The sequence below is a fragment of the Rutidosis leptorrhynchoides genome, chromosome 5 (genome assembly GCF_046630445.1).
Source record: "Rutidosis leptorrhynchoides isolate AG116_Rl617_1_P2 chromosome 5, CSIRO_AGI_Rlap_v1, whole genome shotgun sequence".
NCBI lineage: Eukaryota > Viridiplantae > Streptophyta > Magnoliopsida > Asterales > Asteraceae > Rutidosis > Rutidosis leptorrhynchoides.
In genome coordinates this window covers 58813268-58885356 of record NC_092337.1, presented here as the reverse complement: position 1 = coordinate 58885356, position 72089 = coordinate 58813268, and the positions used below count along the sequence as shown (strand labels likewise).

At 35.1% G+C, this 72089-nt stretch overlaps 2 protein-coding genes and 2 pseudogenes across 5 annotated transcripts; 3 read left to right on the top strand and 1 right to left on the bottom strand.

The window, feature by feature from the left end:
- The first annotated feature begins 30968 nt into the window (after window positions 1–30968).
- LOC139846950 (uncharacterized) lies at window positions 30969–32390 on the top strand. Its single transcript, XM_071836533.1, has 2 exons — window positions 30969–31252; window positions 31603–32390. Exons 1-2 carry the CDS (start codon window positions 31076–31078, stop codon window positions 32224–32226), a joined length of 801 nt encoding a protein of 266 aa, XP_071692634.1. The 5' UTR covers window positions 30969–31075; the 3' UTR covers window positions 32227–32390.
- A 1211-nt stretch (window positions 32391–33601) lies between these two features.
- LOC139848654 (uncharacterized) lies at window positions 33602–35969 on the top strand (annotated as a pseudogene).
- Window positions 35970–36270: 301 nt separating this feature from the next.
- On the top strand, window positions 36271–37537 carry LOC139848653 (uncharacterized; annotated as a pseudogene).
- A 961-nt stretch (window positions 37538–38498) lies between these two features.
- LOC139847160 (coronatine-insensitive protein 1-like) lies at window positions 38499–44458 on the bottom strand. 4 transcript variants are annotated; one of them, XM_071836778.1, is made up of 3 exons: window positions 44222–44252; window positions 43052–43163; window positions 38499–39915 (listed from the first exon to the last, which is right to left on the bottom strand). In XM_071836778.1, the coding sequence occupies exons 2-3, from the start codon at window positions 43061–43063 to the stop codon at window positions 38725–38727; spliced, it is 1203 nt and encodes a 400-aa protein (XP_071692879.1). In that variant the 5' UTR covers window positions 43064–43163; window positions 44222–44252; the 3' UTR covers window positions 38499–38724. The 4 variants fall into 4 exon arrangements, 1 of the variants encoding a protein (XP_071692879.1); XR_011759347.1 differs by lacking the exons at window positions 38499–39915; window positions 44222–44252 and adding exons at window positions 39950–40353; window positions 44306–44458; XR_011759346.1 differs by lacking the exon at window positions 38499–39915 and adding an exon at window positions 39950–40353.
- Window positions 44459–72089: the final 27631 nt, after the last annotated feature.

Sequence of the window (72089 nt, the reverse complement as noted above, 5' to 3'; positions counted from 1 at the left end):
TATATTACCTGAGGTTTGCCCCGCATCCCTCTTTTCCTTCAATTCCTTAAGGTAGACCGGGCAGTTGCGTTTCCAGTGACCCATTTCACCGCAACCGAAGCATGGGTCTTCCTTGGGGTTTGCTTGTCCGGCAACCTTTTGCTTCTTGTTCTTGTTTTTGGTTGGGGTAACCATCCTCCTCTTTCCCTTGCCTTGATGGGTGGGTCCTTTCCTCTTAGCCGCCTTTGCCTTAGAGGTGTTATTACCTTTGGACCCACCATCATTGATCATTAGCACGGGTGAAGCCCTCTTACCCATGCTAGTTTCTGCCGTCCTAAGCATGCCATGAAGTTCGCCAATGGTCTTATCCATCCCATTCATATTGTAATTAATTACAAATTGGTCAAACCTCTTTGACAAGGAGTTTAGGATAAGATCCGTGGCTAGCTCATTAGATATGTTGAGATTAAGACGGTTTGCACGATCAATGAGGCTTTTCATCTTAAGGACATAAGATGAAACGGATTGGGAGTTGTCCATACGACATGCATGAAGCGCTCGAACGGTCTCGAAGCGCTCGACACGTGCTTGTTGAAGGAACATCTCCTTCAATTGCGTGATCATGTTGTATGCAGTATGATGCTCGAAATCCTTTTGGAGTTCGGGTATCATAGTCCCAAGCATTAGGCAAGCGACTTGCACCGAATCGGCGCAATACTTATCCCAATAAGCCATGCCTTCCGTATCATCCTCGTCGGGTTGATCGGGAATAGGGTCTTCCAACACATACGCCTTATCCTCAAGTTTGAGGACAATCCTAAGATTGCGGAACCAATCCATAAAGTTCGTATGGTTGAGTTTGTCTTTCTAGAGGAGAGACCTTAACGATAGGTTGTTCAAGTTAACAGGTGCGTTTTGCATGTTGTTGTTATTGGCGGCCATCTACAAAATTTAACAAAGTTCATTTAAGTATCGATTTTAAATTTAATAAACAATACCCTTTTAAATTTTAATTGACTTATTAAATATTAGAATCCAACGGTAAATCAAATTTCGGTTAGGTGACCTTTATCCCGTTATTTGATTTAGCTAGGTAGTCATTTATATGACAATTGCAATCCTTTTGCAACTTCTAAATTATGGGATCATGCAATCCTTTTGCATGGCATATTTATCCCATCAACGCCTATTTGTTCCTTATGCTTCGGTGACCCTAAGTTCATGATTCCCAAATCAAGTCATCCTACTTGTGTAAACATGTAAAATTAACATACAAGTGGTTAGGTGACCTTTATCCCACAAACATGCGAATTTTACCTTAACCATATTAGTTAGCTCATAACGGTTAGGTGACCTTTATCCCATTATGAGTTCCCTACTATGTTTAAGTGTCCTACAAAAGGATGGCGTTAAACTTGTTTACCTTGTTTTAGTTTTAAAGGGATTTTCGGCTTTCTTTTATTCTAGTTTAAGAAAACATATATGCCATACACCAACATGCATTTAGTGTATGGTTTATTTGAAATCCATTTTCAAGTCTAGTAATTTTAGCCAATTACTTGATATAAACCATTTTATATATATGATCCTTATCATGTTCTTAATAACCGTTTATTAATGTCCTTTTAGCCATTTTTAATTTAACCATTTAAATTGACGTTTTGCATGTCGTTAATAATTTAACCAATTAAATTGTAGTTATGCTTGTTGTTAACTTGAGTGATAACTTGTTGTAGTAACATACACAATCCACAATCATACAAGAAATATAACAACCACGCATGCAAACAAATGTGTTCACAATCAAGCCAATTTGGTAGACATTTGTTTAGCCGAAAACAAATGTCACCGGTTAAGGGTTATAACACTAAGTAGGAGATTTCAAAATCTCCCACTTAATCTTGCATCCAAATGCATCTTCCAAGTCTTCATCTTGTATCTTCATTTTTACAAAAAACATATCCTAATACATTTTTCTAGAAAATGAAAATACAACCGAATCTATTTTACATACCAAATATAAAATAAATTACATAACCAAAATAACAATATTACAAACCAACTTGAATGAATATTACAACCACATGAATGAATTAATATTACATACCAAATGAATTATTAATAATCATCCAAACATGCAACCATTCAAACAAAAGGTCAAGGCTTGATTGTGAACTTCAACATACAACAAATTTGACCAATTTGCAAGTTCCAAACCCATTTGGAACTCTTCCTAAAATCGGCCAACTATACCAACCCTCCCAAACCCGAAAGTTTTTGCATTCCATATTCATGCATGTACTTAGAATGCAAATATAACGGGTTTAAAGGCCATATAAGAAGCATAATCCATAGACTTCGGCTCTAGATACCATTGATGGAATTTAACAACTTTAATAAACAACATGTTCTTAAAATATACATATTCATAAAACCATTTTTATGATTTAAAGAAAGCGGAAGCATGAATATAAGTTCATGTTAATTCGTTTAATCATTAAGTTAAACTCCATATTAATATCAAGTCATGAATCATGCTTACATATAAAACAAGTACAAGAAGAAGATTATTACCTCCTCAAGTTAATTGAGGGTGATATTGAAGAACAAGAAGGTGATAGAACCTCAAGCTATTGTGTACCAACACCACCCTTAAACTTGTTAGGAATTAAGACCCTTAATCACCTATGAACAAGCTCAAAACCCTTTGCTTCTATACCCAATTTTCTGGACAGCAGTAGGTTGAAGAGATGAAGAGAATGCAAGCCTCAAAAGCATGAAACCTCAAGAGATTATACCCCAAACTTGATACCAACACCTAGTACTTATGTTAGGATTAATTGACACTTGAAAAAACTAGCTTGCAAAGAACAAAATGAGCTTCCTTTTGACCCTCAAAGGCCACGGCTCCCATCAGCTGCAGAAGCAGTTTTTTTTGCACTAATACTTGATATCTTTGCATGTGTGTTGTGGTATTTGGTCAAGGAGCATGCTTATAGAGACTTGGAAAAGTATTGCACATTCAATGAAGAATCTTGTGCATGCTCTTAAACTCCCCATGCCACTACCATTTAAACACATATAATATACTTGTGGAATATAAAAACTGAATTTATAAAATCAGTTTTTTTTTTAACATGATTTTATAAAACACATTTTATAAACTTGTATATTATTTGTTATGTATATTTTGTAAAACCAATTTTATAAAATGTAACATAACTTTAATAAATTATTTAACCTATAAATAATTAAATCCTTGTTACATAAGTTATTCCATAACTTATATAAACATATCAAGTATTATTATTTAAGAAACCTTTTCCTTAAAATTCAGGTGTCGCGTATTTAATCAATGATCCAATCGTTAAGATTAAATACCTATAAGGTGTCGGTAAGTTTGTTATTGGGTATGACCCGACTTGGATCATAACACATTAGCCACATTAATTTAATATGTCTCTCGGGCATACGAAATACCTTCATTTAGAGATTACATAATCACCGCAGAATTTTTCTTTAATGAAGTTATAAATCAATACTTCATCGTTTATTTTTATTAGTACTGCTTGGTATCTATGGTGCATATGACGTTGATGCTCGAGGTACAGATTGTAACATTGAGGTGTGGGATGCGGACGTTGTTGTTGATGGTGGTAATGGTACTGTTGATGTTGCTGATGGTGGTGCTGTTGATGCTGGTGATGCTGCTGGTGCTTGTAACCTTTGCACCATATTCTCCAAAGCCACTACCCGAGTGCGAAGTTCGTTGACTTCTTCCATTACACCGGGATGATTGTCGGTTCGAACGAGCGGATGAATAAGATCTAGAATGTGAGATAGTATATAATCGTGACGAGATACTCTGGAAATGAGAGAGAAAATGGTATTTCGGACAGGTTCACCGGTAAGTGCTTCAGGTTCTTCGCCAAGAGGGAAATGTGGTGGATGGAAGGGATCACCTTCTTCTTATCTCCAATGATTAAGTAGACTGCGAACCCATCCCCAATTCATCCAGAATAGATGATGGCTAATTGGTTGATCCATTCCAGTCACACTGGTTTCGTAGCTCGAGTGAAACTCCATATCGGAATCCGAGGGACTTGAACTAGTGGCGAGTTCCATTTAGTACGATTGAATAAAGGATTTTTCGATATGAAATGATTTTCGGCTATCGGATGGTATTCAATTACATAGAATATCTATTTATATAGAACAAAAGATTTCGTAGATTACGGAGGAATTTACGGAATATGTCAGGCAAAGTTTACAGTAACATATACGCTAAGATATGATTTAGCAGATATACTAAGATATGAATTTTGTCTATACACTATATATGCAATAATTGCAGTAAGACACGTCAAGACTTAAGATGATAAACAAGTAATTTCCGACAAGAAATGATAAGCAAAACTTTTCACATGTAGACATGGCCGAAGTCCAGACTCACTAATGTATCCTAACAACTATCAGTTAGACACACCAATGCAAGACCTGGTTCGCTGCGACCACCGCTCTGATACCAACTGAAACGACCCGTCCATATTACTATAAACGCAGTACGTTATTCATTGGTCCCATAGCGAGGTATTTGACCTCTATATGATACGTTTTAGAAAAATATTGCATTCGTTTCATAAAAAAACACACCATTATTATACATAATGCAAGTTTTAAACAAGTGGGCGATTATTTAAGAAATAATCCCCATGATACATCGGTTACCAAATACTACACACATGACATAACAGTCGAATATAATACATGACAAATGTTTTATTGATTGCAACATTTCATTTAAACAAAAGCATGAGACTCCATGCACAGCTTGCTCAGATAATGCAACAGCGGAAGACTTTCTTAAGGACCTGAGAATAAACATGCTTAAACAGTCAACACAAAGGTTGGTGAGATATATATGTTTAGCATCGATATAAATATAGACCACAATATTTTATAGTTATAAATATATGTACACTCGCAAGTGTATAAAAGTATTCTATAAGTTGTTGAGCGCTTCGGTAACCATACTTAACCACAAATGTAGCATATTCCTTTTATTATTAAATTTCCCTACACTGTACCAAGTGTAGTAAAAACGAAGTACTATGCAACCGTTTATGATAGTAGAGCGACTAGCCCGGTTGGGGTTGTCAAACCCGATAGATCTATCAATAGGATTCGCGCTTACATGTTCTTACAACATGTAAATATTAGTTACCAAGCTATTAGGGAAGATATGCAAGGTGGTACAACTCAACGTAGAATATATTTTAAGTACTTGTGTCCATGGCGTAAAACATAAAATTCATGTATTCTCATCCCAAAATATTTTTAGAGTTTAAAAATGGGACTATATACTCACGGTAGTAAAAGTATATTAATAATAAGTTTTCAGCTTATTAAAAATATGGTCGTCGTCCTTGGATTCACGAACATATAACAATAATAATGATTCAGATAATAATACGACATGTGAATAAAATAAAACAAGTTCATAGAATACTTATATATTAATTTTTAACATTTTTATGTTAGTAGTCCTTTGTTAGTAGTCCAAAATAGTCCGAAATGTCCAACAGTCCAATAATCGGTATATATATAATCTTAGAATTACCCCCACGACGTATTGTATACATATTGTCTTTGCATCAACCCAGAGACGTATTGTATATGTATTGTCTTAGAATTTATCAAAACGTATTGTATACTTATTGTCTTAGGATTTATCTAAATGTATTGTATACTTATTGTCATGGAATGTACCAAGATTATTATTATATATATACAATCTCGGAATTAACTAAGATTATAATATTTTGTTATACTAATGATAACATGTCCAAATATATATAGGATATAAGAAAAGTTAGCAAGGATATGGTTAATATAGTTTTTACAATATAAATTTCGTCCATACAACGTTAATTTTAGCAGATTTTATTTTGCTCGCCAAATATTATTACAACTCCATTTAAAGTGAATCAAATTGCTATGGATTCCTTAAGAACTTAATTTTTCAAAAAAAATTCGAAAAGTTCAGCCCATGTATTAATATTCAGATTTTTACCCTCTTTTTGTGCCGGTGGACAGATTTGGAAGAATCCCGGCACCTACCCAATATGCGATTTTTGATAAAATACTTTCACTTTGTCTAAAATCATGAAAAAAATACTAGAAGTCTTATTTACATATATTAACATATTTCCAAAGTCTTAGCCTCGAACTCAAAGTCTAAGATAGGTTTTTAATTCCCAACCCAAAACAGCCCTCTTTTTACCGAATGGAGATTAAACGATATATGTTAAGTTTCAAGGTGTTCTTCATATGTACAAGTTATAAGTTCTTATATTAACTTAATATAACATCATAATACATATAAATAAGTGTTATTAGAGTTAAGTTATAAATATTAGATTAGTTCTTCAAACAAGTTTAGAATCAACTAAATTATGTTCTAGTTTATAAACTCTTATATAGATAGCTATAAACATATGAATTGAACAACAGTTGAAGTAGAGTTTTTACCTCAAGTTTAGAATGTAAAGTTGCTGGAAAGAAGTAGTAGAACAAAACTTGAGAGAGTTCTTGCAAGTGTGTGTGAAAATTGGAAGTAAAATTTAGAAAATGAATGTGTAAAAATGAGTTAGAAATGGTGCTTATTTATAAGCTTGAAAATTTGGTTTTTAGTGAAAATATCTAAGATAAGTTAAAATGTATTAAGTCATGGATGACATATTAAATTGATTAGGTCATGGATGACATATTACACAAATAATTGCTGATTTCTATTGGTATATACCAATAGTAAATAGTTCTAGAAGCTGTGTATAATACGGGTAAAAATACCGTATGAATGCGAGTAGAATTCTTGAGGAAATTGAACAAAAATACGAGTATAGCTATCCTTTATATGTATTGGTATATTATAAAGTATATTTAATACTTGTAAGGATGTATTTACACTCGTAATACTTTATATGTAAATACATTTTAACATAAGTTAATTACGTCATTTAAATAGTAACATATATATTGTTCAAAAACTCTTTAAATTAGTAGTATGAAAATATATATATATAATACTTTGTTAATATACCTAATGAGATATTTAATTATCATATTTTCAAGTTAAATCTATATATATATATATATATATATATATATATATATATATATATATATATACACACACACACACATATATATATAATTAATACAAGTTATGACGTTCGTGAATCGTAAGAATAAAAGGGTGGTCAAACGTTTACATAAATTCTGTTTCAATTAATTAAGTCTTAAGAAGTTTGATTGCTTAACATGTTGGAAACATTTAATTGTGTAAATATTAATCTCATATATATTAACGAAAAAATCCGGGTCGTTTTACACATAATTGTTCGTGAATCGTCAAGAGCAGTCGATGGGTAAATGAATACATGAACACAGTTCAAAGTTTTTGAGATTTCAACATTACAGACTTTGCTTATCGTGTCAGAAACATATAAAGATCAAGTTTAAATTTGGTCAAAAATTTACGGGTTGTCACAGTCATCAACACCAAATTAACTAGATTTGACTTAAATTCCATTTTAGCAAAACCTAACATAAAAACCACCACCAACTAGAATATGAAAATCATAGATTGTTACCTTGAAATATTCACGAAATCAGTAGCAACAAGCTTTACAACACAATTTCAAATTGATATCGGCCAAAAAATCACGTTTTTACTCCCGATATTAAGCACTAAATCAATAAAGTTTTAAGCTTTATCGGAAAAATTATCGCTTTGTCGATTGATTTTGTAGATTAAGTAATTACAAGGGCAATGCGAAAAGAATCAAGTAAAACGGAGCTAAAACGAAGATTCTAGAGCGAAAACGGTGAAAGACAAGAAATCAAGTTATAATCCAGTGAAATCAGCAGACCTGGCAAGCCAAACGGCCTGCCAAATGGCTTGCCTCTATGCCAAATGGCTTGCCACACAGGTCAAGCAAACGGGCTCAACAAACGGTTGATCTGACCAAACGGGCACAGTAAACGGCTTGCCAAACGGTCTGCCAACAGTTTGTTGGCAAAATTTAAGTCTATTTAAAAGGCTCTTTCCATCAATTTCAACACACTCAATTTTTATTTCACTTTATATTTTCAAGCTTTTTTGTTAGTTTTTAGTAGTAGCTATCTTAGCTTTTATTTTCTGGAGGATATCTCGGTGAGTCCCTGCGTTCTCGGGCAGATTTCTTCAGCCTTTTCTGGTTTTTATCCGAAACGTTTGTCTTTTGTATTAAACATGTATTCTTACCTTTTATATTTAATAATGCATTTCGATATTACCATGATAGCTTAATTAATCTGTATGTTGCCATGATAGAAGTCTGGGTTAGCGTAATTATGTTAATTTAGTACGGTTACTGTCGTAATACTGAACTTGTGAGTCTGATAGATTTGTATGCTAGCATCTTAAGGATTGACCAACCTAGGTTGTGATCAGGACTTGTCCACCTATATGAACTTAGCTAATTCATAGGATTAAGACCCATGGTTATACTGTACCTGAAGATTCTATGAACTCGGTATGGCCGGAGTTCCCGAGAGGCATCTAATGCGCTTTTAGGACACAGAACTTAGGAATTGAGACATGAATGACCTAATATGCCTGTTGACTCTTCCAAAGAGACCTATTAGGAGCTGTTAAGATCTAGTTAGTGCTTTTACTATATGACCTGGACCTATTGCATGTTCTTGTTTGATTGTTGCCTTAGGACTAAGTCATATCCACTGTCTAGGTATCTGTTAGGTTTCTATCTGTTTTACTTTCAGTATATCAACTGTAATGTTGTATAATTTTTGGATTGATATGATCTCATTAGTATGATAAAATGGTTGTTAGTTTTCATTTAAGGTTTTGCCAACTTAAACCGACGGACTCCTTCCGTTTGTGATCAGTGTTCAATCAACACGGCAAGTTGTTATTCAGTTAACTAAATTGATAATGAGGGCTAGGATTAGAGCTTAACTCACTAATAAACCTAGTACTTTACTGAGTATAACCTCCAAGGTATAGCTACCTTTCAATTATACAACCAAGTGATATGCTTTTCACTACTCAACGAGAACTCCGAGAGTATAGAGATAAGTAGGTCTGTGTAATTGGCTCATCCAACCAGATCTAGACCATTCCAAACATAGCCTTAATATAAACATAATTACCTTTCCCTAACCCAAAACTAATATCTTGGTCAACATTTCCCTGATGTGCATACTCCGGATATCCTTCAACTTTATTTACTTTTCCGCAATTAGGGCCATTAGTTTAAACCAATTACTATAATTATCCAGGTAATTTAAATAAAAGACAATTATCCACTTGATCTTCAATTCATTAATCCATTCAAAAACACGACCCTAGGTTAACTTACACCTTCTACACCTTAGAAAGTTAAAAGTAAATTTAGGCCCCGCACAATATAAATAAACAAACCACTGTTTGCTACCTTAATCAACTGAATTTGACGTCTTGCGGCCTAACGACATAGCATAAATAACTGACCGTTTTAGCCATATCACAAATCCAAAAACGAGATTGAGACTATTAGGGTTTTCAAGTGTAAGATAGTTAGGTGAGTGTGAGATGAAGAATCTGGAAAAAAAAACATAAAAATGAGCTGGTCCAAGGCTTATATTTGTGTTAAAACACAATACCCCATCACACACGGGTATTTACCACTGATAACTTTTGTACTTTACTTGACAACCCTAACGGAGTCCAAATTAAATAAACGAACATGTTCTGTGATCCTTGTCACAAAATGGTCTTAACCAAATAACAAAATAACATAAAATATTCAAATAAAATAAAGGCATAAGTAATCACACAATTATGCCTAAGGACAAAACGATTATCTTACATCTAAGCCCTGACTGAGGATGTTACAAATCCACCCCCCTTAAGAAGATTTCTTCCTCGAAATCTGGTCATGGTCAAACAGACGCGGATAACAAGTCTTCATCAGCTCTTCGGTCTCCCACGTAAGGTTCGATCCTAAACTATGCTTCTGTAGTGACCCGAACTTTTCCATGTTTATATATATTAATTGAGATTGATATTTACATGATTAAATGTTTCCAACATGTTAAGCAATCAAACTTGTTAAGACTTGATTAATTGAAATATGTTTCACATAGACAATTGACCACCCAAGTTGACCGGCGATTCACGAACGTTAAAACTTGTAAAAACGACATGACGATATATATATATGGATATACATATGGTTAACATGAGATTATGATAAGTAAGTATCTCCATAAGTATATTAACAATGAGTTATATACATATAAACAAGACTACTAACTTAAGGATTTCGAAACGAGACATATATGTAACGATTATCGTTGTAACGACATTTAAATGTATATATATCATATTAAGATATATTAATATATCATAATATCATGATAATATAATAATTTAACATCTCATTAGATATAATAAACAATGGGTTAACAACATTAATTGAGATCGTTAACTTAAAGGTTTCAAAACAACACTTACATGTAACGACTAACGATGACTTAACGACTCAGTTAAAATGTATATACATGTAGTGTATTTAGATGTATTAAAATACTTTTGGAAGACTTCAAGACATATATCAAAACACTCATACGTAACGAAAATGGTTACAGTTACTTTTCCATTCTTTTCTTTCATCAAGAATTCTAGTCGTATTCTTACCCGTATTATACACAGCTTCAAAACGTACTTACTATGAGTATATACCAATAGGAACTAGCATGGGATTCTACTCTTGATTATGTCATGTATGACTAATCAATTTTAACTTCTACCATGAGCTAGTCAACTAACTAGAACTCCTTTTAACCCCACTCACCACTCACCAATTACCACTCATCATTCACTCCATTTCACTTCCAATTCTATTTCTAATTCTCTCTCAACACACACACACTATTATGAACGTATTTTTCCAAGAGTTAATCATCATCTTCATCAATAATCACTTCAAGAATCAAGCTATAATCATCATAGGAAGAACACTTCAAGAACACTTCAAAAATCCCTTCAAGTTTACTAATTTACTTCCAAGCTTTCTAATCCATTCCAAGTAATCATCTAAGATCAAGAAACCTTTGCTATATACAGTAGGTTATCTTTCTTATTCAAGGTAATATTCATATTCAAACTTTGATTCAATTTCTATAACTATAAACTATCTTAATTCGAGTAAAAATCTTACTTGAACTTGTTTTTGTGTCATGATCCTACTTCAAGAACTTTCAAGCCATCCAAGATCCTTTGAAGCTAGATCATTTCTTGTCACTTCCAGTAGGTTTACCTACTAAACTTGAGGTAGTAATGATGTTCATAACATCATTCGATTCATATATATAAAACTATCTTATTCGAAGGTTTAAACTCGTAATCATTAGAACATAGTTTAGTTAATTCTAAACTTGTTCACAAACAAAAGTTAATCCTTCTAACTTGACTTTTAAAATTAACTACACAAATGTTCTATATCTATATGATATGCTAACTTAATGATTTAAAACCTGGAAACACGAAAAACACCGTAAAACCGGATTTACGCCGTCGTAGTAACACCGCGGGCTGTTTTGGGTTAGTTAATTAAAAACTATGATAAACTTTGATTTAAAAGTTGTTATTCTGAGAAAATGATTTTTATTATGAACATGAAACTATATCCAAAAATTATGGTTAAACTCAAAGTGGAAGTATGTTTTCTAAAATGGTCATCTAGACGTCGTTCTTTCGATTGAAATGACTACCTTTACAAAAACGACTTGTAACTTATTTTTCTGACTATAAACCTATACTTTTTCTATTTAGATTCATAAAATAGAGTTCAATATGAAACCATAGCAATTTGATTCACTCAAAATGGATTTAAAATGAAGAAGTTATGGGTAAAACAAGATTGGATAATTTTTCTCATTTTAGATACGTGAAAATTGGTAACAAATCTATTCCAACCATAACTTAATCAACTTGTATTGTATATTATGTAATCTTGAGATACCATAGACACGTATACAATGTTTCGACCTATCATGTCGACACATCTATATATATTTCGGAACAACCATAGACACTCTATTTGTGAATGTTGGAGTTAGCTATACAGGGTTGAGGTTGATTTCAAAATATATATAGTTTGAGTTGTGATCAATACTGAGATACGTATACACTGGGTCGTGGATTGATTCAAGATAATATTTATCGATTTATTTCTGTACATCTAACTGTGGACAACTAGTTGTAGGTTACTAACGAGGACAGCTGACTTAATAAACTTAAAACATCAAAATATATTAAAAGTGTTGTAAATATATTTTAAACATACTTTGATATATATGTATATATTGTTATAGGTTCGTGAATCAACCAGTGGCCAAGTCTTACTTCCCGACGAAGTAAAAATCTGTGAAAGTGAGTTATAGTCCCACTTTTAAAATCTAATATTTTTGGGATGAGAATACATGCAGGTTTTATAAATGATTTACAAAATAGACACAAGTACGTGAAACTACATTCTATGGTTGAATTATCGAAATCGAATATGCCCCTTTTTATTAAGTCTGGTAATCTAAGAATTAGGGAACAGACACCCTAATTGACGCGAATCCTAAAGATAGATCTATTGGGCCTAACAAACCCCATCCAAAGTACCGGATGCTTTAGTACTTCGAAATTTATATCATATCCGAAGGGTGTCCCGGAATGATGGGGATATTCTTATACATATGCATCTTGTTAATGTCGGTTACCAGGTGTTCACCATATGAATGATTTTTATCTTTATGTATGGGATGTGTATTGAAATATGAAATCTTGTGGTCTATTGTTACGATTTGATACATATAGGTTAAACCTATAACTCACCAACATTTTTGTTGACGTTTAAAGCATGTTTATTCTCAGGTGAATACTAAGAGCTTCCGCTGTTGCATACTAAAATAAGGACAAGATTTGGAGTCCATGTTTGTATGATATTGTGTAAAAACTGCATTCAAGAAACTGATTTCGATGTAACATATTTGTATTGTAAACCATTATGTAATGGTCGTGTGTAAACAGGATATTTTAGAATTTAGATTATCATTATTTGATAATCTACGTAAAGCTTTTAAACCTTTATTTATGAAATAAAGGTTATGATTCGTTTTAAAAATGAATGCAGTCTTTGAAAAACGTCTCATATAGAGGTCAAAACCTCGCAACGAAATCAATTAATATGGAACGTTTTTAATCAATAAGAACGGGACATTTCAGTTGGTATCCGAGCGTTGGTCTTAGAGAACCAGAAAATTTGCATTAGTGTGTCTTATCGAGTTTGTTAGGATGCATTAGTGAGTCTGGACTTCGACCGTGTTTTCTTTAAAAATGATTGCTTAACATTTTTGTTGGAAACTATATATTATTAACATGTTTGAATATTATGTGATATATTAATCTCTTAACGTGTTTGATATTATGTGATAGATGTCTACCTCTAGAACAAGTCCCATTGACTCACCTAATAATAATGAAGAGTCAAATGTAAATTGGAATGATTCGTGGACTGATTCACAAGTTCCCGAAGAGGAACCGGAAGAAGAGTCGGAACCGGAAGAAGAATCGGAACCGGAAGAAGAATCGGAACCGGAAGAAGAAATAGAACCGGTGGGGGAAATAATAAAACAGTTAAGTAAAAGAGAATCCTCAACCAACCGACCAAGGTTAATTATGGTCAATGGTGTTTCCGCCAAGGAAGCAAAATATTGGGAGGATTACCAATTCTCCGATGAATCGGATTCCGACGAGAATTCCGATGATGTTATAGAAATTACCCCAACTGAATTTAAAAAGCCAAAAGAAAATAATAAGGGAAAGGGCATAAAAATAGAGAAATCTAATTCCAACCCCGATGAACTTTATATGTATCGTCAACCCCCGAAGTCCTTAAGTTGTAACAATGACCCGGGAACCTCTAAACCACCAGGTTTTTCTAAACCAATGTGGACAACGACGGCTCGTATTAGGGGAACATCATATATCCCTAGAAACTTGGCAAAACGAACCAAAACCGAACAAGAAGAAACGAGCGAGTCGGAATAAGATAGTTGTATTCGTGTGGTGTAATATATGTAATATAGTGTGCTTATGCTTTATGATATATGTAAAAATTGCTTGTATTAATAAGTATTTTTTTATGAATCTAACTCTTGTCTATTTTACAGTATAAAAATACAAAATGGATAGACAACCCAATATTTTAAGAGACCTACCCGGAGACATGATTGATGAAATCTTGTCTAGAGTCGGTCAGAATTCCTCGGCACAACTATTTAAGGCGAGATCAGTTTGTAAGACATTCGAAGAACGTTCCAAGAATGCCTTGGTTTATAAAAGGCTTTCGTTCGAAAGATGGGGGATATCACATTGGGAAATCCATAAGTTACGATGTGTTTACTTTGACGCATATATTGCGGGGAACCCAAATACTATTTTACGCAACGGGTTAAGAAATTATTTTGACTCAGTATATCCGAATATAGGACTTCGTGATTTAGAAAAAGCGGCTAACATGCAACATAAAGAAGCATGTTATACTTACGGGTTAGTAATGTTCGCTTCTCACCAAAGTGAGAACAAGAACATCGGGCTACAACTATTAAACAAAACGTTCCCACAAGTGACGGAGTCGGTAATTGGGGTAAGAAATGAGGTTTTTAGGTTATTACGAGACTGTTGGTCATTACGTAACCCTCGTCCCTTTGACGACGTTACAACACGCTGTCTTATCAACGGCCATAACAGTTATGTTCCACAAGACCAAGGATGGGAAGTAGTCCTAGTAAAACCAGAATGCATGACTTGTTTCTGGACGTATGAATTACGTGTCTTTATTGCCTTTGCTGAACGACTTGTGTACTAGCTAGAATTATCTTCACAACTATCTTGTATCAAAGTTATTGTGTGCTATATTTCATGCTTTATGTAAAATAAGCGGTATTGTAAGTTTGTAAAATATTGTATAAAAGTTTGAACGCGAAATATTATTACAATCAGTTTTTCATATAGAATTGTAGTAGTTGAATTGTATATTAGCTACTAAGTATGAACTTAACGGGTAGGTACTACCCGAATTTAAACTTATAAAACGCTAATATGAAGAAAAAGCTTTTATAAATGAGTTCATATTATGCTACGAAATACTATTAACTACTCTTAATATTCTGTATGATTAACTTGTTCCATTTGACTATTTTGAAGGAAATGGCACCGACTACTCGACACACCGTGAATATGAATGAAGAGGAATTCCGTACTTTTCTAGCTTCAAACATAGCCGCAGTACAGGCTGCGCTACATACCAACAATAACCTTAGATCTGGCAGTACAGGGAATCGTGTAGGATGCACCTACAAAGAATTCACTGCCTGCAAACCTTTGGAATTTGATGGAACTGAAGGGCCGATCGGATTGAAACGGTGGACCGAGAAGGTCGAATCGGTGTTTGCCAAAAGAGAGTGTACTGAAGAGGACAAAGTGAAGTACGCTACGCATACCTTCACAGGTTCTGCGTTAACATGGTGGAATACCTATCTAGAGCAAGTGGGACAAGATGATGCGTACGCACTACCGTGGTCAGCATTCAAGCACTTGATGAACGAGAAGTACCGTCCCAGAACCGAGGTCAATAAGCTCAAGACATAACTTAGAGGGTTACGAACCCAAGGATTTGATATTACCACGTACGAAAGACGATTCACAGAATTGTGCCTATTGTGTCCGGGAGCATTCGAAGATGAGGAAGAGAAGATCGACGCGTTTGTGAAAGGATTACCGGAAAGAATCCAAGAAGATATAAGTTCACACGAGCCCACCTCCATACAACAGGCATGTAGAATGGCTCACAAACTAGTGAACCAGATTGAAGAAAGAATTAAAGAACAGACTGCTGAAGAGGCCAATGTGAAGCAAGTCGAAAGAAAGTGGGAGGAAAACGGTGATAAGAATCACCAATACAACAACAACAGCAATTACAACAATAATCGCAACAATTATCCCAACAATCGCAACATCAATCGCAACTACAACAAACGGCCCAACAACAACAACAACAACAGCAACTACAACAATCATCCCAACAACAATAATAACCGCAACAACAACAACAATCAGAAGCAGCTATGCCAAAGGTGTGAAAAGTATCACTCGGGGTTCTGCACCAAATTTTGCAACAAGTGTAAAAGAAATGGTCATAGCGCGGCGAAGTGTGAGGTCTACGGACCAGGGGTTAATAGAACGAAAGGAACAAATGGTGTCGGAACGAGTAATGGCGGAGCAAGTAGTGTCGGAGCAAGTTATGCCAATGTAGTTTGTTATAAATGTGGAAAACCGGGCCACATTATTAGAAATTGCCCGAACCAGGAGAACACGAATGGACAAGGCCGCGGAAGAGTTTTCAATATTAATGCGGCAGAGGCACAGGAAGACCCGGAGCTTGTTATGGGTACGTTTCTTATTGACAATAAATCTGCTTACGTTTTATTTGATTCGGGTGCGGATAGAAGCTATATGAGTAGAGATTTTTGTGCTAAATTAAGTTGTCCATTGACGCCTTTGGATAGTAAATTTTTACTCGAATTAGCAAATGGTAAATTAATTTCAGCAGATAATATATTTCGGAATCGAGAAATTAAACTGGTTAGCGAAACATTTAAGATTGATTTGATACCAGTAGAGTTAGGGAGTTTTGATGTGATAATCGGTATGGACTGGTTGAAAGAAGTGAAAGCAGAGATCGTTTGTTACAAAATTGCAATTCGCATTATACGAGAAAAAGGAAAACCCTTAATGGTGTACGGAGAAAAGGGCAACACGAAGCTACATATTATTAGTAATTTGAAGGCACAAAAACTAATAAGAAAAGGTTGCTATGCTGTTCTAGCACATGTCGAGAAAGTACAAACTGAAAAAAAGAGCATCAATGATGTTTCCATTGCAAAAGAATTTCCTGATGTATTTCCGAAAGAATTACCGGGATTACCCCCACAGCGATCCGTTGAATTTCAAATAGATCTTGTACCAGGAACTGCACCAATAGCTCGTGCTCCTTACAGACTCGCACCCAGCGAGATGAAAGAACTGCAAAGCCAATTACAAGAACTTTTATAGCGTGGTTTCATTCGACCAAGCACATCACCGTGGGGAGCTCCTGTTTTGTTTGTCAAGAAGAAAGATGGTACATTCAGGTTGTGTATCAACTACCGAGAGTTGAACAAACTTACCATCAAGAACCGCTACCCACTACCGAGAATAGACGACTTATTTGATCAACTACAAGGCTCGTCTGTTTATTCAAAGATTAACTTACGTTCCGGGTATCATCAAATGCGGGTGAAAGAAGATGATATTCCAAAGACTGCTTTCAGAACACGTTACGGTCATTACGAGTTTATGGTCATGCCGTTTGGTTTAACTAATGCATCAGCTGTGTTCATGGACCTTATGAACCGAGTGTGTGGACCATACCTTGACAAGTTTGTCATTGTTTTCATTGATGACATACTTATTTACTCAAAGAATGACCAAGAACACGGTGAACATTTGAGAAAGGTGTTAGAAGTATTAAGGAAGGAAGAATTGTACGCTAAGTTTTCAAAGTGTGCATTTTGGTTGGAAGAAGTTCAAATTCCTCGGTCACATAGTGAACAAAGAAGGTATTAAGGTGGATCCGACAAAGATAGAAACTGTTGAAAAGTGGGAAACCCCGAAAACTCTGAAACACATACGCCAGTTTTTAGGACTAGCTGGTTACTACAGAAGGTTCATCCAAGACTTTTCCAGAATAGCAAAACCCTTGACTGCATTAACGCATAAAGGGAAGAAATTTGAATGGAATGATGAACAAGAGAAAGCGTTTCAGTTATTGAAGAAAAAGCTAACTACGGCACCTATATTGTCATTGCCTGAAGGGAATGATGATTTTGTGATTTATTGTGACGCATCAAAGCAAGGTCTCGGTTGTGTATTAATGCAACGAACGAAGGTGATTGCTTATGCGTCTAGACAATTGAAGATTCACGAACAAAATTGTACGACGCATGATTTGGAATTAGGCGCGGTTGTTTTTGCATTAAAGACTTGGAGGCACTACTTATATGGGGTCAAAAGTATTATATATACCGACCACAAAAGTCTTCAACACATATTTAATCAGAAACAACTGAATATGAGGCAGCATAGGTGGATTGAATTATTGAATGATTACGACTTTGAGATTCGTTACCACCCGGGGAAGGCAAATGTGGTAGCCGATGCCTTGAGCAGGAAGGACAGAGAACCCATTCGAGTAAAATCTATGAATATAATGATTCATAATAACCTTACTACTCAAATAAAGGAGGCGCAACAAGGAGTTTTAAAAGAGGGAAATTTAAAGGATGAAATACCCAAAGGATCGGAGAAATATCTTAATATTCGGGAAGACGGAACCCGGTATAGGGCTGAAAGGATTTGGGTACCAAAATTTGGAGATATGAGAGAAATGGTACTTAGAGAAGCTCATAAAACCAGATACTCAATACATCCTGGAACGGGGAAGATGTACAAGGATCTCAGGAAATATTTTTGGTGGCCGGGTATGAAAGCCGATGTTGCTAAATACGTAGGAGAATGTTTGACGTGTTCTAAGGTCAAAGCTGAGCATCAGAAACCATCAGGTCTACTTCAACAACCCGAAATCCCGGAATGGAAATGGGAAAACATTACCATGGATTTCATCACTAAATTGCTAAGGACTGCAAGTGGTTTTGATACTATTTGGGTAATAGTTGATCGTCTCACCAAATCAGCACATTTCCTACCAATAAGAGAAGATGAAAAGATGGAGAAGTTAGCACGACTGTATTTGAAGGAAGTCGTCTCCAGACATGGAATACCAATCTCTATTATCTCTGATAGGGATGGCAGATTTATTTCAAGATTCTGGCAGACATTACAGCAAGCATTAGGAACTCGTCTAGACATGAGTACTGCCTATCATCCACAAACTGATGGGCAGAGCGAAAGGATGATACAAACGCTTGAAGACATGCTACGAGCATGTGTTATTGATTTCGGAAACAGTTGGGATCGACATCTACCATTAGCAGAATTTTCCTACAACAACAGCTACCATTCAAGCATTGAGATGGCGCCGTTTGAAGTACTTTATGGTAGAAAGTGCAGGTCTCCGATTTGTTGGAGTGAAGTGGGAGACAGACAGATTACGGGTCCGGAGATTATACAAGAAACTACCAAGAAGATCATCCAAATTCAACAACGGTTGAAAACCGCCCAAAGTCGACAAAAGAGCTACGGTGACATTAAAAGAAAAGATATAGAATTTGAAATTGTAGAGATGGTCATGCTTAAAGTTGCACCTTGGAAAGGCGTTGTTCGATTTGGTAAACGAGGGAAATTAAATCCAAGGTATATTGGACCATTCAAGATTATTGATCGTGTCGGACCAGTAGCTTACCGACTTGAGTTACCTCAACAACTCGTGGCTGTACATAACACTTTCCACGTCTCGAATTTGAAGAAATGTTTTGCTAAAGAAGATCTCACTATTCCGTTAGATGAAATCCAAATCAACGAAAAACTCCAATTCATCGAAGAACCCGTCGAAATAATGGATCGTGAGGTTAAAAGACTTAAGCAAAACAAGATACCAATTGTTAAGGTTCGATGGAATGCTCGTAGAGGACCCGAGTTCACCTGGGAGCGTGAAGATCAGATGAAGAAGAAATACCCGCATCTATTTCCAGAAGATTCGTCAACACCTTCAACAGCTTAAAATTTCGGGACGAAATTTATTTAACGGGTAGGTACTGTAGTGACCCGAACTTTTCCATGTTTATATATATTAATTGAGATTGATATTTACATGATTAAATGTTTCCAACATGTTAAGCAATCAAACTTGTTAATACTTGATTAATTGAAATATGTTTCATATAGACAATTGACCACCCAAGTTGACCGGCGATTCACGAACGTTAAAACTTGTAAAAATGACATGACGATATATATATGGATATACATATGGTTAACATGAGATTATGATAAGTAAGTATCTCCATAAGTATATTAACAATGAGTTATATACATATAAACAAGACTACTAACTTAAGGATTTCGAAACGAGACATATATGTAACGATTATCGTTGTAACGACATTTAAATGTATATATATCATATTAAGATATATTAATATATCATAATATCATGATAATATAATAATTTAACATCTCATTAGATATAATAAACAATGGGTTAACAACATTAATTGAGATCGTTAACTTAAAGGTTTCAAAACAACACTTACATGTAACGACTAACGATGACTTAACGACTCAGTTAAAATGTATATACATGTAGTGTATTTAGATGTATTCAAATACTTTTGGAAGACTTCAAGACATATATCAAAACACTCATACGTAACGAAAATGGTTTCAGTTACTTTTCCATTCTTTTCTTTCATCAAGAATTCTAGTCGTATTCTTACCCGTATTATACACAGCTTCAAAACGTACTTACTATGAGTATATACCAATAGGAACTAGCATGGGATTCCACTCTTGATTATGTCATGTATGGCTAATCAATTTTAACTTCTACCATGAGCTAGTCAACTAACTAGAACTCCTTTTAACCCCACTCACCACTCACCAATTACCACTCATCATTCACTCCATTTCACTTCCAATTCTCTTTCCAATTCTCTCTCAACACACACACACACACACACACTATTATGAATGTATTTTTCCAGTATTTAATCATCATCTTCATCAAAAATCACTTCAAGAATCAAGCTATAATCATCATAGGAAGAACACTTCAAGAACACTTCAAAAATCCCTTCAAGTTTACTAATTTACTTCCAAGCTTTCTAATCCATTCCAAGTAATCATCTAAGATCAAGAAACCTTTGTTATATACAGTAGGTTATCTTTCTTATTCAAGGTAATATTCATATTCAAATTTTGATTCAATTTCTATAACTATAAACTATCTTAATTCGAGTAAAAATCTTACTTGAACTTGTTTTTGTGTCATGATCCTACTTCAAGAACTTTCAAGCCATCCAAGATCCTTTAAAGCTAGATCATTTCTTGTCACTTCCAGTAGGTTTACCTACTAAACTTGAGGTAGTAATGATGTTCATAACATCATTCGATTCATATATATAAAACTATCTTATTCGAAGGTTTAAACTCGTAATCATTAGAACATAGTTTAGTTAATTCTAAACTTGTTCGCAAACAAAAGTTAATCCTTCTAACTTGACTTTTAAAATTAACTACACACATGTTCTATATCTATATGATATGCTAACTTAATGATTTAAAACCTGGAAACACGAAAAACACCGTAAAACCGGATTTACGCCGTCGTAGTAACACCGCGGGCTGTTTTGGGTTAGTTAATTAAAAACTATGATAAACTTTGATTTAAAAGTTGTTATTCTGAGAAAATGATTTTTATTATGAACATGAAACTATATCCAAAAATTATGGTTAAACTCAAAGTGGAAGTATGTTTTCTAAAATGGTCATCTAGACGTCGTTCTTTCGACTGAAATGACTACCTTTACAAAAACGACTTGTAACTTATTTTTTCGACTATAAACCTATACTTTTTATTTTTAGATTCATAAAATAGAGTTCAATATGAAATCATAGCAATTTGATTCACTCAAAACGGATTTAAAATGAAGAAGTTATGGGTAAAACAAGATTGGATAATTTTTCTCATTTTAGCTACGTGAAAATTGGTAACAAATCTATTCCAACCATAACTTAATCAACTTGTATTGTATATTATGTAATCTTGAGATACCATAGACACGTATACAATGTTTCGACCTATCATGTCGACACATCTATATATATTTCGGAACAACCATAGACACTCTATATGTGAATGTTGGAGTTAGCTATACAGGGTTGAGGTTGATTCCAAAATATATATAGTTTGAGTTGTGATCAATACTGAGATACGTATACACTGGGTCGTGGATTGATTCAAGATAATATTTATCGATTTATTTCTGTACATCTAACTGTAGACAACTAGTTGTAGGTTACTAACGAGGACAGCTGACTTAATAAACTTAAAACATCAAAATATATTAAAAGTGTTGTAAATATATTTTAAACATACTTTGATATATATGTATATATTGTTATAGGTTCGTGAATCAACCAGTGGCCAAGTCTTACTTCCCGATGAAGTAAAAATCTGTGAAAGTGAGTTATAGTCCCACTTTTAAAATCTAATATTTTTGGGATGAGAATACATGCATGTTTTATAAATGATTTACAAAATAGACACAAGTACGTGAAACTACATTCTATGGTTGAATTATCGAAATTGAATATGCCCCTTTTTATTAAGTCTGGTAATCTAAGAATTAGGGAACAGACACCCTAATTGACGCGAATCCTAAAGATAGATCTATTGGGCCTAACAAACCCCATCCAAAGTACCGGATGCTTTAGTACTTCGAAATTTATATCATATCCGAAGGGTATCCCGGAATGATGGGGATATTCTTATACATATGCATCTTGTTAATGTCGGTTACCAGGTGTTCACCATATGAATGATTTTTATCTCTATGTATGGGATGTGTATTGAAATATGAAATCTTGTGGTCTATTGTTACGATTTGATACATATAGGTTAAACCTATAACTCACCAACATTTTTGTTGACGTTTAAAGCATGTTTATTCTCAGGTGAATACTAAGAGCTTCCGCTGTTGCATACTAAAATAAGGACAAGATTTGGAGTCCATGTTTGTATGATATTGTGCAAAAGCTGCATTCAAGAAACTGATTTCGATGTAACATATTTGTATTGTAAACCATTATGTAATGGTCGTGTGTAAACAGGATATTTTAGATTATCATTATTTGATAATCTACGTAAAGCTTTTAAACCTTTATTTATGAAATAAAGGTTATGGTTTGTTTTAAAAATGAATGCAGTCTTTGAAAAACGTCTCATATAGAGGTCAAAACCTCGCAACGAAATCAATTAATATGGAACGTTTTTAATCAATAAGAACGGGATATTTCAGCTTCCACTCAACAAGCACCATATGGATCTATTTCCTTCTTAACTTTGTCACCTTTCTATCGACAATTCTCGCTGGTTCTTCAACCAACTTTTGATTTAAGTCTACCCTCAAATATCTCAATGGAACTAGTTGTGTTTCATCATCGATCTTACACTTTCTAATGTAACATACGTTGAATGTGTTATGTATCCCTTCCAACTTTGCTGGAAATTCTAACACCACCGTCTAATCATTAACCCTCTGAATAATTCTGAATGGCCCAATATATGTTAGTGCTAACTTACCCCGTTTACCAAATCTGATAAAACCTTTCCACGGTGAAACTTTCAAGTACACACGATCCCCGACCTCAAAGTTTACTGGACGTCTACGTGGATCGACATACATTTTTTGTCTGTCACGTGCCACTTTCAACTTTTCACGTGCTATCGCTACCTTGTCTGTTGTTATCTGGACTAGTTCTGGACCTGCAAACGGTTTCTCACCGGCTTCTAACTAACAAGTCGGCGTTCTACATTTGCTACCATACAACATCTCATAAGGCGACATACCAATATTGTAAGCGAATTAGATCAAAGGTAAATGTATATCCCATGGACCACCATACTATAACACACAGGATTTAAGCATATCCTCTAGTGTTTGTATTGTACGTTCACTCTGACCGTCAGTCTGTGGATGATACGTTGTACTCATATTTACTCTTGTTCCCAAACTTTTCTGTAAACTGTTCTAGAAATGTGACACAAATCTAGAATCCCTATCAGATATGATAGATAACGGAACCTCATGTCGACTAACTATCGCTTTCAAGTATAGCTCCGCTAGAATGCTCAACGAGGCTGTCTCTTTTGTTGCTAAAAAGTGTATACTCTTTGTCAGTCGATCAACAATCACCCAAATCGTATCATTACCTTTATGAGTTCTAGGCAATTTAGTTATAAAATCCATCGTAATATGATCCCACTTCCACTCTGAAATTTTCAACTGTTGTAACGAACCATAGGGTTTCTGGTGTTCGACTTTAATCTGAGCGCAAACGTGACACCTTTCTACCAATTGAGTAACATCTTTCTTCATCGTTGGCCACCAATACATCAGTTTTAAGTCATTATACATCTTGGTATTACCCAGATGGACAGTTAACCTCGATTTGTGTACTTCATTTAAAATCAATTTCCTTAAATCTTCGAGCATAGGCACCCATATCCGGTTCTTAAGTGTCTTAAGTCTACGGGAATCATCAGTCAGTTGATCTTTAAATTTAGTCATCAATTCAGTCTTTAAATTTTCCTCCAATAAAGCTTGGGCTTGAACCTACTTTATCTGTTCAATAAGGTCTGAAACTATTTTGGTTCTCATAAATTTCACAGTCTCTGCAGTCTTTTTACGACTTAAAGCATCGGCAACAACATTCGCTTTGCCCAGATGATACTTTATTTCGCAATCGTAGTCTTTTATAAGCTCTATCCAACGTCTCTGTTGCATATTCAGTTCCTTCTGCGTGAAAATATACTGGAGACTCATATGGTCTGTACATATCACACACTTTGTACCATATAAGTAGTGTCTCCATAGCTTCAACGCAAATACCACTGCATTCATTTCTAAATCATGAGCCGGATAGTTACGTTCGTGTGTCTTTAAATGACGAGAAGCATACGCGATAACTTTATCTCTCTGCATCGATACACACCCCAACCCGGCAATTGACGCATCACAATAAACCACAAAGTCGTCTAAACCTTCTAGCAACGCTAACACTGTATCCTGACACAACAACTGTTTCAGAGCCTGAAAGGGCTGTTCCTGTTGGTCACCCCATCAAAAACTTACATATTTTCTGGTCAATTTGGTCAACGGACCCGCTATTTTAAAAAAATCTTTAATAAAAATCTGCGATAATATCCCGCAAGACCCGAGAAACTCTTAACTTTTGTCGGCGTCTTCATCGAATTCCAACCCATTGTCGCTTCTATTTTTGACGGATGTACCTTAATACTTGCCCCACAGATAACATGACCCAGAAATTGTACCTCTCGAAGCCAAAACTCACACTTCGAGAACTTAGCGTATAACTGCTCTTTCTTTAATAACTCTAAAACCATTCGAAGATGTGTCGCATGATCGAATTCTGTCTTAGAATATACCAATATATCATCGATAAATACAATAACGAACTGATCTAAATACGGCTTACAAACCATGTTCATCAAATCCTTGAAGACTTCAAAGTATTTGTCAACCCAAATGGCATAACTATGAACTCGTAATGTCCATAACTTGTTCTAAATGATGTCTTTGGTATATCTATTTCTGCAACCCGAACCTGATGATACCCGGATCTAAGATCTATTTTCGAAAAGTATGACGCACCCTGAAGCTTATCGAATAGGTCATCCATTCTAGGCAAAGGATACTTGTTCTAAACCGTCCTTTTGTTCAACTCTCGATAATCTATACACATTCTCAGAGTACCGTGTTTCTTCTTTACAAACAACAGTGCCGCACCCCACGGTGAAGAACTGGGTCTTATAAACCCTCTATCTAACAATTCTTGTATATGAGACATCATCTCCCTAATTTTCGAAGGAGCTAACCTGTATGGAGCCTTAGCTACTGGAGTTGTCCCTAGAACCAACTCAATCTTATACTCTACTTCCCTTACCAGCAGCAACCCCGGTAACTTATTAGGAAATATCTCAGGAAATTTCAAAACCACCGAAATGTCGGTAATTAACCTCTTCTCCTTCTTAGCATCGATAACATAGGCCATGAAGAATTCACACCCCTTAGCAAGTGACTTCTTCGCTTTCATCATTGAAATCAACGAAAAATTGAATCCACCTCGTTCCCCTCGGGCCACAACTAGGGTTCCATAATTCAAATGAAAGGTCACAATCTTCTTGTCACATTTAATGTGGGCCTTATGTAGGCTCATCCAGTTCATCCCTAACACTACATCAAAACTAGGGATAGGCAGCACTAAACAGGACATAGCAAACGGTCTACCATCAATTTCTATACTAGCTCTAGACACATACATTGTGACTGGAACCATCTTACCATCAGCTACCTCTACTCTAACAGGCTCAAGCAGCACAGTAGCCGGTAACCCTAACTTAGTACAAAAATCTACAGACATAAACGTCCTATTTTCACCCGAATCAAACAATACTCTAGCAGGTATTGAGTTAATAGAACATACCGGTTATGACATCATCATTATTAGTTGCGGCCTTGACTATCATCTGAAAGGCCATTGCTTCCCCAGTCGGCGGGTTCTTTCTAATCTGTCCACTGGAGGCTGTGGAACCCCCGACAGATGCCGAACGCGCCCCTAACCCTACCCTAGAACTTGCGCCCTTTGATGCCTGGCAACTTGCTGAGCGATGACCCGACTGATGACAACTCCAACAAACATTTTCTCTGAAGAAACACCCCTTAGACTCGTGATCAACCATACCACATCTCAAACATCGTCTCGTTGCCTCAGAACACGACCCACTATGAGAAGATTTACAACCTTTACACCATGCTCTCTTTCCCGAACCAGACCCCGAGCTTGCTTGATTACCTTTACCCTTTTGTCTAAACTCAAACGATTTCTTAGACTTTGAACCTAATTGACTGGTAGCTTGATTACCCTGCGGTGTAATGTTTCCCAAGTTCATACCCCTATCGGCTCTTACATCACTTTCCACCATCTTTGCCATCACAAAAGCCTGAGATAATGTCGGTGCTGACTTCAAAAAGTTCCTGTACTCAGGTAAATGTTGGATTCTGGATTGTTCATCTGGCACCCATCGTTGTACAAACCTCAACTTATCCATGTATTTCTCAATTACTTCATCAATAGACATCTGAGGTGTCATCTGCATTTCCAAAAACTCCATCTTGATTCTGTTCATATCAAACACATTTCAGTACTGTTCACATGCCTTTGCGTAAAACTGCTCCCAAGTGATCATTCTAACGCGACATTTTCACTTCAAACGCGAAAAAGAGGGATTGGAATATGAAATCATGTAATTCTCGCGTTCTAGCCATGGATTTCGCGTTTGGAGAGGCTTTTCATACACGAGATTTAGATTTAAAACGCGAGAATGTCATCAGAACTTGATTCTAGGAAATCTGATTTTCCTTCAAAACTCTGGAAAACACATATAGTCAAGATAGTCTGGTTTCTTGAGATAGTCTGATCGGGCTAGACTAACTTGAAATAGTCTGGAATCATGGAATCACCAGACTTCTACACTTCACATATTTTCTGAATTCTAACAAAACTTTTTTGACTCACTAAATTATTCAATCAGATTATCATCATTCTTTTACCTAACAAAAACTCATTTTCAGAAGTTATAAGTTCGAGCCAAATCAAGATCGAGCGAAAACAAATTGAATTTTGTCAAGTTAAAGATCTTCCTTATGCCACCATTAATGCAAGTAACATTCACCGCTTATAACCTGCGTAATATCCACGTATCAATCTCGTATTTGAATCAACACATGTTTAATCATAACATGTATTAGACTCAATAACCGGTCACAATCCAAAGACATGTTTGGACATTTGAGTTTGAATGCGGTAATCTTCTGGGTGGTATATTCTTTTTTGGAGAGATACATCGGGTATATGGTATTATTAATGGACGAGTTACTTAGGTGATGTAGTTGTTAGAGTCGGGTCGGGATCCGACCCTTTATCATAGTCTAGTGAGATGATTGACGTATCCAGAGAGAGTTGTTTGGTCCATAGCGAGTAACAGAGATTACATTATTGCTCAGTAGTTTGGCTATCGAAAGGTTCCTTCCCCATGTGGGAGAGTGTCGTGTCTCGGGTGGTTTATCCTGCGATATTTCATAAGGAGTCGTAAGTAGTCGTTGATGTGGGATGGTTTAGGTAAAGGTTTACGTTTGAGATTGTTTGACTTCATTTTGGCGGAAAATTTGGAGTGCTCTTTACCGAAAGCTTCCAACTCAATGTAGTTGAAGTGTGCGTGTCTTAAGTGCCATTAACGATATAGATGAGTATTTTCAATGTAGTCAAAATGGTAATTGGTTTCCAGGTTTGTTCAAAATATTCAAGTTGGAGATTGTTGAGAGTGAAGAATTTGAACAAAGAAATGGAATCGGGCGTAAGTGTGACCTGGTGGATCGCGAGGGTAGGCTCGCTGATCGCGTGCGTAGGCTCGCTGATCGCGAGGGTGTGCTGAAACGTAAAGTTGATGGTTGGGGCGTGAAAAAGTTTGTAGAAAATTTGGAGTTTCGATTCTCGTGTTTGGAACATATGGATTGTGGATGGTGAAGGCTTCGCGGGTCGCGAAGGTCCTCCCCCGAAAAACGAGGTTAGGTAGTTTCAAGAAATCGTATCTGATTCTGTTTCCTATTTCGTATTCTTCTATAAATTAAACCCTAATCTCACTATATCTTTAAGCACGTTCGAAAACTAATAAGAAAACTCTTTTTGATTGGCCATTGACTAAACCAATCGCAAGACTGGATATAACCAAGTTAAATTCATGCGTTATTTACGTTTCTTGTTCAATATCTTTGTGCGTTGTGCATATTCGTTTATTGTCGGGTGGGTTTTGATAATCAACAATTATCAAAACTTGTAACATTTAGATGGTTTGTCTATCAGTATTTGACAATTCTTCCTACTGAATTTGGTATTTTGGAAAACGGGTGAGCTAAGCGTCCAATCGAAGTTAAAAGTAATTGCTCAACTTAAAACCACTAATGCTCACAAGGAAAAAAAAGGGTCCCAAAATGCCAAAATAAAAATTAATAGTGGAAGAAAGAAAGCTCCTAAATTTGGTCCCATACTACCATGAGATGGCTTAGACCATAAGTGCCAAAAGTTGAGGTTTTCTTCTGATATGTTTTGTCCAACACTTTGTGAGCTGATATGTCTTTAAGAGTTGTGATGTTAGGTTTTGGGTTCGTGTGTTGTATTATCTATCATTTTTGTGGTATTAGTATTCTACATAGGGTTGATTCTTGATCTAACCTTTATTGCTAGTTGGATAAAGTTATTTGTGCACTTGATCCTTTATAAATCATCAGTTGGTCTTTTTAGATGGTGTCATGAAAACAGAGTTTAGCATATAGAACTTCCTAAACTCTTGCAACGAGACATCTTGTTAACAAATTAGGATCTATAAAACTTGTTAACGACATGGTGCTATAAGTATCAAATAAATCATCATGCTTGTATATAATGTAAAGCATTAACAATTTTATACCAATGACATATGTGAGGATTGTTCTTGTACTATTATCATGCTCAAAGTTGCTACCTTCAGTTTGTGTTTATTGAGTTATTTTTATGACATCTTTATATAAATAGTAACACACTTCTCTTGAAATAAAAATACCGTAACCCACCATTTAAAATCCAATGATTCCGTTTCGAAGGCAAGTTTCATAAGTATTGTTATTGTTATTACATATTAAACTGTTCAAGCAAGTTTTGAGGTTATAAGTTAGCTTGTTATAGAACACTAAATAGTCAAGTGACAATTACACTGTCTCTTTGAAATCTAATTTTACTTATAGTTCAAAATTTATAGAATATAGTTTGAAATCAATCTGATTGCTCAAAATATTGTGCTTTACTGTATCATGGTTGAGCAGCATATAAAGAACATGTTATGTTATGAAATCAGTATGTCAGTATGTTTCTTTTTAAAGTGTGTTCATTAGGAATAAAACTGTAGCAAACCATCTTACATGATGATATCATACAGAATAATACCTAGAAGAAATCAAAATAAAGAAACTGGTAAAGAGAAAAAAAGAAAAAAAAAAAAAAAAGAAGAAGAAGAGGCAACTATAGTGTTACATCAGCTAACAGTTAACATAGATGTCATTTAACTTGATTCAGACTTTCTAAAACTTCACTTTTGTTTGTTGGGTTTTGAGATTTAGGTCGTTAAGTTTCAAATAATGACATTTATTATAACTAAGGACAACAAATTTTCCATTTAACTGAGTGAAAACATGAAACGTTTAGATCTTGATAGATTTATGATAGTATGAACAATGCACAACAATTATGTAGATAACATTCATACCTTACTTGAAAATCTTGCTTTTAATACTATACCAAAATGTGATAATTATCGTATCAATGTTTACTTACTGTAACGATGTGAATATGTGTACATAGACTTAAGTATACAAGGTAAATATAACACATGTTTAAGTATCAATACAAACTACCTTACTTAATAACCTTAAGCAAACTTGTTCATCTTGGGTGACATTCAAACGTAAATTTATATATTCAAATCTAATCGGATTTGGCTAATTCTTGTTTCTATTGACTCCTAAGTTCAGTTAGCATATATCCCAATCTCAAAATCTCATGTTTAACCAAAGCATTGGCTTAAAAACTGGCGAAACCGACAATTACTCTAAATGAACACCCTTTTCGACCAATGTACATTCCAAATCAAATATCTCTCGACGCGCTAAACTTCAACACACATAAAAATACTCGTCGGAAAGCTAACTTAATTCCCTACAAAACAAAACAAATTTCATGAAAATTCATCAAATAAAACTGAAGTTATTAACGATACAATTGAGCATAGAAACACACCAAAATGAATAAATTTCATAAAAGCATATCACTACCTTCACAAACAAGTCGTTATCAGCCGTGGATGCCAAATGATCTAACCGCTCAGATTTAAATTCTAGTTAGGTTTATGATCCGTGTGACTTTACTACTAACCAATCAAATTTCATCTTTTAGATATGTACTCTCATGCTCAATATTATTTAAATCACCACAAATCTTATGTTCGTCACACAAACGCTACAATCAAATCGTTGCAAATCAATCTCAATTATCTGTTAATTATCATTTCTAGATCTCAAAGTTCGTTGAAGCCCTAAATTTAGGTCAATGGCGACAGAAGAACCAATTGTTGCGACGGAGCCTGTATCTGAGCCGATCGTTGCTGATAAACCAGAAACGGAAGAAAAAATTGAAGTTCCGGCAGCTGAAAAGGTAACGAAGGCTAAGAAATCGTCGGCGAAGGCTAAACCTAAAAGTCCGTCTCTTCATCCACCGTACTTCGAGGTTTGAATCTATCCTTTTCATTACCGTTTGTCGTTTTATTCCCCTAATTTATGCGTTTTTCGGTGTGATTCAATTATCATTATCATTATGAATGCATTGTTTACTCCATTTTATTAGTCTAGGTTATGTTTATACCGGTTTGACTAGAGCTGATCTATCCGGTTTATGTACTTATCATACATAATTTATATATTGCTTATTTATAAGTTCAATTCATGCTATTGTGTTGACGAACGTGCTGATTAGTGATTGATGTAAATATATTGACGAATTAATTGTAGATTGTTGTACTGTTATTATACAAATGATCAATTAGTGTAAATTAATCGTTTATTTCTTATAATTAATAGATGATCAAGGACGCAATTGTTACGTTGAAGGAGAAGACCGGATCTAGTCAGTATGCGATCACGAAGTTTATCGAAGAGAAGCAAAAGAATCTTCCAGCGAATTTCAAGAAGGTTTTGTTGACTCAATTGAAAAAATTCGTTGCTGCTGGTAAATTAGTTAAAGTGAAGGCATCGTACAAGCTACCGGCGGCGAAAGCTCCGTCCACAGCTGCTCCGGCGAAGAAGAAACCCGCCGCAAAGCCAAAAAAAGCCACCAAGCCAAAGACGGTCGCTAAAAAGGCTCCTGCTAAGAAAACAGTCGCCAAGCCTAAGGCTGCTCCAAAAGCCAAAGCTGTAGCCAAGCCAAAAGCTACTGCTAAACCTAAGCCAGCTGTGAAAGCCAAGCCGAAGAAAGCTGTGGCTAAGCCAGCTGCAAAGCCTAAAGCTGCAGCTGCAAAGGCTAAGACGCCAACTAAACCGGCTAAAGTTGCGCGGACGTCTACCAGATCTACGCCTGGGAAGAAAGCACCTGCTGCAAAGGCTACACCGAAGAAGGCACCTGTGAAGAAGGCCGCTGTTAAGAGTTTGAAACCTAAAGCAGTTATTGCTAAGAAAGCAACTCCAGCCAGGAAGGGAAAGAAGTGAGATGAGAGTGAGGGTTTACTATGTTTTTAGGGTTTATCATGTGTAAAATGTTATCCTTGTATGGCTAGTAATGGTTATAGATTGAGTTCTTTAGTTTATCAATCAGTTATTTGCTTTAGAGCCTTATATATTTCTTTTATTTAATCTTATATCAGTTGTTCTTACTTTTGATATAATGTTCTTCATTTTCATTGTGATTGAATACTTTTTGGTTAGTAAGTTATGGTTGTTTACTAATCGATTGTTTTATGTAATGACAACCAAATGGTATACAATATTTATATCAAATTACTGATTGCTGTCTTATGGTTTCAAAACTAATCTGGGCTCTAACATCTACTTAACTTGTTTGTATTCTGCAGGTGGTGCAACCTAAGAGAATCTGAAAATATATTGGCTGGTAAGGCCTGCCTCTAAATTTGTCACTTATTTATCAATTGAAGTTTTGACATTAGATACATGTTTGATAGAATAGGAATAATAGCATGTGTGGTTACACTCAAACTCCTGCTTGCTTGGCTTTCTTTGTGGTATGATGCAGTATTGCTAATATTATGTTGTTGAACTATATATATGGTAGCTAATAAATTATGTGTAAGGTAGTAGATGGTACTAACTTAAAACTTTTATAATTACAGTGCTTTCATTGTGGTTGGATACATTATTGTGCTGTCCTCTTAACTTTATATGAATTCTGAAAGCATTCAAGTTCTTGTATGTTTTAATGTATAGATTCTGAGTTACTATTATACCTTATATTTCCCGTTCTCACATATTTGTATTGTGGTCATTAATTTGAGTTTTTCAACGATAAGTTTGGTGGAATTAGGGCTCTTGAATCTCGATACTTTATTGCATAGGGTTTTTATTGGGTTATATTGAAATTGACCAACGTAATTGGAAACCAAAATGAGTTGGTTGAATTTCATATCAGGCAAATAAAGAAAGAAATCAGATTTAGTGTGTAGGGCAGTCCAGTTGATGTTTGATGCATTGGTTAGTTGAATTTTAGTTTGTACAGATTTGGAAGGAAATTGTTACTTATTGTTACTACAATCTTAATCGAGTTACTGTATGTCTGTATGTTGCAGTTAATAGCTAGTTTTTCTAGTTAGTGTAGTAAGTTGGCTGATAATGGATTGCATATTCTGAAAGGTAATCAATCTGACCTTTTTAGACGAAGACCTAGGTTTATGTATCTAATACTTGATAGGTAACATGTTACTCGATGCTCTCATCGTAACCTTACGTATAAAGTGAAAATGTAACCTTATGCCAGTTAGTAAATTGGAGTCTCATGCAATATGTGCAGTGTATAATAATTCAAGTTAGATGCTTGATGAAGACATTAATTGTTTAAAACTGAGGAGTTTAAATGGAGGTAACAATAGTTCTGCCGATAAATAATATAGATAGCAAATTTGGGAAAGAATCCGCAGATTCGCGAGCAACATTTGGGAAAGAATCCGCAAATGGTGGAACCTCGATTCCACAAATATCTCAGCTCCCTCAGATCTGTCTAATTGCGCAAACCCCAGCCTCAAAACAACAACCGGGTCTAAGTTATGGCAAGTGGTAGTATGGGTCACGAGTTACTTTATTTGGAAGAACCGAAATGAACACGTATTTGGATCTCGAAATCTACTTGCCCATCCTTAGTATCCGAGATACAATCCAAAAGCTTCGAGTGAATTAATTGTCGAAGATATAATGTTAATTTGAAGTGGCTAGAGTGGCTAACCGCCCCATCGCTATTTGATGTCAATCCTCCTACTAAAAAAGGTATCGGCTACCTTTTTGTTCCCTCTCAATGACCTCCCTGTATATGGTCTAAGTGAGGTTGATTAAGGTGCTTTGTCGCTGGCTTCAGCACTGTATCTTACATCATTTCTCAGCTTGTTGTTACAAGTCATGTCCTATATATAGAATAGTTTAGTGAAACTTTTTCCTGTTAATATCCGATAGCTCGAGTCACTCAGTTGTATATTCTTAGAATAGCATAGATCCTTTCGAGTAGCTTGTTTCGAGTCTGTACATGTAATGGGCTCCTAGCCCCTCCTGTTTGTAATTTTTTCTATAGTATTAAAATTATCTGGCTTTTAAAAAAAAAAAAAAAAAATTATATAGACAGCAGGTTATTTTGAGTATACTACTATATGATACGGTATATGATTGTATATTCATTTGATAGGAGCTCGTGGTTCCGTCGGGAAATCAAGAATTAGCATCCTTTTAGGGCAATACTTGTTAAGAAGTTGAGCAACCAATCATCCTAATCTAGGAATTAATACTATTTTTCATGTGTGTACCCTGTAAATCTGTAATTTTGAGTTGCAGGGCTACTTTCATATTTTGCAAAATGCAAATGGTCTATTGGTTAAAGGTAACATGATGCCGGTAACTTCGAACTATTACTAGATGTATTTAATACTAGCCTCAAGAGGTAGATAAAACTTAAAAAAAAAACATTACTTCTGTTGTAAACACGTTCAAAGTTTTAAATATGCTTTCATGGATACATGTTACAACATGTACTAGCAGACTTTATTGTTCTTCTTGGCCGCTGCATGTGTAGCCGGGCACTTATGAAGTAGAGGATGTCTTTTTTTTTTTTTTTTCCCCGTGCTAAAAGTGGTAATATTATCTTTCTTTTGGACCAACTGAGCTGCCATGTTATGTCTTCAGTTTTTGCATACTTACACTTTTATGATAAATTGGTATTTAATAATTGTACTCGTGTGAATACTAGCGAATGCTATCTTTGAACAAATTTAGTCTACTGTTTTGAATTCTTTTATATCTATTTGTTTATTACTAGTAACTTGCAATGAATGTGTGCTGTGCTTGGTAAGAAAAAAGAAATTGACTCATGAAGAGGAGTTGGAAGTGTTTGGCGATTTCATCAAAGATGGTTGAGCGTTTTTGTTTCGTGTTTCGGCAGTCATCCTTGTTGTCTTTAGATGATTCTTAATCTTCCGGTTGTCGGTTAGATTGGACTTCATCTTTTTCGTGTTTTTTAGTTTAGTTTTGTAGGTCTTTTGGCTTTGTTATTGGTTTTGCGAGTATGCGATCCGTGTTTTTTAGTATCCGTGTTTACATCCGTGTTTTTTAGTATGCGAACACGAAACTTATCGAAGAGAAGCAAAAGAATCTTCCGGCGAATTTCAAGAAGGTTTTGTTGACTCAATTGAAAAAATACGTTGCTGCTGGACTGCTGGTAAATTAGTTAAAGTCAAGGCATCGTACAAGCTACCGGCCTCAAAAGCTCCGGCTACAGCTGCTCCGGCGAAGAAGAAACCTGCTGCTAAGCCAAAAAAAGCCACAAAGCCAAAGACAGTGGCTAAAAAGGCTCCTGCTAAGAAAGCAGTCGCCAAGACTAAGCCTGCTCCAAAGGTAAAAGCTGTAGCCAAGCCTAAAGCTGCTGCTAAACCTAAGCCAGCTGTGAAAGCCAAGCCGAAGAAAGCTGTAGCCAAGCCAGCTGCAAAGCCGAAAGCTGCAGCTGCAAAGGCTAAGCCAAAGGCTAAGACGACTACTAAACCGGCTAAAGTTGCATGGACGTCTACCAGATCTACGCCTGGGAAGAAAGCACCTGTTGCAAAGGCTACACCGAAGAAAGCACCTGTGAAGAAGGCCGCTGTTAAGAGTTTGAAACCTAAAGCAGTTATTGCTAAGAAGGCAACTCCAACAAGGAAGGGAAAGAAGTGAGATGAGAGTGAGGGTTTACTAGTACATTGTGATGTTTTTAGGGTTTACTAGTACATTGTGATGTTTTTAGGGTTTATCATGTGTAAAATGTTGTTATCCTTGTATGGCTAGTAATGGTTTATAGATTGAGTTCTTTAGTTTATCAATCAGTTATTTACTCTAGAGCCTTATATATTTCTTTTAGTTATCTTATACTCCTATCAGTTGTTCTTACTTTTAATATAGTCTTGTTCATTTATGTTGTAATTGAATATTTTTTAGGTTAGTAACTTATGGCTGTTTTATTGTAACTTTTGTTGGTTAATGGTGGCTTGATTTACAGAGGTGAAGGATGTACTAATGGATTGTTTATGTAATGACAACCAAGTGGTATACAATATTTATATCAATTTACTGATTTCTATCTCATGATTTCAAAACTAATCTTGTTTGTATTCTGTAGGTGAGTGCAAACTGCAACCTAAGAGAATCTGAAAAAATATTGGCTGGTAAGGCCTGCCCTCTAAATTTGTCACTTTTATCAATTGAAGTTTGACATTAGATACAAAGTTAGGATAGAAATGATAATATGATGTGTAGTTGCACTCAAACTTTGTTTGACATTGTATAACCAAATTGTGGAGCTTTAGATTCCAGTCAAATTCCTGCTTGCTTGGCTTTCTTTGTAGAATGATGCAGTATTGCTAATATTATGTTCTTAAACTATATGGTAGCTAATAAATTATGTTTAAGGTAGTAGATGGTACTAACTTAAATTTTATAAGTTCAATTCATGGTGATATACTTGATTCATGCTATTGTATTGACGAACGTGCAGATTCATGATTAATGTAAATATATTGACGAATTCATTGTAGATTGTTGTACTGTTATTATACAAATTATTGATTGGTGTTAATTAGTCGTTTACTTGTTATATGTAATAGATGATCTAGGACGCAATTGTTACGTTGAAGGAGAAGACCGGATCTAGTCAGTATGCGATCACGAAATTTATTGAAGAGAAGCAAAAGAATCTTCCGGCGAATTTCAAGAAGGTTTTGTTGACTCAATTGAAAAAATTCGTTGCAGCTGGTAAATTAGTTAAAGTCAAGGCATCGTACAAGCTACCGGTGGCGGAAGCTCCGTCCACAGCTGCTCCGGCGAAGAAGAAACCTGCTGCTAAGACAAAAAAAGCCCAAAGCCAAAGACAGTGGCTAAAAAGGCTCCTGCTAAGAAAGCAGTTGCCAAGCCTAAGCCTGCTCCTAAAGCCAAAGCTGTAGCCAAGCCTAAAGCTGCTGCTAAGCCTAAGCCAGCTGTGAAAGCCAAGCCGAAGAAAGCTGTGGCTAAGCCAGCTGCAAAGCCTAAAGCTGCAGCTGCAAAGGCTAAGCCAAAGCCTAAGACGCCAACTAAACCGGCTAAAGTTGCACGGACGTCTACAAGATCTACACCTGGGAAGAAAGTAGCGGCTGCAAAGCCTGCACCGAAGAAAGCGCCGGTGAAGAAGGCGGCTGTTAAGAGTTTGAAACCTAAAGCTGTTAAACCTAAAGCTGAGATGAGGGTGAGGGATATTAGTACATTGTTATGTTTTTTTAGGGTTAATCTTGTGTAAAATGTGGTTATCCTTGTATGGCTAGTAATGGTTTATAGAATTTTCTAGTTTTTCAATCAGTTTTTTACTTTAGTGCCTTATATATTTCTTTTATCTTCAATCAATTGTTCTTACTTATGATATTGTGTTCTTCATCTTCATTGTGATTGAATATTTTTTGTAACTTTTGTTGGTTAATGGTGGCTTAAGTTACATAGGTGAATGATGTACTAATGGATTAGGGGCTCTAACATCCACATAACTTGTTTATATTCTGCAGGTGAGTGCTACCTAAGAGAATCTGAAATAATATTGAGCTATTGGCTGGTAAATTTGTCACTTTTTTCAATTAAAAGTTTGACACTAGATACTGATAATATATTGCATAATCTGAATCTGAATGTAACTAATCTGGTTTTTTTAGACAAAGACCATTGGCTACCATGTTATGTCTTCAGTTTTTGCATACTTACATTTTTATGAAGGATGTACTAATGGATTGTTTATACATTATATATACCAATTTACTGATTTTTATTTTATGGTTTCAAAACTAAGTTGAGCTCTAACATCTGCATAACTTGTATGTATTCTGCAAGTGTGTGCAACCTAAGAGAATCTGAAATAGTACAGTTGTGTGAACCGATTTATGTTTAACCATCGATCCTTATCCATTACCTTCGAGTATAAATATTCAGCTATTAGTTAACTTGTTGTCATATACAGTACAAGTTATCAGAATCAAAGATTGATTTACATTAATGCTCATACACGTATATGTGTTTAATATTGTTTGAATAAGTTTAAACTGAAGATTAAATGCAATTTATATCAACAGATGACAAATGATTAATTGGGCAGCAGCTCGTATGTTACAATTTGGGTGACTTTTGGATCCATTTCTTTTGAAAGTTATATTTTGGCCAGTTTTAACCTATTTATTTATATATATATTTGACAGTTATCCTAGATACTGAGTCAAGATTTAAGCTGTTACTGGAAATAAAAACAATTATATATTGCAATATTTGTCTTAGCATGCACACAATCAATTTGGAATTAACAATATTCGAGCTCAATAAGAGAAAAAAAAAAAAAAAACAAAGTTAAAACCATTGAGAATATGAAAAGTTAATTAAAACCACAAGGTAAACATGAAAAAACCAATAGTTTTTTAGGCGATATAACAATTGTTCACCGAAGATAAAAGAACGGCCTATTAATTAAAAAATCATGGCAAACATATCTTCAATATTCCAAAAAGCAGAGGCCATGGTGCCGTCTACACTCAAGTACCTCAATGAGGTTACATTAGACCTAAAGATATCAAACGCTTCCTTGCTAAAATCACAACCTACGGTCTCAAAATATTGCAATTTTGGGCACCCCTTTGCTAGCTCCACAAGTCCTTCATCTGATTCTCCCACATTAAGGCCAAGTGTAAGATGCCTCAAATTACAACCATACTTCCCGATATACCCCAATCCCTCGTTACTCAACCCCACTCCACGCGTCTCAAAATATACATCCAACTTTTCAAGTTTATCGCAACCAATAAATAAAGAACGGAACCCAATGTCTAGTGGGAAATCATCCGTATATAGCAAAAACATTTTAAATTCTTTAAGCTTTTTCATATGCTTTCCAATATTGCTCAAGACCTCATTCGTCATCTCAACGGTATCAGTATGTAAACATTCTAATTCAACACATTGTTCCGCAAGATAATTAACCCCAACATGTGACACCATGCCACCTGGTTTACCAACGTAAAGTTTGCGCAACTTCTTGCAATAAATACTTATGTCTCGCAATCCTTGATCCATGATTTGAGCAGTTGTATATAGTACTTTTAAGTTACAACAACTCTTAATCAACTCACGAAAGTCGTCACTTCCAATAAGAAATCCATCTTCACAATTCAATTCGGTTATCAAATGTGCAAACGGAACAACAATTTTTACATCACAACGAGGACTGATCCTCATCATCAAATGCTTCAAACTATCAGGAAGCTTGAAACTATAATTATATTCATCCTTATGATCATCACTAAATTCACCACCACCAAATTCTTCTAAATTAACCGCGTACCAAAAAAATTCCACAAGATGGATAAAATCACAGCAGTCTATCTTAACAGAAACCAACCGACTGCAACTTTTTGCAACATTAACAAGATCTTTTATATCAAAGTTTACACCTTGAAAATTTAACTTTTCAATTACCGTGTTACGGGAACCCAATTCACGTAACCAATTTTCACCATTCTCGTCGATTTTGTTATGAAACAAACACAAATCTCTCAAATTATTACAATATTTTCCTATATGAAATAACCCTAACCTGGAAAAACCAGCACACTGCGATAGCTCAATTACGCGAAGCTGTTTGCCACGTGTTTGAGCCAATAACTGAATATCAGAATCACTTAGAAACAAAGTTTGGAAACATACCGAATTTAAGAGACATAAAGATGAAGTGATTTGTTGAACCCATGGAGTGATGAACACGACATGATGATCATCCACCTCGGGTGTTCCATGCAGGGTTAGTGATCGAATTAGAGGAAAACGTTGACAAAAGCGTGATGGTGACGTGGCATAATGAGTATCGACGGTGACATGCTGGCGTGTCTTGCCCTCTATATCACAGGATTTTCGACAGATTAAAGATAAACTGTTGCGGTCGTTTATGAAGGGTATAACACAGTCGAAAACTACGTGGATATTACGATTATAAATATCTTCCATGGCCATATCAATTACGATGATGAAGCTGATGATTTTCTTTGACGAAGCAGATTCTTAACGATGGTTAGGGTTTTGTTATATGTTGTACTCCCTCCGTATCTGCTTATATTTATAGAGTTGTCAAAAGATTAATTCTAAATAAATAAATATACGGAATAAATAAATATTAGAAAAAATATCATGATTGGTTCCCAAAGTTTGTACTAAAAATCAAGATGAGACCTAAACTTTAAATTGATCATAGTTGGTCCCAAAATTTTAACATTGTACACGGTTGGTCCCACGATTTGACAAACGTTAATACCATCCAGTTAAATGAAATATGTGCCAAACATGTGATGTGCCTTTTCGTTTTTTTACATGTTGATTTTTGGTACAAACTTTGAGGACTAACCATGATTTTTTTTATTTTTATTTTTGATAAAAACATCGTGATTCAATTTGCAACCCTACAAAGAGCTACAATTTCTAACAAAACCACAACTGCCATTAATTTAATCATGTATGTTCATCTTAATGTTTTCTTTTTCCCTAATGTCAGATAAATTCCATTGCCCCTAGTCATCTTTAATCATGATCCACTATCCTCAGCTTTAATAAATCAAATCATCAAAAGTTACTTTAGTATAATACACATACATACCACTTTTTTTTTTTTTTTCTTTCTTTTTTTGGAAAATAAACAAAAACTTTATTAACAACTAGTCTCCAACTAGGAGACAAGGAAATAGAGAAACATAAGGAAACGCCACAACAAAAAGCTCGATGACACTAAACAACTAACCAAGACGCTAACTAAAATCGAGCTTAATCGTGGGCATTGGAATGGCAAAATGACCCGTACCCGATGGAAAAACCCGAAACCCGACAGTTTTGGGCCGGATTCTGGTCGGATTTCCAGGTCCACGGGCCGGGTATGGGAATAGTTTTTAAAATTTATCCGGGTTCGGGTATGGTTTTAGACACAAACCCGGTTACCCGGCCCGTATACCCGAAAAGGGACCGAATCCATATACCCGACCCGTTTAAATTTCAATATCTATTCCTTATAAGATATATTATATATATATATATATATATATATATATATATATATATATACACATATATATTATGACTTTGTTTATTTACGAGTTAGTAACAGTGGACAATCACTTCACTTTAATGGTATACAAATACAAATGGATCCAAGACAGTGCCTTCAAATATGTGATGGATCACTTGTTGTATTACTGTATCTTTTTTAGTTGCAAGTGATGATTAATTTGTTACTACATTTATTATTACGAATTTATAATGCTGGACTAAGAGACTCATTGACTCAAAATATCCCCGCTTAAGGTTAATGTTTTTGTTTAACCAACTCGAGTATATTATATATATTAGACTAAAACTTGAAATTTTCATATAATACCAAGAATCCCAAAGAGTTAGCGTAACTATATATGGGACCCGAATACCCGTGGGGAAACCCGAAACCCGATAGTTAGTAAGTAAATGGGGACCCGCCGGGTTTGGGACTGGGTTTTCTAATCGGGTTTGGGACTGGGATTACCTAGACCCGGCCCAAACCCGGCCCGATGTCATCCCTACGTGGGCAAAACCAAAACAAAGAAAAGACAACCACCTAATCCTGACACAAACTAAACCAAACCAAGAACAAGCAATAATCAAATCAAGATCCGCCCTAATTTGCCTTGAACGTGAATGTAAACTCGATTCCAACCCCGTCCGAATTGGGACCTCCACTCCTAAATTCGTCAAAGAACCCAACATCCTCTAACACTTCACCCGCACCCACACCAATATGCGTTCCTTTTACACTCACGAAAGGATGATCAGCTTTTTCCCTCCCGACATCCTCTTCGTCGCTAGAATCACGAAACAAAAATGTCCACCCTTTAACCTCTTATCCTTAACTTTACCTTTCATATTTAACTTACTTTTCGAATCAAGCTTTTTCACCCCATTAATCCAAAACTTGCTAGAGTGCACGTACCACCCCCCTACAGTGACCTTTGCACAATTTATTCGCGCAAATACAAAATTTACGACCTTCACTATTCCCCGTAGCAACTTTAGCCAAGTTATCAAGAAGTTTAACATTAACCTTGTCACCCACCACCGGTTTCATAACCTCCACACGTCTTATTTTCGTTGATAAAAGACCCGCACTAAACTCATCAAGCTTTATATCAACCATCTCGAGCAAATACGAACAACTCTTAGCCACGACTTTATCACGAGACAAATTGTCCTTAACAACCCCCGACATCTTAACCACGCCACTTCCCGAACCCAATCCCTCCCTATTCTTATCGTTTCCAATACCCAAATCCATACTCTTATTCCCAACGACAGCCTCCTCATTGCCATCGAAACAACCCGACGCAAACATACAAACCACTTACTGGCGATTGAGACAAACTAGAAATTAATCGATTAAGTAAATTAGATATGTGTACCGTAATAGCTTCCGATTATACCTCCACCACCATTTAATTGTTTACGAATCCTCTTAACAAGAAAATCAACATGTAAAAAGACGGAAAAGCCCATCACATGTTTGGCACGTATTTCACTTAAATGGATGATATTAACGTTTGTTAGATCGTGGGACCAACCGTGTACAATATTAAAAACTTGGGATCAATCATGATCGATTTAAAGTTTATGTCCCATCATGATTGTTGGTACAAATTTTGAGGACCAACCGTGATATTTTTCTAAAGATTATCTAGAATCTAGAATAAGTATAAGAAAATATGTAGAGTTTTAAAAAAGTTAACGAACGTACGTTACTCCGCATATTTAGAAACTAGTGTTGTAGCCCGCGCTTCGCGACGAATATTTGTAGGCGTTCGTGCTCTAAAAGCCTACACTTCGGTTGAAAATTTGGTTGTACCATTCTGCAGGAAGACAACAAAGTAAGGAGTCAGTTTATATGCATGAAAAGGTTGGTTGGTTTAGATAGTATGATTTCACAATTATTATATATTTAACAAATGAATCCAAAATACATTAATACAATTTCTCAAATTGTATAGGAAAATACCAAATAACAGTTACGTTGTAGCATGTAAATGCTACGGTACTAAGTACTAACATCGTCAGTTTTACAATAACTGAAAGTCGTATTTTCAGTTAAAATAATGTGAAAATGTAAAAAAACCACAATAATTGGATCCTTAACCCAAACTAACATAATTGATCACATTAACAACTATATTTATAATCCAATTGATATGATACCGAAAGCTTGACCCATTTGACCCAAGTTTGAGAGTTTGGGTCTCAATTGCCAGGTATAACATAAAGTAGAACATGATTAGGATAAACCAAATAACATTAGTTGTGGCATGCTGAATGCTACCAACATCAGTAATTTTGAAAATTTTGGAAGTCGTATCTTCATTCAAATAATGTCAATTTAAAAAACTGAAACATTGAGTTGTAGCTCGGCGGGTAGTGGCATGCCTCTCTTAGCGAGAGGTCAGGAGTTCGACTCCGCTGAGGTGCAACATTGCACTCAATGTTATCCCTTGACCTGAAGTATCCACCTAGGTCGCCTTTCGCTTCGTGCGGGGGCAGCAGGGGAGGGGGGTTTTACTTGGCCGTGCCCTTGGATCGGTTTCAAGGTTTCCTCCCGGGCAGCGATGGGGGCAGGGTTTATCGCTGCATCGGCATAATCGAAACGGGAGATGATCGCAACGGGTGGTTAAATCCCCCTTGGGTGATCCCAATCACTGTTAAAAAAAAAAAAAAAAAAAAAAATTAAAAAACTGAAATCACAACCTCCTGTAAGACATGTTCGTGTAACTCATGGGACCTATACGGCAAATCGAAAATCGCACGGAACTGAAAGGCACAAAATTAAGAAAATCATATCTATAGATTCACCAACTTTCAAAACTAAAATAAAATTCCTAAAATCAATAGGAGATTTGAAGTGAGATGCTTAAACAACCTTAAAAGAAAGAAAGCACATCAACGAAAACAATTGCTACCAATTAAGAAAAATAAAAAATAAAAAAATAGAAAATGTAAATACCTGCGAGTGCCAAAAACCTAATGCAATTTTTGAACGTGGTGACGGTACTGGCGAGCGATTGCACCGACAATCTGGCGATGGTGGATGGTGACGGAAGGTGAGCGCGTGGAGGTAGGGGTGCCGTACTTAAAGTCCAAATGAAGATGCAAACTGTTTTTAGGTTGAATGGATAATCGAAAGCATAGTACACCAGTCGGTTAAAATTTGTTTAATGGGTCGGGTCACAACCTAAACGGTTTCTACACCATTCACCTCCTTTTTATCCGATCAAATGAGATTTTAACGTACTTAAATTTAAAATTAAAATTACCTTCCTTACGATCCAATCAAATGAGATTTTAACGTACTTAAATTAAAGGTGCCGTTTGTTTGTCTCTTAATAATAGAATGATTTAGCGTTGAATGTTTTACCATTCAGCAGCATTCAGTGCGTTTATTTCTAGCCTCCGACAGTGGTGATTCTAGGATCCGGGGTCCCAAAATATTGAATATGTCGGGTCAAATCGGGTCGCACCCAAAACAGAAACATAAAATTGAAAAAGACTCGCAAAATATAAGATGGTAGTGTTCCATGTTCGGACGCTCTCCCAGATAAGTCGGAAGTTCATTCAAATCAATTTTTGTATTAATTTCTAAAAGGCGTTTAATGTTCATCCTCTTCAAGTACTATTTCACGAACATATGGCTGTTTTTTGGTGTTTACCGAAAATCTACCAGACTCTGAATTTTTGAAGTATCTTAACATTTTGTTAATATCTGTCAAATTTAAAACAAAAGTTAATTTTATCGATATACCAATACCAAAAATTACAGTACTAAAAGGCAATTTTATTGATACAACGATATAAAAAAAATAATCAATCATTTAAGTAAACTGATTATAAACATATATACATGATATATCAATAAAATTAAAATATATACATGATACATCAGTACCAAAAAACTATAATTATAAACCTACTCACTTAAATGAAAGATCAATCATTTAAAGATATATATATATATATATATATATATATATATATATATATATATATATATATATATATAAATATATATATATATATATAGTAGAGGGATCAAATGAGAATTTTTTTTGTGTGAGAACCCTGAAAACTCTAAAATACATTGAAATTCGAGCAAAAAAGTGGCGGGCGAGAAAAAAACAACGAATTCGAGCAAAAATGGTGAAATTCGAGCAAAAAAAAGGCGGACGAGCAAAAAAACAACGAATTCGAGCAAAAATGGGGAAATTCGAGCAAAAAAATGCGGGCGAGCAAAAAAAATGGTAGTCGAACAAAAATGTGTTCTACATTTTTGGTAGTCGAGCAAAAAAATGTAGATTCGAGCAAAAAAGTTGGTAGTCGAGCAAAAATGTGTTCTATATTTTTGAAATTTTTTTTTTTTTTTTGCTCGACTATGATTTTTGGTTCGTCCGTGTTTTTTATTTTTGCTCGAATTCTCTTTTTTTGCTCGAATTTCAGTGTATTTGGGAGTATTTGGGAGTTCCTAGAGTTCTCACACTAAAAAAGTTCTCTCTGGATCCTCTCCCTATATATATATATATATATATATATATATATATATATATATATATATATATATATATATATATATATATATATATATATATATATATATATATATACTATTGTTATGGCCGAAACGGACGGTTTTATTTGCGCGGTGTCGTCAGGCCGCGGCTCGCCAGGATCAGCCACTCGTGGGAGAGGGTACTGTTTTAAATTTATATTTAGCGGGGCCTAAATCTTACTACTCCTTATAAGTAAGGGAAGTATGACCTAGAGTCGTATTTTTGAGATATCAGTAACATCGAACCTATATTTTAGCGTAAGATAGTTAGGGAGTAGTGAATGTTTATTTTGGGATTTTCTAGTTTATAAGATAGATAAAGTAAATACGATAAAATTTGCAATTCAGATAAGGTTAAAGTAAGTGCATACTATGACTTTATTAGTTATTCTGTCGAGATTATGGAATGCTGGCTCATGAATAGGCAGAGGCCTTGTATTCATTACACTGGTCCTAAACGCCCGTGTCATAAGACATGTCACTGGCTATTTCGTTAGGCTTGAAGATTCTGAATAGACAGCAACGTCCCTTACCCCCGACGCCCGTGCAGTCTGACTACAGGTATACACGTTCAGACGGCTCATCCAATTGAGCGACTCGGTTAGGTGACGTGTTAACATTCCAAAATGGTCTAAACTTTCTTAAGCATAATAGAATACTTGGTTTACCATATCCGAGAGACGTGATGTGTTTCAATGCTTTCGTTAATGATTGGTAAAAGATAGTTAGGCCCTTAAAAAGAGTTCAACCATAAAGAACACCATGGCCAAGTCAAGTCTGACTTCCATGAACACGTTCGGTTATCCTAACGGTCCAATCCTTTATGTGTCTAAACAAACAGTTCCTTAATTAACTAAGAATCCCTCAAGCGGGGTGCAATGCTTGAGACCGCGTTATGGTGCAGTGTACTGGTCAACACTAACCGTGTTCCATGGCCTTACTTAGCAGAGGTACAACTTACAACAACCGCTGTGCTTCAGCGTGTACGTACGAAGTTTATATGCTTGGTGACTACACTAGCATGGTCTGGGACCGACAATGTACTAGGGGTCTAGTCAGATGTTTCACTACGAAAGAGTCCTCAGTCGGAATCCAAAGCTTGATAGACTTACTACAACCGATGTGCCTCAGTCGATCTTACGTTGTATCCGATAGACTTCTCTTACCAAGGGGTGACACAAATAGTGTACTCTGAATCGGGGTTCGCGACTTCCTAATAACAGAGCCTATAACTACGTTCTATTAGTTGAAAAAGCAATTGAGTTTAAAGCATAATCGGAAAGCATTTCAACAACATACACAAGCCATAATATTATTTCGGCATTATAACTGCTTACATCATAGCATACACTAAATATAACTACTCTCTAATCATGGCAACAATATCATAAAACATTATATAAGATAAAGGATAGAAGTACCAGTAGATTAAACGAGTTCTGAATACAAAAGTGACAACTTCAAGACTCCAGACCGCTCCTAATACAATCTTCAGCGTTCTTCTCCGGGCACTAGGTTTTCCGCACGGAGTTGAAGGCCTTGAGAGTATGACTAATATTGTACAAGAGAGAGAAAGAAGTGAATTGAAGTGTGTGTTGGAATGAATGACAAAGACCCATTAAATAGACTTGAAATTTGCCTGCATACGCCTGGCAGGGCGTATGGCAGGCCGTTTTTGGCAGGCTGTATGGCTGGCAAGCCATGTGGTGGCCCGTGTGGTGGCACGTTTCTGGCAGGCCATTTCCATACAGGCAGGCCGTATGGCTTGCTGGTCAGCCTGGATTCCCTGGATCGTAACTTGATTTCTTGTCTTTCACCGTTTTTGCTCTAGAATCTTCGTTTTAGCTCCGATTCTCTTGATTCTTTTTGCACCGCCTTCGTAATTACTTGTTCTTCAATTATAACTGAAAAAGTGGGTATTTTGCTGACAAAGTTCAAATCTTTCTTGTTTTTGGGCCTTAATACCGGGGTGAAAACGTGACTTTTTAGCCGATATCAAATATCCCACACTTAGACTTTGCTTGTCCTCAAGCAAACTCTTATTCTTAAGAATCTTTTCGGCGTTTCTTTTCTAATAGCCTAAGTGGTTTGCTTTTATTATAAGAGAAAAAGATAAGGTGAGTTATCTATGTTAGGATTGAAATTATCTCCGCAAGCATGCGAGGAGGTTACATGACATTGGCTAGCTTTCACGGGTCACTCAAATCACTCAAGTGTTTAGGGTTCCCTATAGATCTAAGAAATGAATGCGCTCATAGCCAGTCATGCTGCACCCATCGTCATAGGCTTGATAAAGACTCAAATCCTTGCTGCTAACGCGAGAACGGTAGTAATCTCAGCTTTATAGGTTATTTGTCAATGATGAAGAAGGAATTTTGAAGTTATTTTTGAGGGGTGAGATAAAAGGGTAGTGTAGTCTTTATACATACTTTTATTCGGATAGATAGGAGTGCTGAAGTATTTCGAGAAGCTGTAACGACCCGTCAAAATCGCTATTGACGCAGCACGTTAATCATTGATTCCACAGTGAGGTTTTGACCTCTATATGATACGTTTTGATAAAATATTGCATTCATTAAAATAAGTGACTTTCTAAACATAGAAAGTTATAAACATGTGGGCGAGTGCTTAGGTATAAGCAAAACCCCAAAATACATAAGTCTTTAATTTACAGGTTGACTTCACAGTCCAATTATTTATTACACAACGCAGTTTTATTTTGAATGCAATAAACTTTGTACAAAGCATGAGAGACTCCATGCAGGCAACAAGCACATCACAACGGAAGCATTCTAAGGACTTGAGAATAAAACATGCTAAAAAGTCAACACGAATGTTGGTGAGTTATATGTTTAATTGCTCGAGTCATAAACATATATAAAGATAGACCACAAGATTTCATCAAAAGTTTATCAATAGATTCTACGTAACAGAGCACCCTGGTAACTAATCTTAACGCTATAGTGATAATTACCCCATTCGTTTTAATACACGCAAACCAACATGTCTTAAACTCAAATAACATACGTCTGTTAAAAGGCTAGCGCTCTAGCTCGGACGGAGATGTCAAGCCCTATGGATCCATATACAATTATTCGCGCCCACCAATCCATATCCTATGTACTGGCAGCTACTAGTTACCAAAGCTAAGGGATTTTCGGTTTAACTCAGTGTAGAATTTTGTATGTACTTGTGTCTTATTGCGTTTAAAATAAATTACATGTATTCTCAGCCCAAAAATATTTAAAGTATTTAAAAAGGGAGACTATAACTCACGGTTCAATATTGAGACTCAATATTGTAGGCAAATTGCGTAGACGTAATGATGGTAGACGACTGTATAGTTGGCCTTGGATTCAAGAACAATACCCCGAACAATACCCAATATTTCCTTAGCTTAAAGCGGTTTGAAACCCGAATTAAAACACCCTCGTATATATCTTATTATTATTAAACTTAAATTTAAAATTATAATTATAATATAAATATAAATATTGATTGTAAAAAAAATAAAGTGTATATATATCGTCGAACAAACTGGCCTTTTATAGGCACATTTCCTGATTTTTATCCCCATGCGATCGCATGGATTTTCAGTGTTTTTGCCATGCGATCGCATGGCCGCTGAACCCCTTTTGTTTGCTAGTTTGTCGACATCAAATAGTGTTTACTGTAGCCCATGCGATCGCATGGGTTTTCAGTGTTTTTGCCATGCGATCGCATGGCCGCCTTATCCGTTTTTGTTTGCTAGTTCGTCGACATCAAATAGTGTTTTACTGTAGCAAATCAATGTAGCAAAGTCGTTTTCACTGTAGCACTGTAGCAAAATACGGTTTCACTGTAGCAAATAGGGTTTTACTGTAGGAAAGTCGTTTTTACTTGTACATATATATATATATACATACATATAATTGTTCATGAATCGTCGAGAGTAGTCAAAGGTAATTGTATATATGAAACAGTTCTAAAATTTTGAGACTCAATCTAACAGACTTTGTTTAACGTGTTAAAATAATAAATCGTATAGAGAATTGGTTTAAATAAGTCAAAAATTTTCGGGTCATCACAGTACCTCCCCGTTAAAGAAAATTTCGTCCCGAAATTTTGAGTAGTACCTGTTTTATGAGCGATATTAGTGAACAAATGTGGATACTTTTGCTTCATTTGATCTTCACGTTCCCAAGTAAACTCGGGTCCTCGTCTAGCGTTCCAATGAACTCTAACTATCGGTATTTTGCTTTGTTTTAATTGTTTGACCTCACGGTCCATGATTTCAACAGGTTCTTCGACAAAATGGAGTTTATCATTGATTCGTATTTCGTCAAGAGGAATTACGACTTCCTCTTCAGCTTAACATTTCTTCAAATTTGACACGTGAAATGTGTCGTGAACACTACTAAGTTCTTGGGGTAGCTTTAATCGATAAGCAACTGCACCAATTCTTTCGGTGATTTCAAAGGGTCCTACGTACCTAGGACTTAACTTTCCTCATTTACCGAATCGTACTACGCCTTTCCAGGGTGACACTTTCAACATGACTTTGTCGCCTACTTGAAATTCTAGCGGTTTTCTTCTTACATCAGCATAACTCTTTTGGCGACTCATGGCCGTTTTCAATCGCTGTTGTATTTGAATGATCTTTTCGGTGGTTTCATGAATAATTTCTGGTCCAGTAAGTTGTCTTTCTCCTACTTCACTCCAACAGATAGGAGATCTGCACTTTCTACCGTAAAGTGCTTCAAATGGCGCTGCGTTGATGCTCATATGATAGCTGTTATTGTATGAAAATTCTGCCAACGGTAAGTGTCGATCCCAACTAGTTCCAAAGTCAATCACGCATGCCTGTAACATGTCTTCCAATGTTTGTATTGTTCTTTCACTTTAACCATCTGTCTGTGGGTGATAAGCGGTGCTCATATCTAATCGAGTTCCCAATGCTTTTTGTAATGACTGCCAGAAACGTGATGTGAATCGGGTGTCGCGATCAGATATGACAGAGATGGGTACACCATGCCTGGAAACTACTTCCTTCAAATATAGGCGTGCTAATTTCTCCATACTGTCTGTCTCCTTTATTGGTAGAAAGTGAGCTGATTTAGTTAGACGATCAACTATCACCCAAATAGTATCATGACTACTTGCAGTCCTTGGCAATTTCGTAATGAAATCCATGGTTATTCTTTCCCATTTCCACTGCGGAATTTCTGGTTGTTGCAGTAATCCTGACGGCTTTTGGTGCTCAGCTTTGACCTTTGCACACGTTAAACATTTGCTTACATAAGTAGCAATTTCTGTTTTCATATTAGGCCACCAATAAAACTTCTTGAGATCGTGGTACATTTTTCCGTTTCCAGGGTGAATTGAGTACCTCGTTTTGTGTGCTTCATCCAGTACTAGTTGCCTTAGGTTACCATGTTTTGGTACCCATATCCTACCAGCAAAATACAGGGTTCCATCGGCTTTTTCTTCAAGTTGTTTTTCTAACCCTTTGCTTATTTCGCCTTTTTTGTTTTCTTCTTTTAAAGCTTCTAACTGTGCTGCTTGAATTTGATTTGTGAGATCAGTACGAATTGTAATATTCAATGCTCGGACCCTAAGAGGTTTTACTCTTTCTTTTCGACTTAGGGCATCAGCTACAACATTAGCCTTTCCGGGGTGGTAACGGATTTCACAATCGTAATCGTTTAACAACTCTACCCAGCGACGTTGCCTCATATTGAGTTGTTTTTGATCAAAAATATGCTGAAGACTCTTATGGTCGGTGTACACTGTACACTTGGTGCCATATAGATAGTGTCTCCATATTTTGAGTGCAAAAACTACTGCTCCAAGTTCTAAATCGTGCGTCGTATAGTTCTTTTCATGAATTTTTAGTTGTCGTGAGGCATATGCGATAACTTTTGTGCGTTGCATTAATACACATCCTAAACCTTGGCGTGAAGCGTCACAATAGATCACGAAATCATCATTTCCTTCTGGTAATGACAAAATGGGTGCAGACGTTAACTTCTTCTTTAATAACTGGAATGAGGATTCCTGTTCCTTGGACCAATCATACTTCTTTCCCTTTTGAGTCAATGCAGTTAAGGGTTTGGCGATTCTAGAGAAATCTTGAATGAATCTTCGATAGTAACCAGCAAGACCTAAGAATTGGCGAATTTGTGTTGGAGTCTTCGGGGTTTCCCATTTACTAATGGCTTCGATCTTGGCGGGGTCAACTTTAATTCCATGTTTACTGACAACATGGCCCAAAAATTGTACTTCTTGTAACCAGAAATCACACTTCGAAAATTTTGCGTACAATTCTTCTTTCTTGAGTATCTCCAGTACCAGTCTTAAGTGTTGCTCATGTTCTTCCTTGTTCTTCGAGTAAATCAATATGTCGTTGATAAAAACAATGACAAATTTGTCTAAATACGGTCTACAGATGCGATTCATTAGATCCATGAATACTACTGGAGCATTAGTTAATCCAAAAGGCATGACTAGAAACTCATAGTGACCGTAACGGGTTCTGAACGCGGTTTTAGGAACATCTTCTTCCTTCACTCTCAGCTGATGATATCCGGAGCGTAGATCAATCTTAGAATAAACACTTGATCCTTGCAATTGATCAAACAAATCATCAATCCTCGGTAATGGGTACCGATTCTTGATCGTTAATTTGTTTAATTCTCGGTAATCTATGCACATTCTCATAGATCCATCCTTCTTCTTGACGAACAGAATAGGAGCACCCCAAGGTGAAAAACTAGGACGAATAAATCCACGGTCCGATAATTCTTGCAACTGGTCTTGTAATTCTTGCATTTCTGAAGGTGCAAGTCTATATGGAGATCGGGCTACAGGTGCAGCTCCTGGTATGAGATCAATCTGGAATTCTACACATCTGTGTGGAGGTAGCCCCGGTAATTCTTCTAGAAATACTCCGGGATATTCTCTTACAACCGGTATGTCATTAATGCTTCTTTCTTCAGTATCGATCTTCTTTACGTGTGCCAGAATAGCATAACAACCTTTTCTTATAAGTTTCTGGGCCTTCATACAGCTGATAAAGTTCAGCTTTGAGTTGCTTTTCTCCCCATAAATCATTAATGACGTTTCATCCTTACGAGGGATGCGGATTGCTTTCTCAGCGCAAACAACTTCCGCTCTTGTTTTGGACATCCAGTCCATGCCAACGATTACGTCAAAACTTCCTAATTCTACGGGTATCAAATTGATTTTGAAGGTTTCACCAGCGAGATTCATTTCGCAACCATGGCAAATTTTATCGGCTTTTATCAGTTTACCATTATCTAATTCTATAGTATATTTATCGTCTAGAGGTAATGATGCACATTTTAGTTTAAAACTAAAGTTTTTACACATATAACTTCTATCAGCACCCGTATCAAACATAATAGAAGCTAGTTGATTATTAACGGTAAACGTACCCGTGACAAGATTAGGATCCTCACGTGCTTCACTGGTACTAACATTAAATGCCCTCCCACGTGTGGGTTCTTTGCTCTTCTCCTTATCAGGGCATTGATTTATAAAGTGACCAGACTTCTCGCATCCAAAACATTTCTTGACATCTGTCAGTTTTGTCTTTACTTCAGAAACGGTGGCATAACAATCTTTCGCCACATGTCCTTTCTTGTTGCACTTATCACAGACCACTTGGCAATAACCTGCATGATGTGTGTAACATCTTTTGCAGAACGGATGGGGTCCCTTATAGTTTGGACTTGCAGTTGCCCCATCTTGTTTACCTTTAAAAGTTTCTTGTTTCTTTAGGTGAGTACTTTTGCCCTTATAGTCTTCCCATTTCCTCTTTCCTTCAGTTGTCTTGACTTCGGTAATTGGTGCCTTAATCGAACTCTCTGTGATCTGGTCCATGAGTTGGTGTGCCATTGTCATGGCTTCCTGCATCGTATTCGGTTTGGACGATGTAACATTTCCTTTGATATTGAGCGATAAACCGTCAATATACATTTCTATCTTTCGTTTCTCATTTGGCACCAATTCGGGACACAACAAGGCTAGTTCCATGAAACGCTTTTCATAGTTATTGAGATTCGCGCCGATAACCTTCAGATTACGTAACTCAGATTCCATTTTTCTGATCTCGTTTCGAGGACAGTACTCCTCGATTAGCATCTTTTTCAGTTCTTCCCAAGAGATATCATATGCCGTATCTATTCCTTCAACTTTAGCATAATTGTTCCACCAAGTAAGTGCACCATCTTGCAACGTGCACGAAGCATACTTTGACTTGTCTCCGTTTGCACAATTACTGATTTTGAAAACGGACTCCATCTTTTTAAACCATCGGGTTAGACCGACTGGTCCCTCAGTTCCACTAAACGTCTGTGATTTGCATCCTTGAAAAGTTTTGTATGAGCATCCGTTTCGTGAATTTGTGTTTACGGCTGCTGCTTTGGCTGCTGCTTCAGCTGTTGCTTTTGCCGCCTCGGTTACAGCAATTCTTTCATTCACACGTTTCTCGACTAGTTGCTCAAACTCAGCATCCGACATTTGGGACATGTTTCTTCAATAAACACAACAGATATAATTTAATCATATAGAATATTATAGGTAAAATGAGTTGTCAATAGTTAATCGTAGCATATTAATAATATGAACCAATTATTATAAAAGCCTTTTCTTCTTATTAGCATTTTATAATTATTTCTAGGGTATTACCTACCCGTTAAGTTCATACATAATAGCTAGTACAAGGAATTAACTACTAAAATCCTAATAATATTCCACTATGAAAAATTATAGCGAGTTACTACATTATTATGTAATAATAATAATAAGAAGTAGTAATAATACAAATAATCATTCCATGCATTTATTATTAATAAACCAAAATAATACAATACCATACAATACTGATATTTTACATATGCTTATTTTACATAACAAGATAGAGTAGCACACATAAGCAATAAAATAGCGCATGGAAGATTTATGGTTGCGAGGTCGTTTATTCAGAAATATCAGAAACTTCTTCCCATTTGGTTCTCTCTGCCAATTGTTTGTGTGCACATGGTCCAACAGACATTCTGGCAGTGTATTTTATTTTTGGTTGGGGTTTTGAGGTACCCGTTGCCTCAGTGGGTTTAATACAATAAGGGTGGTTACGGATCGAATGGTCATGTTCCTTTTTAATAATTAAGGACTTTTTATTATTGTGGTTGTTTTTATTATCTATAGCAAGTTGGAATTTCTCCTTAGTGATCTCTTTTATTTCATTAGCGAAATCCTCCTCCTTACTGATCTCGTCTGATGACGAACTGTCTGAGTCATGTGTAAGAGAATATGATGACGAACTGCGAGAATATGTACCGGTGGTCATGAACCAAAATCTGCCAGGCGTAATCGGCACAACCCGCCCGTCGGCAGTATATCTGGACCAATGTCCATATTTGTTTAGAAATGGACGATCCTCGTTTACTCCAGGGATCATGGGTCCATGCCAACAATACTGTGGCTCCGAAAAACTAAAGCTGGGTGGAGCTGGAACCTCCTCTGGGTTTACCGGGAGTTGAGATTCTCCGGCTAACACAATTTCTTCTTTAATAGGTATTGGAACGCCCTTTTCAGTTGTGGATAGAATAGATTCAGTGTCCAATTCCGAGTCGTACAAAATGATAGGATTAGAGGAAGTCATCTATCACATAATTGAAACAACAATTACGTTAGCATATAAATATATCACATATAATGTTTTTGACCAAATAATAAGCAAAAATCAGTAAAAACAGATATGGTCATAGTCCAGACTCACTAATGCATCCTAACAATTACCAGCTAAACACACTAATGTAATTTCTGGTTCCCTATGACCTCAAGCTCGGATACCAACTGTAACGACCCGTCAAAATCGCTATTGACGCAGCACGTTAATCATTGATTCCACAGTGAGGTTTTGACCTCTATATGATACGTTTTGATAAAATATTGCATTCATTAAAATAAGTGACTTTCTAAATATAGAAAGTTATAAACATGTGGGCGAGTGCTTAGGTATAAGCAAAACCCCAAAATACATAAGTCTTTAATTTACAGGTTGACTTCACAGTCCAATTATTTATTACACAACGCAGTTTTATTTTGAATGCAATAAACTTTGTACAAAGCATGAGAGACTCCATGCATGTGACAACCCGGAAATTTCCAACCAAATTTAAACTTTAATCTTTATATGTTTCCGACATGATATGCAATATTTGTTAAGTTAAATTTCAAGAATTTTAAACTATGTTCATACATTCATTCAACCTCGACCAAGTTCCAACGATTCACGAACCATTAAACGAATATGATTATATATGTATATGTGTATATATATTATAACTTGAAACGTAAACAAAATATTAGATTAAATACTTTATATGATTGTATCTGTTTCAAAATATTTATCAATGGAATTAGAAGATAAGATCAAATGATTGAATTATCAGATATATTGAATTATGATTACAAGTCTCTGTTGAAAGGCCCACGTTGATTTGAGAAATCTTTTTATTTTAACAATATTTGGAAAATGATAAAGTGATTTATAAATAAGAACAAATTGTCAATCATTGAGAACTAGACAAAGGATAGTGGAAGATTGAATCTCATAAAGACTCGATTGATCTATTTAGTTTTAAACGTACAAAAACGTTTTCAGTTTAAAAAGAACTTTATTATTAAAACGTATATAACTTTTATAAATATCTAGAACCACTTTTGACAACTCATTACTTAACTAGTATGATAAAGATAACAATATTTATATTTTATTTTATTAAATATATATAACGATTTAAATTAATATTATATATATTTATACGCGTATTATACGTACATAGTTTTATACTTTTAATATACTTAAACTTTACCTTTACTTTATTTTTACTTTACTTTAACTTTAATAATTCACTTTAATAATTCATACTTTAATAATTCACTTTAATAATTCATACTTTAATAATTCACTTTAATAATTCAAAAATCTATTATAAATAGAATTCAATAGGTTTCATTATTTCATAGAAACTTGAAAATATTTTTCTATAAACTCTCTCAATCGATTTACATATATATATTTACTCCGTATTATTTCAAGATATTATTAGTATACATAAAATATTACGACGGAGTGCTGTCCGAGTGATTTCAAAATTGTTTTTCGAGTAGGATAGGATTAAGGAAATTATGGGTTATAGCTATGGAGGTGATTGAGTATGGTTCATGGGTATGCTCGTGAGGTCAATATAGTATTTATCATTTCCGTTGTGTCTACGTACCTTTCCTGCAATATTGAATCTCAATATTGATACGTGAGTACTCATAATTTAACTTTTACATACTAATAGTGTATCCCTGACTAGTGCTCGAGTATTTAGGATTATGCATGCTTGTACTTTTGATATTGCCCTTAGACAGGTTAGGTTGAATCTTGAATTAGTTACACTTGCGGTTGAGATAAGGTATAAGATATGCATATCCTTGGAAAGCTAGCGAAAAATTAAGAACTTTTCCTTTAGATATCGAATGGTTTCGATGAACGGATTAGAAGTTATAATCAATTGAATTTTCGATATTTTTATTAAAAATGATTATTATTATCGTCGTTTTTATCGTCGTTCTAGTTTTATCTTATTATTATCATTATTATTATCTTTATCAATAAAATGGATTTATCATTAAAAATTGTTATTTTTTTTATTATTACTATCGTTATTATCGTTAAAGTTATAATTAGTATTATTATTATTATCTAATTATTATTATTATTATTATTATTATTATTATTATTAGTATTATTATTATTATTATTATCATTATTAATATATATATCATTATTTAAAAATGGTTATTGTTATTGTTATTATTATTATTACTATATTATCATTAAGATAATTATTAGTATTATCGTTAATAATGTTATAGTAACTATCATTATTAATATTAGTATAATTAAAACAAATATTTGTAACACCTAATTATTTTGATTACTATTATTATCATTATTATGAACACGATATAAAAGACGATTAAAAGCTATTAAATGAAATGATTAGGAAATAATGAGTAAGAGTATCATGATGAAATTAAAATATTATAAGATATTGATTTAGATAAAATTATCGTTCTTATTATTTTTATCATTACTATTATTATTAAAAGTATCGTTAGTATTAAAACTATCATTTTAACAAAAATTATCATTTTAATAGAAATGTCATTATTACTATAAAATATCATTATTATTATTATTTTAAATAGAATTATTATTTTAAAGATAATATTAAAAATTATCGTAAATATTAAAGTTATCATAATTAGAATTATCGTTTTATCATAATGTCATCTTAGTAATTATAAATATTGATATTTTTATAATAATAATTATTATTACAAAATAATACAACTTTTACTTACTATCATTATAGATATTATTTTATCAAATAAATATGTGATACAAACATATTTTACTACGTGTAATAATTTACTTTAATAATACCTATCATATTATCTTTATGATATTAAATGAACCCTATAAATTTTATTACTTAATATATATAAAAGTATATTTTATTATATAAATTTAATATAAAATTTTATTTATTAGTAAATAAATTATATTACTTACTCTAATAAATCTTTTAAAAATATTTAAAAATATAAAACGACGATATTTAAACTATATATTAATCATGTATAGATTTTTGGAAATTATTTTGAGTCAAATTTACTTTTGTTGACTTTTGCATATTAGTCTCGAGCATTAGGATTGTGGTACACTATGACTTGACATAATTTGTTAGACAAATATTGACCAACACATAAATATATATAATTAATTTAGGTTCGTGAATCCGAGGCCAACCTTGCACTTGTTCAATGACGTTATATGTATTTTTACTACGAAATACAGTATGGTGAGTTTCATTTGCCTTTTTACCCTTTATATTTTTGGGACTGAGAATACATGCGCTTTTATAAATGTTTGACGAAATAGACACAAGTAATTGAAACTACATTTTATGGTTGAATTATCGAAATCGAATATGCCCCTTTTTATTAAAGTCTGGTAATCTAAGAATTAGGGAACAGACACCCTAATTGACGCGAATCCTAAAGATAGATCTATTGGGCCTAACAAACCCCATCCAAAGTACCGGATGCTTTAGTACTTCGAAATTTATATCATGTCCGAAGGAGGATCCCGGAATGATAGGGGATATTCTTATATGTATCTAGTTAATGTTGGTTACCAGGTGTTCACCATATGAATGATTATTTTTGTCTCTATGCATGGGACGTATATTTATGAGAACTGGAAATGAAATTCTTGTGGTCTATTAAAATGATGAAAATAAATAATTATGATAAACTAATGAACTCACCAACCTTTTGGTTGACACTTTAAAGCATGTTTATTCTCAGGTGTTAAAGAAATCTTCCGCTGTGCATTTGCTCATTTTAAAGATATTACTTGGAGTCTTTCATAACATATTTCGAAGAACGTTGCATTCGAGTCATTGAGTTCATCAAAGATTATTATTAAATCAATTTATAGTTGGATAGTGGATATTATGAAATGGTATGCATGCCTGTCAATTTTCGATGTAAAGAAAGTTTTTCTTTTAAAAACGAATGCAATGTTTGTAAAATGTATCATATAGAGGTCAAATACCTCGCAATGTAATCAACTATTGTGAATCGTTTATAATGTATATGAACGGGTCCTTTCAGTTGGTATATATATATATATATATGTATATATATATATATATATATATGTATATATATATATTCTATGTAATTAGAATATCATCCGTTAGCCAAAATCATTTCATATCGAAAAAAAAAATCCTTTATCCAATCGTACGAAATGGAATTCATCATCAGTTCAAGTCACTCAGATTCCGAAATGGAATCCTATTCAAGCTCCGAAAGCAGTGTGACTGGAATAGATCAACCAATCAGTCATCACCTATTCTGGATGAATTGGGGATGGGTTCGTAGCCTCCTCAATCATTGGAGACAAGAAGAAGGTGATCCCTTCCATCCACCACATTGCACTCTTGACGAAGAACCTGAAGCACTTACCGGCGAACCTGTCGGAAACACCATTTTCTCGCTCATTTCCAGAGTATCTCGTCACGATTATATATTACATCAAATTTTAGATTTTATTTATCCGCTCGTCCGAACCGACAATCACCCCGGTGTAATAGAAGAAGTCAACGAGCTTCGCGCTCGGGTAGTGGCTTTGGAGAATATGGTGCAGAGATTACAAACACCAGCACCAGCATCAGCAGCATAACCAGTACCACCATCATCAACGCCAACAGTACCATTACCACCTCCAACCACAACCGCGTCGTAAACCTCAACTTCACAATCTGTCCCACGAGCATCAACGTCATACGCACCATAGATACCAAGGAGTACCAACAACAATAACTGACGAAGTATTAATTCATAACTTCATTGGAGAAACATTCCGCGGCGATTATGTAATCTCTAAAGTCTTAGAGATTATCTAATCTAGCCCTAACCATAAATCAGTTAAGCGAACCAAAATGATAGAAGGAAGAGTAGAAACCCTGACAAAAATGGTGTGTGATTAACAAGCTAAACTTGCTTTACCAACGGCATCAACAGTACCATCAGCGTTACCAGCATCGTCAGTACAGTCAACATCCGAATCAACAACACCGATAATATCACAAACTCCGTCAGTTCAAGAATCACTGTGGACATCATTACGAATCAATAACGTGTATATTGTATCAACGAGTTATGAAGAATTAACTCATTCCCTCTGAAGAAATTATATGTATATTTTATATATATATATATATATATATATATATATATATATATATATATATATATATATATATATATATATATATATATATATATATATTTTGAAATAAATCTTTCCGTGCTAAGCTATTGTGTGTTAATCTTAACTACTCGGTTAATTCATATTACAAATATGCAATAATGTACGTCCTTCGGCCGCAACTTAACCAGCGTTAACTACAATCTCTGTCGCAATTCAACAAATTCCAATTCATAATAAATCAAGTATATATTTGATTTTACACTTTCATCATCGATGTACCCGAAACTTTTCAGATAACATCATTCGTACTTTGCGAAATTCACAAGAATTCCACGAACCGAACATCATACATCAACAAATAACGAAGTATTGATTCATAATTTCAATGTCATTAAAGAAATACTGCGTAAAAGTTATGTACTTTTTAAAGCCTTTAGGGATTATTCAATTCTAGTTTTAACCGTAAATCAAATGAGTTTAATTTAACATTAACTCATTAAATCTATGTTATATCTGAAGAAAATATACATATATATATTTTCATAAAGACTATAATAAAATTCTTTTGTACAAAATATTAATTGTGAAATTTTTTTTTAACGGGTAGGTAATACCCGAGAGATATATAAATTCACAATTAATATGTTACATTCTTCGAATCTGATTCAGCAAATCATCCATTATACTCCCTACTTTCACAACAATATACATTCTTATATAGAAATCAAAACAACCATACTCATTCAAAATTTAATTACATATTCTGATTTTGAAATCTCAAAATTCAACTTGAGATATGACCAAAATCATCACTCTTAGATCCTTACATCTTTCGCAAACTATATTTTGACTTCAAAACTGTGTTAGAACATCAAATGTATGTTAACGATTACAATCTGTGTTCGAACCCTTCGAAAATTTCTGAAGACACTTCGAATGATGAGCAATTGAGATGATCCAACCACATGTTACCCACAGTTATGTACCCGAAAAACTCTTGAAACCAAAGTAAAAGTTTAAACAACGTATCCGCGTCAGATTCTTTGGCATTTATTAGCAAAAATAACTTTGCGACTCCTATTCAAAGTAGCCAGTTTTGTCACAGCTCCAGCAAGTCAACTTTGACTTTTCAGTCAGACTAACCTTATTATAACCTTGAGATATACACCATCGTTTCCAGGGAACCTTTTACATTCCACCACATTATTAGCAGATGTACCAACAACTTCATTACCCTTTGACTTTAGCCTCTCCAAAAAGTCATTATAATTATTCATTGAAACCCCATCATTTACTCATTCGCATCTTGTAATGAGAATTGCCATACGAATCATTGGGAATTAGCAATCAGTATTTTGAAATCTCGCAGCATGTCTACGCCAACAGTTATATGTGTATATATAACGTCTATCTTCTGGACTTAATTTGAATGTGAAGTTTCTGAAAAACACTCCGAACTACGAATTGGTTCTCCGAAAATGGAAAAAAAAATGCTGATGAAGCAGCAAAAACTATAAACGACTTTAAACGGTAAAAGCTGGATGATAATGATGAAGTGTGCTGGCAAAGCGCAGAAAAAGAGAAGTTTTGGAACTGAAAAACGGATTGAGCAAAGTAGGAAGGAGGCTGTGGACAAATTACAAAGACTGAACCTGACTTCAAAGGATCCAAATGATTCAGTACATGTTGAAGTCATTAACGAATACCTTGCTCCTGACTCTAAACCCCTGCGGACAATATTCTTCATCATCCTCTGATATTAGAAATTCTAAAATATCATCATATCTTTCATTATAAATATCCTCCATATTTCTGAAGATATTTTCTTAATTTTTCTTATTTGAAATCATTTACCTCTTCGCGCTATCTGTATTACATCATAAAAGAAACTATTTTAGTTTCTAAATTCTGAAATATTCAAGTTTAAAATAGGAATATTTTGAAGTAGTGTTGGGAACTGAAGCATGAATTAGTATAATATAATGACACTTGATCAATGTGATTATATTACAGTAAGTCATGCTGAGTTTCTAAATGGAACCTGATGATTCGCAGATCATAACATCATCATGTGCCATGTTATACGACTCTTGTATTCTATTTAACGTCTAAAATATCAAGAAAATATTTCTTGATGATTCGGCCTTTTCCAAGGTATTCTAGTAATTTGACAAGTCAAGATCGTGCCATCACAATTTCCTTCCAAGAACATTAACAATGTTCATTCCGAAATTCATATCTGTGAATTCTGGACCATTACAAGCGGTGCTTAATCGCAAGAAGAAGAAATGAAAGGACAAAACTCCGAAATAGAAAGTGGGGTATAAATTGCAGCAAATAAAAGAGAGCATTAACTGTGAATGATAATGATTATAGAAGACAGAAGCAGAGACTTTGAAATATAAGGGAACATATAAAGCCCAACGACAAACCAGAAATTATAAACTATATATATCGATGCATATAAAGACACGGGAGAACTAGAAACACTATAAACCCAAGAGTATATTAGAAGTAAATTGATTCTTCCGGCGGTAGATGAAAAAGAAGAATGATCGATATGAAAGTTAGAAGTATATCGAGAATCAGAACTGGATGGAGCATATTGATGAATACTTTAAAATATGAGTTGAGGAAGAAAGAATAGAAGGTGATGAAACATGACTAGGAACTTAGAAATCAACAGATTTAACTCACACAATGGCGGAATAAGTGAATCAATGTAATGACCCGCATTTTTCCGATCATTCTATACTTATAAGATTAATATTTACATAAATTAAACTTACCAACATGATAAGCAATCCAAATTGTTGAGAATTATGTTTTGAAAAGAGTTTTACACAACGTTTGACCGTCTAGTTGACCGATGATATCACGAACTATATAACATATGATAATTATACGTTTGTGTATATATATGTATATATACATATTTAACATGATCTAAGAATGTTGTAATATCTCATTTTGTATTAATAACAATAAGTTAAAAGTATATTTTAAAACTACTAACTTAAGTTTTCAAAACGATAACCATACGTAACGTTATTTGACATAAATACTTATGACCTATAATGTTTATACATATATCGTATATGTAATGTATTTAATCACTTTTTAAGGACTTAAATACATAAAAAAATATAAGTGTATTCACAAAAGATAGCTATATTTGAATTCTCATTCCGTTTTCACAAGATTTCTATACGTATATCTAGAGTACATGTACCCGTATCATACCTAGCTTTTATACGTATTTAATATTGGTATATACACATCAAATCACCACCAACCAGCCCTTGTTCATGCCCTAGGTATAAGGTAATTGAATTTGGAAGCAAGTATGACAAATTGCACAAAAGAACAACCTAAAATTTTGTCCATGTCCCCCCCCCCCCATTCACGTTTTTAATGGGGGTATTCTCACCTCATTTTGGTTCAACTTCTATCATCATTTCTCTAGCTAAACACACACACTTACTAGCCTCATGTCTCTCTAAGAACTCCAGCAAAAATCCTCTCAAGAATCACCTTAAACACCACCATAACAAGATCAAATAAAAACACTACAAAAATACAACTTTCAATTCAAGTTTATGTCTTAAGTTGCTTCCAATCTTTCATCCAATTCCATCACTCTTTTGGTTCTAGGTTTTTACTTCTCTTTTACAGCAATATTGTCCAAGTAACTTGAGGTAGTAACTTTGTTCATAACCTTATTTGATTCATATATATATAGCTATCTTATTTTATGGTATAAAATTTTAACAACAAGAACATAGTTTGAATGTTTTCAAACTTGTTTGCAAACTAAATAGATCCTTCTAACTTAACTTTTAAAATACTTCAAGACCTGTAATATATCATAAATATATTCTAATTTAACAAGGTATTACTTGGTTTTTCAAAGAACACCTTAAAAACTGTTTTTACGACGTCGGAGTGCAACCGGGGGCTGTTTTGAGTTGGATAATTAAAAACTATCTTGAACCTTGAATTGGAGGTTTATTTTCTAGAAAAATGATATTTATTATGAATATGATAACACATAAAAATTTCATGATTTAACTCAAAGTATAAGTATTTTTAGAAAAATAATCATTTAAGGTTGTTTACATGATGGAAAATGATTAACTTCATAAGTTTCACCAAAGTTTGACCTATGACCTATGATTTTGAATACAAACTAAGGTATTTACAGTTCATAGTCTTAAAGAAGAACTCGATCCAAGGAAGTGGCAAGTTGAACCAACGAAAACGGAGTTGTAACGAAGAAACTATGACCAAAACAAGATCGGATATCCAAAACTAGTTTAGCCACGAAAATAATTGGAGAAAAATTAAATGAATCACATCTTTCTAAAATAACATGATATTTTATATATATGTACTCATAATTTAATTTTATATATTTCAGGACCACCCGTAAACAATACAAGAAGATTAATCATAAGATCCCATGATTGTACGCAACACGTCATTTGACAACACCGGTACTTTATGTACGCAACACGTCATTTGACAACACCGGTACCGTGGGTTAAGATTAATCCCGACCAATACAAATACGATGGGGTTTTATTTATTTCGATGGGGGTTTTATTTATTAAACACCTAAATATGAACCATTAAAATTGAATTACTAACATCAGACTGCTAACTACGGACTAAGAAATTATTAAAACTATTAAAAGTATAATAAGTATATATATGTGACGATTGTTTAAAATGGAAATATATTGATAAACTATATATGGATAGGTTCGTGATATCAACCGGAGACCAAGTCAAAATATATATATCTTCAAGGCAAAAGTGAGTATATAGTCCCACTTTTAAACTCTAAGTATTTCAGGATGAGAATACATGTATTTTATGTTTTACGTTATGGACACAAGTAACTGAAAAATATATTCTACGTTGAGTTGTACCACTGGCATACTTCCCTGTAGCTTGGTAACTGTTATTTACAGCGGTATTGTAAACGCGAATCCTGTTGATAGATCTATCGGGCCTGACAACCCCAACCGGACTGGACGACCAGTATTCAACGGTTGCACAGTACTTCGTTTCGTGACTACACTTGGTACGGTGTAGTAAGATTTCATAATAAAGGGAATATGCGACGTGATTAAATGTTAAGTATGGTTACCAAGTGCTCAACCACTTAGAATATTTTTATTAAAATGTTTATATATGAAATCTTGTGGTCTATATATATATATATTGCTGCCGACATTAAACCTATATCTCACCAACTTTATGTTGACGTTTTAAACATGTCTATTCTCAGGTGATAACTAAAAGCTTCCGCTGCAACATGTTGAATTTAAGCAAGATCTTGAGTATGCATATTTGTGTCAAAAATAAAACTGCATATCCGAGGAATTGTAATGTAAAATATGCTAGAAATCGTATTGTTATCATCACATGTAAAGTTTGTAAGTCTAAGATTATCGCTAAACGATAATCATCTTTATATTGTCTAAAGCTTGTATTAACATAAGAGTTATGGTTTGTAATGTAAAATAAATGCAGTTGTTCTTTTAAAAATGTCGCATATAGAGGTCAATACCTCGCAATGAAATCATACGTTATCTAACTCATTCTTATGGTTAAGGACGGGTTATGACATGTGGTATCAGAGCGGTGGTCTTAGCGAATCAGGTTTGCATTAGTGTGTCTAACTGATAAGTCGTTAGGATACATTAGTAAGTCTGGACTTTGACCGGATCTGATTTAACAACCATTGCTTATCATTGTTGGTTAAAATTTATATGTAAATATTATGTAGTACTAATGGGTTAGTTGTTGTGTGATAGATGTCGGGCTCAAAACTTATTATCACATTCAGCGACTCCGAATCAGAATCTTCAGATGGTGTTTCAGTCATTAACCTATCCGATGACGAAAATAATATCTTTGGGGAAGACTCACAAATTCCGGATGAACTAACAATAAAGAACCTGGAAAGTGAACCCGAGGAGGAAAGTGAACCCGAGGAAGAAATACAAGAAATTACGAAAGACAAGTTCGAACTAGGAAAGAAACGAAAGGCTAATGAATTAGAAAATTCAAATCCTGAGTTTAGTAAGGATGATGTGGCACCAACTCCACTAGACACTACCACCCCTATTCCCGCTATTCCTATTCGTTCTATCCCGGCATCTAGTTCTTCAGCCCCACAGCCAAAATATAGGCAGACAGCTAGGATAAGCGTTAGGCCATTCCTTGAACCTAAACGTCCTAGAAAATAGACCAAACGATGCGCTGCCGTATTAAACCATGGGATCATATAATGTTTTGTATAATATTATTAGTGTGGTGTGCTTAATATTCGATGTAAGATAAGCATATGTAAAATAGTGAAGTATGAAATGCAATAATTTTCCATGGTTAAGTATTATTTAGATTGTAGTAATTGGTTCTGTACTAAGCTATTAAGTATGAACATTAACGGGTAGGTACTACCCTAGATATAATTATAAAATGCTAATAAGAAGAAAAGGCTTTTATAATAATACCTGGTTCATATTATTAACAAGCTATAATGTACTATAAATACACACTACATCTATAATATTCCATGTGAATAATTATTTTCTTTCATTAGGAAATGGCGCGATTGAATCGAATGACGGAACAAGAAGTCGAGGAATTCATCAACCAGCGAGTGAACGACAGAATGTTATGGGTCGAAGCTGCAAGAGCTGCTGCAGTTAACCCAAATCCTCGTGTAGGATGTACCTACAAGACTTTTCAAGCTTGCAAGCCCTCATCATTCAGTGGAACGGAAGGACCGATCGGTTTAACCCGGTGGATAGAAAAGATGGAGACTGTGTTTAAAATCAGTGGTTGTGTTGAAAAGGACATGACCAAGTATGCATCGTGCACTTTACAAGATAGTGCACTCACGTGGTGGAAAAATTATGTGAAGGCTGTAGGAGGAGATGTAGCTTATGATACCCCATGGGAAGAATTCAAAATAATGTTAATCAACGAGTATTGTCCAAGGAACGAGGTTAGGAAGTTGGAAGATGAATTACGAAGCCTGAAGGTTGTTGGTACTGAAATCACCAACTACAATCAGCGATTCATGGAATTAGTTTTGCTATGTCCTGAATTGGTTCCAACCGAAGAACGGAAGATTGAAATGTACAAAGATGGTTTGCCCAAAAAGGTCAAGGCAAATGTTACAGCATCGAAACCTAAGACAATTCATGAAGCTATAACCATGGCAAACGAGCTAATGGATCAGGTCATCATGGATAAGAAAGCATCCAATACTGATGTGAAGGTATTGGGTAACAAAAGAAAGTGGAATGGAAATTATGATCGAGGTAACCAACAACAATCTTTTAAGAAACAAGAAACCACGAAAGGTGCGGGTAGTGGTTCAGGTTTTGGTTACAAAGGACAAAGTCCTTTATGCAACCGATGCCACAAACATCATTTTGGTTACTGTAGTGTGGTATGCAACAAGTGTAGTCGACAGGGTCATCTTGCTGAAGATTGTAGGGCTCTCGTTACAAATATAAATGGTACCAAGACTCCTGCCACCAATGCAAATAGAACTGCTTTGGCTACCATTACTTGTTATGGGTGTGGAAAACAAGGTCACTATAAGAGCCAGTGTCCGAATCCAGAGAAGAATAATGGATCTGCACGTGGAAGAGCATTTGTTATTAATGCTAGAGAGGCGTGTGAAGACCCGGAGCTTGTTACGGGTACGTTTACCATTAATAACTTATCAGCATCTATTATATTTGATACTGGTGCCGATAGAAGTTACGTGTGTAGAAATTTTTACACTAAATTGAATTGTTCATCATTACCTCTAGATGCTAAGTACATGATTGAGTTAGCTAATGGTAAACTAATTAAAGCCGATAAAATTTGTCGTGATTGTAAAATAAATTTAGCCGGAGAAACGTTTAAAATTGACTTGATACCCGTAGAATTAGGAAGTTTTGATGTAATAGTCGGCATGGACTGGATGTCCAAAGTAGGAGCTGAAGTTGTGTGTGCCAAGAAGGCAATTCGCATTCCTTGTAAGGATAAAATGCCGGTGATGATTTATGGAGAGAAGGGTAACTCAAAGCTAAAACTCATTAGCTGTTTGAAAGCCAAGAAGTGTTTAGAAAAGGGATGTTATGCTATTCTAGCACATGTTAATAAAGTCGAAAAGAAAGAAAAAGAGAAGTGCATCAACGACGTGCCTGTGGCAAGAGATTTTCCTGAAGTTTTTTCAGAAGAGTTGCCAGGATTACCTCCATTTAGATCTGTAGAATTTCAAATAGATTTAGTACCAGGAGCTGCACCAGTGGCTCGTGCGCCATATAGACTTGCACCGTCCGAATTAAAAGAACTTCAAAGTCAGTTAAAAGAATTACTAGACCGTGGATTCATACGACCAAGTACTTCACCGTGGGGAGCTCCGATTCTATTTGTTAAAAAGAAAGATGGATCTTTTAGGATGTGTATAGATTATCGTGAATTAAATAAGTTAACTATCAAGAATCGGTATCCACTACCGAGAATTGACGACTTATTTGATCAACTCCAAGGATCATGTGTGTACTCGAAAATTGACCTAAGATCGGGCTATCATCAATTACGCGTCAAAGAAGAAGATATACCGAAAACTGCTTTTCGGACACATTACGGTCATTACGAATTTTTGGTCATGCCATTTGGATTGACGAATGCGCCAGCTGTATTCATGGACCTCATGAATCGAGTTTGTAGTCCATATCTAGATAAGTTTGTTATCGTTTTCATTGATGATATTCTTATCTATTCCAAGAGTGAGCAAGAGCATGAGCAGCATTTAAGGTTGATATTAGAGTTGTTGAGAAAAGAACAGCTATATGCTAAATTTTCTAAATGTGCTTTCTGGTTGAAAGAAGTGCAATTTCTTGGCCACGTTGTTAGTAGCAAAGGAATTCAGGTTGATCCAGCAAAAATTGAAGCCATTGAAAAATGGGAGACTCCTAAGACACCAATGCAGATACGCCAATTTTTGGGTTTAGCCGGTTATTATAGAAGGTTTATTAAAGATTTTTCCCGAATAGCTAAGCCGTTGACAGCGTTAATGTAAAAAGGGAAGAAATATGAATGGACATCTGAGCAGGAGAGTGCATTTCAATTACTAAAGAAGAAGTTAACTACGGCGCCTATTTTATCGTTACCAGAAGGGAACGATGATTTTGAAATATATTGTGACGCTTCGCGACAAGGTTTTGGTTGCGTTCTTATGCAACGGAAGAAAGTTATTGCATACGCATCCCGACAATTGAAGATTCACGAGCGGAATTATACGACGCATGATTTAGAACTGGGAGCAGTCGTGTTTGCATTGAAGATATGGAGACACTACTTGTATGGGGTTAAATGCACTGTGTTCACTGATCATAAAAGTCTTCAACATATTTTTGATCAGAAACAGCTGAACATGAGGCAACGTAGGTGGGTCGAGCTGATAAACGACTATGATTGTGAAATTCGTTATCATCCCGGGAAGGCGAACGTGGTGGCCGATGCTCTAAGCAGAAAGGAACGAGAACCAATTCGAGTACGAGCAATGAACATAAAAATTCGCATGAATCTCAACTCACAAATCAAAGAAGTTCAACGAGAAGCACTTACTAAAGAAAACATAAGAAATGAAATAATGAAGAAGTATGAGAAGCAACTCGTTATACGGGAAGACGGAATTCGATATTTTGCAAACCGTATTTGGGTACCGAAGTTGGGTGGATTAAGTAAGTTGATATTGAATGAGGCACATAAGACAAGATACTCGATACATCCTGGAGTTGGAAAGATGTACCAAGATCTTAAGACACATTATTGGTGGCCTAATTTAAAGACAGATGTTGCAACATATGTTGGGGAGTGTTTAACTTGTTCCAAAGTCAAAGCAGAACACCAGAAGCCGTCAGGGTTACTTCAACAACCAGAAATCTCAGAATGGAAATGGGATGGTATTACCATGGATTTCATCACGAAGTTACCAAAGACTGCCTGGGGATACGACACCATTTGGGTAATTGTTGATCGTCTTACCAAATCTGCACATTTCTTGCCTATAAAGGAAACGGATAGAATGGAGAAATTATTACGATTATATATAAAGGAAATAGTTTCAAGGCATGGAATACCTATTTCCATTATATCTGATCGTGATAGTAGATTTACCTCAAAGTTCTGGCAATCACTACAAGAGGCACTAGGAACTCGTTTGGATATGAGTACTGCATATCATCCGCAAACCGATGGGCAGAGTGAAAGAACAATTCAGACTCTTGAAGACATGCTCAGGGCATGTGTGATCGATTTTGGAAACGGATGGGATAAATATCTACCGTTAGCAGAATTCTCGTATAATAATAGTTATCATGCGAGCATTAAAGCTGCACCATTCGAAGCACTGTATGGAAGGAAGTGTAGATCTCCTATCTGTTGGAATGAAGTAGGAGATCGACAATTAACTGGTCCCGAGATCATACATGAAACTACTGAAAAGATAGTACAAATTAAGGAGAGATTGAAAACAGCCCGTAGTCGCCAAAAGAGCTACGCCGATGTTCGAAGGAAACCATTAGAGTTTCAGATCGGTGACATGGTTATGCTAAAGGTGTCACCTTGGAAAGGTGTAATACGTTTCGAAAAAAGGGGTAAACTGAACCCAAGATATGTAGGCCCGTTCAAGATCATCGAACGCATTGGACCGGTAGCTTATCGACTCGAGTTACCGCAACAACTCGCTGGAGTACATAATACATTTCATGTCTCAAACCTTAAGAAGTGTCTTGCAAAGGAAGATCTCACCATTCCTCTTGAAGAAATCCATGTCGACGAGAAACTACAATTCATCGAAGAACCAATCGAAATCATGGACCGTGAAGTTAAACAGCTCAAGCAGAGCAACATACCGATCGTTAAGGTTCGTTGGAATGCTCGAAGGGGTCCCGAGTTTACTTGGGAACGAGAGGATCAGATGAAACAAAAGTATCCACACTTGTTTCTCGATGACGCAAAATAGGTACAATTTTAAAATTTCGGGACGAAATTTATTTAACGGGTAGGTACTGTAATGACCCGCATTTTTCCGATCATTCTATACTTATAAGATTAATATTTACATAAATTAAACTTACCAACATGATAAGCAATCCAAATTGTTGAGAATTATGTTTTGAAAAGAGTTTTACACAACGTTTGACCGTCTAGTTGACCGATGATATCACGAACTATATAACATATGATAATTATACGTTTGTGTATATATATGTATATATACATATTTAACATGATCTAAGAATGTTGTAA

Excerpts from the sequence above, each read along its gene's own strand:
- LOC139846950 (XM_071836533.1), top strand. The coding sequence starts at position 31,076 with ATGGCGACAGAAGAACCAATTGTTGCGACGGAGCCTGTATCTGAGCCG. Across the intron at positions 31,253-31,602 it reads TTCATCCACCGTACTTCGAG|ATGATCAAGGACGCAATTGT; the intron begins GTTTGAATCTAT and ends TATAATTAATAG.